This window comes from Vicia villosa, linkage group LG4, assembly GCF_029867415.1.
Source record: "Vicia villosa cultivar HV-30 ecotype Madison, WI linkage group LG4, Vvil1.0, whole genome shotgun sequence".
NCBI classification, from domain to species: domain Eukaryota; kingdom Viridiplantae; phylum Streptophyta; class Magnoliopsida; order Fabales; family Fabaceae; genus Vicia; species Vicia villosa.
The window spans coordinates 118052441-118124529 of record NC_081183.1 but is presented as its reverse complement, the minus strand read 5'-3'; the positions used below and the strand labels follow the sequence as shown (position 1 = coordinate 118124529).

Genomic DNA, 72089 nt, shown 5'->3' with positions numbered 1-72089 from the left:
GAAGGAAAAAACCATTTCAAAAGTGTAAAATTAAGATTTCTAAGCATCTTTCTTCATTCTTCTTGAGTTTGATGCCACTAAATCTTAGTTTGTTGCTTGTTGTTGAAGCTTTCATGGCTATGGAGAGCTAAGTTTCATCTTATGTCAAGATTAGAGGTAGTTAGTTTGTAAATATGTATTTTCTTTGATCTGTTATGTATGAACTTGGTTGATGATTAATATATGGTGAATATCTTGTTATTTATGTTTCATTTGTTGTTTTGGATCACTATTGAGAAATATGTTTCAAAGCTAGACCTAAAAGATGTTAGAACAAGATTTGTTCTTATCAATTATCTTAGTTTTGATGATAACAATAATATGAATTTTGCTTAAGATAATATGGTACTCTAATCCAATGCAATTTCCCTTTCAGGAAATATATAAAGAGTACGCATAATTCAGCGCTCAGAAGATGTGTCTCAAATGGTTCAGCATGCAACATCAGAACATGGTCTGGCAAGACATCAGAAGATGGTCGAAGCAGAATCAGAACATGGGTCTATGGAAGCATCAGAAGAACATGAGATCAGAAGCACTGAAGATCAGAAGATGGTATCACGCTCAGAAGCACTTCAAGGTCAGAAGATCAGAAGATGCTGTGCACCAAGCTGTTTGACTCTGATGATATTCAAACGACGTATTCACAAACATCAGATCAGAAGGAAGTACACGTGGCAGACTACGCTGACTGACAAAAGGAACGTTAAAGCTACTAAAGGCTACGTCAGTAGACACAGCGTGAACAAGGCTCGAGGTAGTTGACAAAAGCGTATAACATTAAATGCAAAGCTGTACGGAACACGCAAAGCATTAAATGCATTCAACGGTCATCTTCTCAACGCCTATAAATATGAAGTTCTGATGAGAAGCAAGGTTAACGATTCTGCACAAAATCAACTTATATCAAACTTGCTGAAACGCTGTTCAAATCTAAACTCAGAATCTTCATCTTCATCAAAGCTCACTACATTGCTGTTGTAATATCTTAGTGAGATTAAGCTTAAACTGTAAGAGAAATATCACAGTTGTGATTATCGCTTTTAAGAAGCATTTGTAAACTCTTGAATAGATTACATTAAGTTGTAAGGAACTAGAGTGATCAGTTGATCAGTATACTCTAGGAAGTCTTAGCAGTTGGCTGAGCAGGAAGTCTTGGCAGTTGGCTGAGCAGGAAGTCTTGGCAGTTGGCTGAGCAGAAAAGTCTTAGGAGTGAACTAAGCCTAGAGTGATCGTGTTGATCAGTAGACTCTAGAAAAGTCTTAGGAGTGAACTAAGCAGTTGTTCCTGGAGTGATCAGGTTGTGATCAGAAGACTCTGGAAGACTTAGTTGCGGCTAAGTGGAAAACCATTGTAATCCGTGCGATTAGTGGATTAAATCCTCAGTTGAGGTAAATCATCTCTGCGGGGGTGGACTGGAGTAGCTTCGTTAACAGCGAACCAGGATAAAAATAATTGTGCATTTTATTTTTATTGTCCAAGATTTAAAGTCACACTTATTCAATCCCCCCCCTTTCTAAGTGTTTTTCTATCCTTCAATTGGTATCAGAGCGCCGGTTCTAAGGTGCAAGCACTTAACCGTGTTTAGAAAAGATTCAGGAAGAGAAAAACGCTTCATTTAAAAGATGGTTGATGAAAGTGAAAGGACTACACCTACACCTGCATCTACATCTGGCTCTGCTGAGCAATACAACGGTAACAATGGTTATACTAGACCGCCGGTATTTGATGGTGAAAACTTTGAATACTGGAAAGATAAACTGGAAAGTTACTTTCTGGGTCTAGATGGTGATCTATGGGATCTTCTGATGGATGGTTACAAACATCCAGTAAATGCCAGAGGCGTGAAGCTGTCAAGGCAAGAAATGAATGATGATCAAAAGAAGCTTTTCAGGAATCATCATAAATGTAGAACTGTTTTGCTGAATGCTATCTCTCATGCTGAGTATGAGAAGATATCTAACAGGGAAACGGCCTATGACATATATGAGTCCTTGAAAATGACTCATGAAGGAAATGCTCAAGTCAAGGAGACAAAAGCTCTTGCCTTAATCCAGAAGTATGAAGCCTTCAAGATGGAGGATGATGAAGACATTGAAAAGATGTTTTCGAGATTTCAAACTCTTACTGCTGGATTGAGAGTTCTTGACAAAGGATACACCAAGGCTGATCATGTAAAGAAGATCATCAGAAGCTTACCCAGAAGATGGGGTCCTATGGTGACTGCATTCAAGATTGCAAAGAATCTGAATGAAGTTTCTCTGGAAGAGCTTATCAGCGCCTTGAGAAGTCATGAAATAGAGCTGGACGCAAATGAGCCTCAAAAGAAAGGTAAGTCTATTGCATTAAAATCAAATATCAAGAAATGCACTAACACTTTTCAGGCCAGAGAAGAAGATCCTGAAGAATCAGAATCTGAAGAAGAAGATGAACTGTCCATGATTTCCAGAAGGCTAAATCAACTCTGGAAGACCAAGCAAAGGAAGTTCAGAGGCTTCAGAAGTTCAAGGAAATTTGAACGTGGAGAATCTTCTGATGAAAGAAGATTTGACAAGAAGAAGGTCATGTGCTATGAATGCAATGAGCCTAGACACTACAAGAATGAATGTCCAAATCTTCAGAAGGAAAGTCCCAAGAAAAAGTTTCATAAGAAGAAAGGTCTTATGGCAACCTGGGATGAGTCAGAAGATGATTCAGAAGATGAGCAGGCCAACTGTGCGCTGATGGCGACAGAAGATGACGGATCAGAATCTACATCAGAATCAGATTCTGAAGAGGTATTTTCTGAACTTACTAGAGATGAGTTAGTTTCCGGTCTAACTGAACTTCTGGAACTCAAGTCTCAGATTAGTCTCAAATACAAAAAGCTGAAAAAGCAATTTGAATTTGAAACAAAGAAGCTTGAGCTGGAGAATTCTGAATTAAAAGAAAAACTTTTAAAATTATCCAATAATGTTGGATCTCCTTCTGATTCAGAAAAATCCACTCCTAGTCTGAACCATATTCTGAAAGAATATGATTTAAGTTTCAGAAAGTTCTTATCTAGAAGTATTGGCAGAAGTCAGCTAGCTTCTATGATATATGCTGTGTCTGGAAACAAAAGAGTTGGCATTGGTTATGAGGGTGAAACCCCATACAAACTTGAACCTGTTGATGAAATGAAAATTACATACAAGCCATTGTATGATCAGTTCAAGTATGGCCACTCTCATGATATTAGGCACACCTCACATGCACAAAGTTTTCACATAACACACACTAAGAAGCATGCGACACAACCTAGGAAATATCATGAAACTCACATTAAGAATTATCATGCTGTTCCTCTTATTGATTATAATGTCATACCCAAGTTCAATCAGAACTTGAGAAAATCTAACAAGAAAGGACCCAAGAAGATGTGGGTACCAAAGAAAAAGATTATTTCTTTTGCAGATTCTCCTGATAACAAAGAAGACAACATTCAACATGACTTGACACCTGGATTCAAGGTGGTCTCAACACTTGAAGGGAAGAAAGATTGTCTCTCAGGTTCTGGTTCTTAAATCTGTTGAAGAAACTATGTTTGTAGGAATTCAGAAAAGATAGTTCATTAGTCTTGGATCCATCTGTTTTGTTTGTCTCTAAAGCATTGATGTTTCATTCTTGATTATTCTGAATGCTCTAAATGCTACAAAATATACAACATTGAAACATTGATTGTGGACAAATCAATAAACATCTGTTTTGATGATAAACTTGTTTCTGATGAAACAAAGAGCGTAAGAATTTCTGCAGATACAGTTTTGTCTTATCAGAAGCTGCAGAACAATGAAGTAAACCTCCAGAAGCTGTGTATATCAGAAGTAATGGATCAGAAGATCTTTCAGTCTTATATCAGCACACTTCAGAAGGAGTATTTCCAGAAGAGAAACTTGATCAACTCAGAAGCAGTGATCAGAATTTGAAGGCGTAAAATCTCTCTGATATTTACAGCTGTCATCTATTATCAAATGATGAACACGTGTCTGTACGGTTTGTACAAAGCGTGCAGTTGAAAAGACGCCGACCTAGGTAACTGTTTTTAAATTATTTCATTTACCACGTTCTCTCTCCTCACGTCACTCATCATTTAATAAAATTGATTTCCTTTGATTCTGGAACTGTTCAATTTTTTTTAAATCCGTCCCTATATATGTTTTTCAAATCATATCATACATCTTTTTCGCTCCTTTGTCTCTCTCTCTCTTCTTGCATTCTCTCGTTTGAAAAGTTTTTAGCCGTTTTTCAAAAAAACCCTAATCGAAAACCTAGTTCGCTTCTCTTGCTCGTTTTCGTTCATTCTGCATCAATGGCTGCTTCTTCATCTCATTTTGCTGGTTCATCTACTCTTCTTCATATGCACGATGAAACACACCAGGAACTCACCCCTGTTGTTGCATGCTCCATCCCCAAAGATAAATTGGAAGTTTTGTGTGAACTCATGGTCGACTTTGATAACCTTGAAGAAAATCAATTTCATCTTAAAGAAGACATCATCTTTCAAGGATGGACCTCGTTGTTTGCTGAGTTCGTCGGCCCTGTTTATCCGGATCTTGTCAAAGAATTCTGGGTACATGCTGTGGTTGCACCAAAAGCTATACTCTCCTTCGTCCATGGAAAGTCTGTTGTTGTTACTGAAAACATCCTAAGAGTGATGTTTGATCTGAAAAATCCTGAAGGGGTTTTTGAGTCTGATCAAAGAGAAGATGTGGAAGATATTCTATCCACTCTCTATAAAAATGTCAAGAAAACTACACATGTTAAGAACTTGAGAGATATCTACAGAATCTGGACAAAGATCCTTCTCGGGTGTTTCTATCATAGGAAATCAACTCATGCCTCGGACTTCATCAGTAATGATCAAAGGTATATTCTTTATTGCATTGCCACTCAGAAGAAGGTTGATGCGATTTACATTATCTTCAACCATATGTGGAAAGCAGTAAAGGATTCCAGAAATGCCTTCAGAAAGGAAAATGCTGGAACAACCATTCCTTTTGGTAGGATTATTACAAACCTTCTGATACATTCCAAGATTGTTGAAAGTCTGAAGTCTGAAGGTATCATCAAAGATCTTGCTGTCACCACTGGATCTTGTCTGAATGCCTTCTCTTTAAAGAAGATGAAAATCATTGACACTTTTCTCAAAGTTCCTGAACCTCTAGCTGGAACAAGAACCATAAGAGAACCAGTTCTGGCTGACTTTGAAACCTTCTTCAATAGTGAGGTACCTGATGTCAAAACTGTTTATCTGAAATCTCTTGAAGAGAATAAGAGCTTTAAAGATCAAGACAAAGGTGCCCCTTTCAAAGTAAATCGCAAGAGGGAAGAAAGAACTAAAAGAAAGCATGATTATCCTTCTGTTGTCTCTAAGAAACAAGAGGTTTCTAAAGAGGTGATTGCTAATGTTGTTAAGGCCGTATCTGATGACTTTGAGAAAGAGAAAAAGAAGAAGAAGTCAAACAAAAATGATGAGATAGTTGAAGTTGTTGAAAAGAAGATAACCAAGAAGAGGAAAATGATTATTCAAAGCTCTGATGAAGACAATATTCCTCAAGAAGCTGAAAATCAACAAGAAGTTCAGGCTTATGCCAGAAGAAAAGAAATCTCTAGAGGCAAAGCAAAGATTATTGAAGAGCCGAAGAGTAAAAAGCTGAAGAAAACGGAGGATGTGACCAAAGCGCTTCTGAAAGGTTCCAAAGGTATATGCATCTCTGAACCTATTTCTGTTCCTGTTGTTCGATCAGAAGTTACACCAATAGAAGTTGTACCTACCCCTGAACCAGAAAAAGCCTCATCAGAATCACCCGTTGTTGTCCATATTCTTACACCACCATCTTCCCATATAACCATTCCTTCTTCACATGCAAACAAATCCAATTCTCTTCCTCCCTCACCATTTCCCCTTACAAAAACTCCACCATCTCCTCAATCCATTCCGTCTCCTTCACCCTCCTCTAATCTTGTCTCTAACCAAGCTGTTGACAATCTTGTTCTGAACATTCAACCCCTTCAAACTCTCTTTCCATCTCAACCTTCTCCCAATACCACTCTTGAACATACTCCCTCCACCTCTCAAAACAATCCTTGTGATTCTCCTTTTCCAACCTCTGCATCACATGAGCAACTGCTCCGTGATTGCAACTACACTCCCAAGCCTCGTCCTGAAGCTGAAGTGGTAGTGTTAGATTCTGATACTGAAGCAGAATCTTCTTATAGGTTGGATAGAGAACCTCTTCCATACTTCACCTCCAACCCTGCCTTTTCAAAAACCCAAATAAAATCCAGCCCTGTATATCCTATTGGTGTAGTTTTTGAAAACATAAAGAAGAATCTCAGAAGTACCTTTGATACTCTCAGAATTGCTGAAAGTTCTGGATTGAATGATGTTGCTATGCGGAACTTCTGGAGGATCTTTCGCAGAAAATCAGATGCTCTGTTTTTAGAACTTCAAGAAGCCTGTGTAGCTGCTGCTCCAAGGCCTCGTGGAATTCTGAGGAATTATGAAGACTTCTGGTTTGCTCGCCTCAAAGGAAGATATCTTTTGGAGGAGAAGCCCTTTGTGGATGAATTGGAAGTATTGAGACTGGCTGCTGCAATGGAAGCAAACCCATGCAGGGACATGGTTATCTGGATTCCTGAGTATCCTGTTCTGCTTGGAGACTTCAAGACCTTATTTGACTTTCTGAGGGAAAACCCTTCTAAGAAAGACCCTAGCTTGGTCATTCCAGAAGTTGTTGACCCACCAGAAGTTGAAGGTCCCTCTGCTCCAAGGAATCTAGCTGCCATTCTTCAGGCACTTGAGAATGGCGACTCGGAAATTCCTGCTGCAGAATATGGAGATGCTTCTATGCAAGAAGCAGATGCTGAAGATCATGTTGCTAAATCAGACCCTGTTGAGGACATCCCAGCAAATGATACTTCTATGGAAGCTGCAGATCATGTTGTCATTCCTGTGGTTGAAAGCGGTGAAGCTTCCTCTGATGAACCTTCTCGTCTTGCAAGGACTCTAGAAGCGATTCAGAGGAGACAGGATGAGCAAAGCTCACTCAATGACAAGTATGATGCTTTCATTGAAAGGCAAGAAGGACACAACAACGATGTTAAAGAGATGCTGGCCAAGATCTTATCAAGACTAGGGCCATCTTAGATTGAGTCTGTGGTGTTTCTTTCTTTTCTTTGCATCTGTTTAGTTTCTGTGCATCTGATCTTTTCATCCTGTACTTTTGTACACATTGGTTGAACCTTAATGAAATCATCTTCTTCCTCCATGTGTTCTGTTTTATACATCAAATTTTTTTTATTATTCTTTTTGATGTTATGACAAAAAGGGGGAGAAAGATAAATGATAAATGATTTGATTAAATCTATCAGTTGCTGGGTAAAGGCTCCCACACATTCTCTAACAAGAACTGCAAGTTCTATATGGTTTAAGTGTTTTGCAGGTACAGAGAAGTGAAGTGAATCTTCAAAGCAAACACTAGAAGCAAAACCATGGAAACTGAAGCAAGCTGAGTGCTGTCAAGCTTCAGAGATCAGAAGCAAGAAAGAAGAATGAATCAGAAGCACTGATAATAGAATTTGAATATCATTGTCTATCCTGTTATGACAAAATTCTATTTGCCCTGATACATATAATGTTATGGCTCTGATACATTATTTGCTCTGATACATGTTTTTAGCCTAAATGCTCTGATACATTTGGCTCTGATACATATCGTGTATTTGAATATACATTTTATGTTCTAACTCGTTCATGCTGACTTTTGTCGTTTAGTTTTTGTTCTGTAACATTTCAGGATGTAGAGATGCTCAGATGATGCTCTGGTACATTCAACAATGTTCTGATACAAATCTAGCATGAAGTGATGCTGGTAGACATTCAAAGTTCTGAAGCTATCCGAGGGAAGCAGAAATCAGAAGATGTGAATGCTCCAAAAGATCCAGAAATTCAAGTTCTGAAGCTGTCCTGAATGGAAGCAGAAATCAGAAGCTGTGAATGTTCTGAAGATCAAAGAAACTCAAGTTCTGAAGCTGTCCTGAATGGAAGCAGAAGTCAGAAGCTGTGAGTGTTCTAAGGATCTAAAGAAATTCAAGTTCTGAAGCTGTCCAATGGAAGCAGAAGTCAGAAGCTATGAATTCTCTGAAGGCAGAAGCTTATATGATCGTCTCTACCGAAATAATCAGGGAAGTCTTTTATCAAAGTTCTTCGAGTATTTATTTCAGGGGGAGATTATTTATCTCAGGGGGAGATTGTTAATCTCAGGGGGAGACATATTCATATGCTTATGCTATAGCTGTGTAATTTGTCTTTTGCCGTCTACTCTTTCTGATCGCAAATTCATATCATTTATATATGTTTTTGTCATCATCAAAAAGGGGGAGATTGTTAGAACAAGATTTGTTCTTATCAATTATCTTAGTTTTGATGATAACAATAATATGAATTTTGCTTAAGATAATATGGTACTCTAATCCAATGCAATTTCCCTTTCAGGAAATATATAAAGAGTACGCATAATTCAGCGCTCAGAAGATGTGTCTCAAATGGTTCAGCATGCAACATCAGAACATGGTCTGGCAAGACATCAGAAGATGGTCGAAGCAGAATCAGAACATGGGTCTATGGAAGCATCAGAAGAACATGAGATCAGAAGCACTGAAGATCAGAAGATGGTATCACGCTCAGAAGCACTTCAAGGTCAGAAGATCAGAAGATGCTGTGCACCAAGCTGTTTGACTCTGATGATATTCAAACGACGTATTCACAAACATCAGATCAGAAGGAAGTACACGTGGCAGACTACGCTGACTGACAAAAGGAACGTTAAAGCTACTAAAGGCTACGTCAGTAGACACAGCGTGAACAAGGCTCGAGGTAGTTGACAAAAGCGTATAACATTAAATGCAAAGCTGTACGGAACACGCAAAGCATTAAATGCATTCAACGGTCATCTTCTCAACGCCTATAAATATGAAGTTCTGATGAGAAGCAAGGTTAACGATTCTGCACAAAATCAACTTATATCAAACTTGCTGAAACGCTGTTCAAATCTAAACTCAGAATCTTCATCTTCATCAAAGCTCACTACATTGCTGTTGTAATATCTTAGTGAGATTAAGCTTAAACTGTAAGAGAAATATCACAGTTGTGATTATCGCTTTTAAGAAGCATTTGTAAACTCTTGAATAGATTACATTAAGTTGTAAGGAACTAGAGTGATCAGTTGATCAGTATACTCTAGGAAGTCTTAGCAGTTGGCTGAGCAGGAAGTCTTGGCAGTTGGCTGAGCAGGAAGTCTTGGCAGTTGGCTGAGCAGAAAAGTCTTAGGAGTGAACTAAGCCTAGAGTGATCGTGTTGATCAGTAGACTCTAGAAAAGTCTTAGGAGTGAACTAAGCAGTTGTTCCTGGAGTGATCAGGTTGTGATCAGAAGACTCTGGAAGACTTAGTTGCGGCTAAGTGGAAAACCATTGTAATCCGTGCGATTAGTGGATTAAATCCTCAGTTGAGGTAAATCATCTCTGCGGGGGTGGACTGGAGTAGCTTCGTTAACAGCGAACCAGGATAAAAATAATTGTGCATTTTATTTTTATTGTCCAAGATTTAAAGTCACACTTATTCAATCCCCCCCCCCTTTCTAAGTGTTTTTCTATCCTTCAAAAGATATTCATCTATCAATAAACAAACTCTAGAGATAGATTTGTGAGTTGATAATCACTTGTATCAAGCTTTTAAGATTATCACGTTGATTGTCGGCATGAGAGATCATCTGACGGTTAATATGATAATAATCACGATATTGCTTTAGAGATAAACGGTATCGAGAGGATACGTGGTTGTATTAGTCATTAATAGGTTCATATATATGATCATTAGAGTACATATGAAGCAAACTAAAAAACACTAATCTTAAAACAATTTTCTCAAATCGTTTTCAAACCCTATTTTATTGTCTTTACTTACTTTTCATGCTATTTACATTTTATGTCATCAAAATTTTACCCACACTTAACTCAAAATACACTAAGTTGTAGAACGGCGGTAATATCACATCAATCCCTGAGGAGACGATAAAAGAAATACTTATCCTATGCTTTCTAACATCCCTCTCTTATCATAAATTAAACTTTTCATTATGATTTTTCTTTCATATAAGATGATACTAGCATACTTGCACATTCACAAGTAAGGTCCCTCTATTATCTTGAATGAACCCTCATTTTCATTCAGTTAAAAATGTTTGTGGTAAAACAATTGAAATATCTCTCTGTTAAGATAACGACTCGTCTCTTTTTTGCAGACAGAGATCTAATTCAAACTTCAACATTGAGTTCAAACAAGGCACCCAAAATCAATTCATTTCCCTAATTAGTTCCTTTAACTACAAAAAGCTCTGACTTCCATTAGGGATATGCAGGCATGAGATTCACAAGGAATCTCAGCGAGCTAACAAAAAAATCAAAAACAGTCAGTTCATCTGTCTTTCAATTCAATTCAATTATCTCTCCTAACACAAAGGGGAAACTTTTCCAATCAAGCAGCAACACAAACACATAGACAAAGAGAAGGTTCCCGTAGAGTACTACGGATATGTAGGGTGTTTAAAACCTTCCCTATGTATAACCGATCTCCCGGACTCCAGAACATCTGATTAGGTGAAATCCTCACACCTAGAAAACTCTTAGGGTTTATTTGAGATCTTTTTCCCCTTCCTCCTCGTAGGATAATTAAAAAGTTTGTGTGCTATCGTAGGAAGAACTGAAATAAAATTCCTCCCACAATAGCGCCTCTCTCCTTCCAAATTTCGCGTGAAGGGTCCGGCGTGCCTTCCTCCCAAGTAAAACGGGAAGGTAAAAAAACGACACCACAATATTTAAAAAGTGTTTTAGGAAAAAAGTATATTCAACTCCCTCCCTTCCCTGTCTATACTATTCTACATTCACAATCTCCCCCAACACTATCAAGAATAAGACTTTATATGACATTGTATATATTTCAATTTCTTAATAAAAATATATTTGAATCTGTAAAAAGTTAATATATGCAATAATGTTTAATTTAATAATTTTTTAATAAAAACAAAATATAATAATATTAATATTAATATAAATATTAATCATATTTATTTAAGTAGATCAATTTGATAAAGATAATATTATTTTTCACTTGAAGTTTAACTAAATATTCCTTTTAGGGAATTAAATAAATTTTAAAAAAATAAGTCATTCTATTTTTTTAAAATAGTTCTTTAGTCAAAGTAATATAAATAATTATATTTAATATATTATCTTGTTTTAATATTATATTACTTTAAAATAAATAAAAAAATTTAAATTTTTTATACTAAAAATAGTAATCCTCGGAATATCCCTTGAATAAATAAAGAAAAAAATTCAAATAGAATAAAAATATTAATTTATTATGAATGCCTTTTTGTTGTATATGGCACTATTATTAAAAAAATTAATTGAAATACAATGATAATGTAAAAATTTTTTATACTATCAGTGAATCACAGCAGTAGATAAGTATAAAATATTTAACTTTTATTTTAACTTCTTTAGTACTTGCTTCGCTTCATAATAAGTGTCTCGTTTGCACTTTTTCTATGTCTCAAAATAAATGTTTCTTTAAAATATCAATACAACATTTATTATTTTTATCACTACTATATTTCTAATTATTAACTTTCACGTTTTTCAATTACTCTACTACCTATGATGAATAAGGATATTTTAATAAATGATATTAATTTTATTATTAAAATCAACACATCTGATCATTTTCTTAAGAACTGTGCAGAACTCAAATAAGACACTTATTATGGGACGAGAGAAATAATACAATTGAAAATTCATGATTTAATTTTGGTGTAAATTTTTTTTTTCTTGCAGAGGGAATACATACCTAGATTTTGAAAAAAATCAAACATTATAAAAAAAATTAAGTGTTTTTTTTGTACAAAAATAAATAAATAAAAGATGACAATCGTAAGTTACTTTAAAAATAGGGAATTGCAGTTTATAAAACATTTGACATAAAAATGTTTCTAAAAACTTAAAAAAATACATATGATAAAATTATGAGTAATGCTATTCATACACCACTTTTTACACCAAATACTTACACCCAACACTATTCACCGTATTTATACGGTGAATAGTGTTTTTTAAATAAAAATATATATTTTATGAACAGTAAAATATTATTATAATAATAAATAATTTTTTATTTTTTTAAATTTGTGTCATTAACCAACTTTATAACTTCATTAACCAACAATTTACATTGCATTAACCAAATTTGGTGACTACTGTAAAGTAATGTTCATGGGTGTGAGAATAACATTATTCAAATTTGGTTAATGCAGTGTAAAAATTTGGTTAATACAATAATGAAGTTGGTTAATGCAACATTCAGGTATTAAAAATAATTTTTAGCAGTCACCAAACTTGGTTAATACAGTGTAAAAACTTGGTTAATACAGTAATGAAGTTGGTTAATGCAAAATCCAGGTATTAAAAATAATTTTTAGCAGTCATCAAACTTGGTTAATACAGTATAAAAATTTGGTTAATGCAATATTGAACTTGGTTAATGCACGTTTGTACATGAACAGTGTCGTCCGTAATTTTAAAAATAAAAAATATTTTTTATAAATATTATTATTTTATTTTAAAAACACTGTTCACCGTATAAATACGGTGAACAGTGTTTGGTGTAAGTATTGGGTGTAGGAATTGGGTGTAAGAGTAGCGTTACTCTAAAATTATTTAGCATTGGTGATCATTTTCCACCTTATTTGGAATGTTCCTTCAAATAATAGTTGTGTCATTAAAAATAATGAAAGTTGTGGCATTAAAAATAATACTTTATGTTACAAAGGACAAACTAGCTACAAAAGGAAATACTTTTCATTTTGACATTTGTCTTGAAATCAACATTATATAAGTAGATTTGAACATTGGAGTAACAAACAAAAAATAAAAAGAAGAATATATATTATTTAATGGCGTATCAAATGCCAAAATCTTGTTGTTTCTGTGCCATCTTAGTCTTAGTTTTTGCAGGTAAACATCTCCACCATCATCATCATGGCTATTAAATTATACTTACATAATAAATCTCACTAATTTCCACTTTATTTTTATTTTGCATGAACATAGTACAATTAACAGAAGTTGAAGGTGAGTGCACAAAGATTGTTGGTAGATGTTCTGTAGCAGATTGTTCCTATGATTGTAGCAGGTATGCAAAAGGTGTTCATGCTAAAGAATGGAATTGTGATTTCTTTGGTTTATGCACTTGTAAGTTCGATAAGCCACCACCAGGGTCACAAGAACCTGCATGCAATATTGGAATTGGACTTTGCAATCATGAATGTGATGAATCTTGTTGTAATGCAAAGTGTGTTAGCAAATATAAAGATACAGGTGTTGGAAAATGTTTTGTGGATTTTGGTAAAGAGTATTGCCTTTGTTCCTATAGCCGTTGATTGAGTTGTAAATTGGAACAATTCAAATGATAATACAATAATTTTTTTTTAATACGTAATGATTCATTAAAACGAAACGAGAATACAAGGAGTACTCTACAAGAGGTCTATCTTATCTCTTGATACAATTCAGAGGTAAGGTGTTCCAAAAATGAAAATTAGACGATATGGAGGAATCATTAACAATACTAAACCACTTCCAAGAGGCTATGACAATAGCGGAGTAACAATCATCAAAAATGAAACGCCTACCGTTAAATAGCATATCGTTTCTAACCTTCCATATATTCCAAGCCGTTGGCATCCATATTACGCCTATTGTTAATCTTTCATCTTTATCCTTGATTTTGTCAAAGTTTACCCAATAAAGTCTCAACTCCTCCTCTGATAATTCCTTATTAATTCCTGACCACTTAAAAACCTTGAGCCAAATGTTCTTCGTAACATTACAGTTGCCAAAAAAGTGACTTAATGTTTCCTCTTCCTCTCCACATAAGATGCATCTACAATCCTCTCTATCACCTATTATGTTCCTTTTCCAGAGCTGGTCACGAGTCGGCAATTTCCCTAACAACAATCTCCAACCAAAAGTTTTTACATTAGACGGGATTCTCATACTCCACAACCACTTCAACGCCTTTCTTAACCCTTCATCCATAACAATTTGTCCTTCTTTAATCCGGATCAGCGCCATACAGCTTTTCATCGAGAAACCGTCTTCTCCCTCCGCATCCCACACCATGTCGTCATCTTCTTGTTGATTTACTGCTTCCCCTTGTATCATTTGAGCTACTTCCGATTCTAATCCATCATGAACGTCTCCCTCTTTGTATAGAATACCTTCTAGCTTCCACCTCCACTCATCTTCCTCCCAAACACCCGCCTCCGCCACCGTCAAAAATTTGTTGTCTGTGGTTGCGTAAAGCTCCGGATACACTTCAGCCAAGCATTGATCTCCCAACCACTTGCTGTACCAGAATGAGATATCTTCTCCTTTTTTCAACCTGCAAGAAACCATGTCAGAAAAAGAGAGCCCTTTTGAACCTTTGCAGTTGTTTAGAAGCAAAAGATCATGCACCATATTTAATTTTAACTTTGCAGGATTATTAAATTTTATAGTTTGGAGGTCATTAGTGTAGTATAAAAAGGAAACACAAATAACATCGCATTGGAAACAAATAAAAATATTTTTAATAAATTAATATTGATTTAATAATGTTTTTTTTTAGTTAAAAATATATCGCACAATATAATTATTAAATGTTAATAGTTTTAAAGTGTCTCCATTATTATAGTTTGGATCGATATCCGACTAGGTGCTATGAGAAGGGTTGGCACCATCTTTGGTTAGAAACAGATTCTACGGCTGTGGTCTTTGCTTTCAATCCAATCCGCCTTTTGTTGTGTCCTGATAAATTTGTAATAGATGGCTTAAGTGTGTTCATATTATGATAAATATGTCTTTTGTCGTCACTCCGGATACACTCCGCGAGAATGCCGACCTGTTCGCCTGGAGCGCAGCCGAGATGCCCGGACTCGACCCAGAGGTGGCTTGCCATCACCTGACTATCGACCCCGCCTGCAAGGCTGTCGCCTAGAGGAGAAGAAAGCAATCGCCAGAGAAAACGGTCGCGGCCGAACTAGCTGTAAAAGACCTCCTAGAGGCGAAATTTATAACAAAGGCCAAGTACACCACTTGGCTCTCCAACGTTGTACTTGTTAAAAAATAAAATGGAAAGTGGCGCATGTGCATTGACTACACCGACCTTAATAGGGCTTGCCCAAAAGACGCGTATCCCCTGCCCAATATAGATAAACTAGTTGATAATTCCGCTGGTTTTAAATTACTATCGTTTATGGACGCATATTCCGGGTATAACCAAATACCCATGTCCAAAACTGATAAAAATACACAGCCTTCATGACCGAATCGGGCAACTATTACTACAATGTAATGCCCTTCGGTCTGAAGAACGTCGGCGCAACGTACCAACGCATGATGAACAAAGTGTTTCAGGCCGAAATTGGCGATATGCTCGAAGTCTACATGGACGACATAATCGTCAAATCCCAAAAAGAAACCGACCATTCCGCCCGCCTCAAAAAGGTCTTCGAGAAAGCCTGAAAGTGCAAAATGAGGTTCAACCCCGAGAAGTGCACTTTCGGAGTCCGAGCGGGAAAATTCCTCGGTTTCTACCTGACCGAAAAAGGAATCGAGGCGAATCCAGACAAATGTAGGGCCTTCTTGGACTTACCCACTCCGGACTCGAAGAAATCAATCCAAACACTAAACGGCATGCTCACGTCTTTATCCAAGTTTGTGGCCAAATCCACTCAACATGCCCTGCCCCTATTCAAACTCCTGCATAAAGAAACTACCTTCGAATGGACGGAGGAATGCGAGCGCGCTCTCTCCCATCTCAAGCAAGCCCTCCCAAGCCCACCAGTCTTATCCCGACCCGAAGCTGGAGAGACCTTGTATCTCTACCTCGTCGTGGCCGCCGAGGCCGTCAGTGAAGCCTTAATACGAGAAACCCCAGAGGGCCAGAGACCCATTTATTTCACGAGCAAAGCGCTCCAAGGACCCGAAGTTAGATACCAGCAGATCGAAAAAGTCAGGCTCGCACTAGTGACTTCAGCAAGAAGACTCGGGCACTACTTCCTGGCCCACACTATAATCGTGCGAACCGAGCAACCCATAAAACAATTGCTTGCACGCCCAGATATGGCCGGGAGGATGCTCCGCTCGTCGCTAGAACTCGCAGAATTCGACATAAAGTACGAGGGAAGAAAGGACCTCAAAGCACAGGTCCTAGCAGATTTCATGGCCGAAATGGCTTTCCCCGAAACAACAAACAACAATGCCCGAAGATGGACCCTGTACGTAGACGGGGCATCAAGCTCATCCGGAAGCGGGGAAGGAACTATCTTGGAAAACGGGGTAGGGACTCTCATAGAGGTGTCCCTCTCCCTCTCATTCCCAACATCCAACAATCAGGCCGAATACGAAGCTCTGCTCGCCGGATTGCGCCTTGCAAACGACCTAGAAGCCGAAGAAATCGAGGTGTTCACTGACTCCCAACTAGTCGTTTCCCACATCTCGGGCGAATATCAAGTCAAAAGCGAGACCCTCGCCGAGTACTTAACCCTCGTGCGTGGAAGACTGGCCCGATTCAGGAGCGCCAAAGTAAAACATATCCCAAGAGAACATAATTCTCGAGCGGATATCCTGTCAAAACTAGCCAGCACGAGGAAGAAGGGGGGAAACAAATCCGTGATCCAGGAAATACTACCAAAACCCAACACCAAACCTTCGTGCGCGCTAGCGCTCGTAAACACAATCGGAGATGCATCCTGCTGGATGACCCCCGTATACAACTATTTAACAAGCGACCTTCTGCCCGCCAATCTCAAAGAGGCCTCCGTAATCCGAAGGAGAGCCTGCTCGTACGTCTTGATCGAAAATCGGCTCTACGGACGAGGATTCTCCATACCTCTCCTTAAATGCATAACGAGGGCACGGCCCCCACATACTCCGAGAAATACACGGAGGAATCAACTCCCAACACCTAGGAGGAAGATCCCTCGCTCGGAAAGTACTCCTGGCTGGATACTATTGGCCCACCATGTAGCACGACGCCAAAGAATACGTAAAGAGATGCGACAAATGCCAGCACTTTGGGGACATGCATCTCGCACCCCCCAACGAACTCAAGTCGTTGTCGTCTCCCTGGCCATTCGCCTGGTGGGGCATGGATCTCCTTGGTCCATTTGTGACCGGGATCAATCAGAACAAATACCTCATAGTCGCGGTCGACTACTTCACCAAATGGATCGAAGCCGAACCACTGGCCAAAATCACATCTCTGAACGTACTCCGTTTCTACAAAAGGAACATCCTCGCCCGATTCGGCATACCTCTGGCCATCATCACCGACAACGGTACCCAGTTCACCGATGGGCGCTTTCAAGAGTTCGTCACGAAATTAGGAACCAAACAACACTTCGCGTCAGTCAAACACCCCCAGGCAAACGGGTAAGCCGAGGCCGCCAACAGAGTAATCCTGAGGGGCATTAGAAGAAGACTAGACGAGAGCAAAAAAGGATGGGTCGAGGAACTACACAGCGTCCTCTGGGCCTATCATACCACCCCACATTCCACCACCGGGGAGACCCCCTTCCGACTTACATATGGGACAGAGGCCGTGATCCCCCTCGAAGTACACGTGCCCACCAGACGCACCGAGGAACCCCTCGAAACAGAAGGCAACCTCGAGGCAATTAGAGAAAAGCTCGACCTGGTCGAAGAAATCCGGACGGGAGCCGCACTGCGCGAAGCCTCGCTCAAACAAAAAATTTCCCTACGACATGATGCAAAGGTCATTAAACGAGAATTCGAGGTAGACAGCCTAGTACTCAAAGGAAACCACAAAGACTCCCGGGAGGGCAAACTGGCCGCCAACTGGGAGGGCCCCTACCGTGTTTGAGCAAAGACCGAAAACAGGGCGTATTATCTGGAAAACCTGCAAGGAGAAGAACTCGCTCGACCTTGGAACGTTGAAAAGCTCAAACAATACTACAGCTAAAAACACAGGTGTGGCTCGGGTACACGCTGAGCACCTAAAGAAATAAAACAAAAAGACAGAAGTCCGCTCTCTTAATCGAGCGGACTCCTTGTCCTTCGGGGGGGCACGAATACCGAGCACTCCTATCGTAAACAAGTACCATGTCGGCAGAACACCCCGCTCGCGAGGGGACCGTTCACGCCATGAGCCTCGGAACTCAGCACAACGAAATCCGAGACTCACCTCCCGCCAGGCACATGTCCCCGGTAATCGACCACAGTTCCACACACTTGGCGATCAAATACGTTACAGTCGAGCTAATCTTCCAAATAAGCAAAATAAAAAACAGATAAGCACGCGGAAAACATAACAACATTACTTTATTCATCATTCATGGGAGTTACAAAACAAACACCAAATAAAAAGAAAATGCTTTACTCCGCCCGACGGGAAAAATCCTCTGAATGAAGATACTGATACCAATCCTCATCCCACTCAGTCTCAGAACCATCAGCATCAACCATGACTCTCACGCTAGATAACTGAGCTTGAGCATCCGGGCCCCGGGCCCCCTGTGAACGAGAAGCAGAGTCGGTCGAAACCTTCTTCTTCTCATTCACCTTCTTCACTCCACGAGAGCACGAGGTTGAAGAAACCTTTCCTCCCTTAGCGCCACCCATCCTTGCGTAAAAATGAAGAAAGGTCCATGAGACCTCCTTTTATAGAAGAAGAAAAGGGATAGAAACGCCTGGGAAACAGAAAAAGTAATTAAAAGACAAAGACGTTGGAAACCAACGTCACGCTGTCCAAAGAGTCAAAACACATGCACACAGACTCCAAGAAAAGGTCACATGAAACAATAAACGTTAAAAACTAAGCATTCCTTAATTAAAACGGGCAAAAAGCTCGGAAATGTGCCCAACTGCGGCCATGAAGACCGAGTTGGTAATATACTTACAAAATCGAAATGGGGGGCATACCCCCCGGAATAGCAGTACAAAACAAGAGGCTCGCAGGCCCAACACTTAAACACTTAAACATAGAAAACCTTCAAGCACCTTCCTCCATCTAAACTTCCTCGGCTTCCTGAGTCGCTGGCTCTTCCCCAAAGACCGAAGAGACAATCTGGTCACCCTCCACATGATGGTACGGCCCGGTGCCCTCGGTCACCAACTCCACCCCAGGATTCTTCAACTTAAGCTGGGCCACGGTGGAATTATAGGTGTCCTCGGCAGCAGCAACACAATCGCCCCCAAGACTCTGATGTACTGGATCAAATCCGCCCAGGTCAAGAGAGTCCTCTCCTCCTCTGTCTCGTCCTCAGCAGGAGCCTGAGATCGGCAAAGAGAAGCCTCCTTCACCGAGGAAGATAACATCGCTCCATACAGAGTACAAGAGAGCAAAGTGTACTGGCCCTGCACGTGCGCCAGGGCATCTTCCTTCGCATTCAGCTGAGCCTTCACGGTCGCCAGCTCCTCGCCCTGCTCCCTCAGCAACTGGTCTCGTTCCGCCAGAGCAGACGTCTTCACCTTAACATCCTCCTTGAGCAGCCTCACCGCTTCCGCAGATAAAGGCGCCGAACGAGCATAAAGGGTAGCCAGCTCAAGCACCCGAACCACAGCCGAAGCATCCTGCACCAAGAATCTTTGCCGAACGGAAGGCTCCAAACCTTCAATATGAAGAGATTTAGCACGAGGAATGGTCAGAGAAGGTCCTCCCTCAAAGAACCGGGGCTGAAGGAAGCATGAAGGGATGGTAAAGATATCGTCGGCCTCTTCCTGAGTCAGATCCACGGCTTCGACCCTCTGCCGTTTGTGACGGACCAGCGCGTCCGGATCCGGCTGCTGACGAAGAGGGGAAGGAAGCACCGTGACCGGCCTCAGGGATTCACCCTGGTCAGAAGCCCGCAACGGGGAACCAACAGCAGTTAGGAAGGAAGAGGAAGTTGCCGAGCCCGTCTCCGGGGACCTCTGCACCGCAGCCAACCTAGGGCCAGCACTCTTCTTGACAATCCCCTTGGCCTTGCTCGCCTGTCTGAGCATCCGTTCATGACGCGCCCGATCCATCGACTCTGCAAAGAAAATTAAAAACGTAAGGATCAGTCTGTCATAAGATCACTACCAAAAGCTACAACAACAAAATGACAAGTTAAAATAACAAAACAAAGGGGAGAGGGGCAGATACCCAGATAGGCAAATGCGCCTTCATCAGTCCCACTAGCCAGGAGTTCCTTTATAATGATCACGCCCGGTTCCCTAACAATCTCCCCATCTTCGTCCACAACAGGCTTCCCCGAACGGTCCACTTTGGCGACCGCAGGAAGGCCCTGCACGAAGTTCTGAAGGAGAGCGTAGTCCCCCCGTGCATCCTCATCCAAATTCGAAAGTTTGGTGATATACTGGTCAGTGCCATACTCAAAGTGATCCCGAGACCACAAAAATCTAAATTTATGCCTCCGAGTAGTGACCGGCTCCCCAATATCATTAAGTACTGGACGACCGTTGACATCCACGGTCGGAACCCTAATGAAGACATTGTCACGGGACTCCCGAGACTGAGGACGGATGAGGAAGAAGCGGGGCTTATAACCCTTCAAGGAATCCGAGTAAGACTTGAAAATTTTCTTAGACTGCTTCAAAGACACCCATCCAAAGCGACCGTCTCTCACCGTGCGTTGCACACAAAATATATAAAAGAACAAAGGGATTGTCGCCCCTATCTTCAAGTGAGAGTAGACCAGCTCGAACGCCCGGATGAAAGAGATCGAATTAGGGTGAAGCTGCGCAGGGGCCACCTCCAGGTGGTTAAGAACGGCCATCTGAAACTCTGAAAAAGGCACGCGGAACCCCATCTCCCGGAAGACTACCCCGTACATAGGGAGCAAATCGGGGGTATATACGTCATAAATAGGACCCCCTTCAGCCGGGATAAGAACCGACCACCCATTCCTGGAGGTGTCCCCGACGGGATCCACGTGACCCCCAATCTCCGTGAAAATATCTGAGTCATCCTCCATAAAATAACTCTCGATGTCAAGCGCTTCCTGGACCACCCAGGCCGACAGAGGCACCTCCTGCCGGGCCGGGGGAGTAGAGGACAACGAATCCGAGGCTGACGGACGCCCCACTTCGGCCATATTTCACCTGAAACACAGGGGAGAACAGTGAATTCGACAATTAAATCAAATCCACCCTTCCACCACCGTTCAGAGTGAAAGGGCGCACCAACGGTCCAAGGACCGAACGGCCAGCGACCTTGCCCCCGTCCAGAAAAACAGAATCTGAGCAAAAGGGAGACACGTGCCAAAGGAAGGGGAAAAGACACACGCTACGTCATAATGACCTATTCTCCTAGAAAAAACACTAAAAACACAGTCACGGTTGATCAATACTCTCAAACTGCTATCAACAGGCTAAATGGTATCCTCAAGCGAAAGACTCAACCGTACATGGCCGCAAGCGACAGAGAAATCCTCATCTTCGCCACCTATTGCCGGCTTCATCTTATATCTTCGTCGAAAATCATTCCTAAAAGACCTATCCTAACCACATGCAAACGATTCCTAAGAAACATCAAAGCATGAAAAGTCATAGATAAAGGCAAATACGAACTTACAAGTAGGATTTTCGCGGAAGAAACGAAGAACAGAAAGAAGATCACCACAACAGAGCTATCGGTCGGCAGCGGAGAAGAGAGAACGGAGTGAAGGAATTTGAAAAGTTTGGGGAAAATGGTGAATCCTGATATTTATAGGCTGCTGAAGACATCACATGCGCCACACGTGCAACTCTGTGAAACGGTATGGCCATCATTAACCCTAGCAGCCTAGGTATAGGATAGCCATCGTTTCGCATTAAATGCGACGCGTCCCCCAACTAACTTTCCCGAAACGACACGCTTCTTGACTACCAGCCTAACCCTTCCTCTCCCCAGAAGCTTCGGGTCTATCCCCCTCTGACACTCAGGGCACACGTCCTCGGAAGATCCCCCGGATTAACTTCCTCTAAGTCGTCACTCCCACGAGCAGAAGCAACGACTTGGGGGGCTCCTGTTCTGGACCGACCCAATCATTCTAATTGGGCCTATCCAACCTTCGGCCCAAAGCGCCTTAGACCACGCGTGGCAGCCTCCCCCGGACCGCTTCGGGCAAACGCCCAGGACAACCAACCACGAGAGAGCCTCGTGCCCGGTAAGCAGCCAGCTCGCGCGTCACCTAAATCTCCGCCTTAGAAGGAGGAGTCAATTCCGCATAAGGACACCCTATAAATAGCCCTCTCGCCACAGACGGCAAGGTAATCTTTTCTGACCCCAAAATTCTCTCACTTTGTTGTACCTTGTGGAGCACATACTTACTTTGGCATCGGAGTGCCTTGCAGGTACAACCCTTTTTCCCCTCTCAACCGTTCCGAACTTCAAGCCTTCATTGTTGTTGGCCATATGATCTGCTCGGGAAGATCATATATATATATATATATATATATATATATATATATATATATATAGGATCAAATGACACCAAGGTGTCAAAGTTTAATTTGACACCAAATCTCAACCGTTAAAATAATTGATCAAACGGGGATACTAAATGTAATAAAATAATAATAATAATAATAATAAAATATTTAGCATATTTTTCTCCTAAAAAATAGGCTATTTATCATCACCGTTTGATCAATTATTTTAACGGTTGAGATTTGGTGTCAAATTAAACTTTGACACCTTGGTGTCATTTGATCCTATCCCATATATATATATATTTATATATATATATATATATATATATATATATATATATATATATATATATATATATATATATATAATGGTTAAAAATAATAAGGAATATTCGGCCTATAAGGCTTCTTAAATAATATGGATTAATTACAAATCTTAATGAAAAACAAGTTTTTAAATAGGCTTTCAAGTCAGGCTAGACTTTTAAAAATTAAGCAAAAAGAAAAAAAGAAAATATTATGATAGATCATAGATCATGCTCAAACCTTTTAAGTTTATCCCAAGTCAGACTCCAACCTTTTAAATCCTGAATTAACCTAACCAAACATATTTCCACCTCTATGGGTGGTTTTTGTTTTTCACAATAAATATAAGTTATTTTCATTAGTTTAACACAAATTACTGAGCTCATTCCTTGAATTAGCATTAGTTTTTAAAAAATATATATTTTATTTTATAATACTAAATATAATTATAATAAATAGAAAAATTCTTTTTTAAGAATCTCTTTTTTTATAGAATTTTAAAATATTAAGTGTAATAGAACCATTTAATAAGGTACACTTTTTACAATTAATATTGTAACAATGTTTTAATAATGATATAATCATTGCAATAAAATAAAATTAATTTAGGTAAGAATCTCATTTTATAAAAAATTTACAAGTTTAATATAAACAAAATATAGTAAGATGTTCTTCGTATGAAATTTTAAATTTTAAACATTAATTAAATCTCACAATTGATATAGATGGTCAGAGATGGGAATAAGTCAGTCGACTACATGAGCAAATAGTCTAGCTTCCTTAAGGGTAGATCAAACCAGACTTATTTAATAAAAAGATCACATTTAAAGTATGTTTGGTAAAAATAATGGTTGGCTGATAAGTTAGCTTATAGCTTATAGTTGATGGCTGATGACTGGTGACTGATAGCTTATAGCTTATGGCTGATGATTGAGACTGATAGCTGATAAGTTAATTGAAGTGTTTAGTAAAATTAGCAGTTCAAGTAACTTATAAATGTAAAATGATATAAAAGATATTTAATACATAATTATTTTTTAAATAAAAATAAATTATAAAGGCTAAAAGTGGATTTATACTAAAATAATAAGGATAAAAAAAAAGAAGAAAAAATGATAAGCTATAAGTTAAATTTCTATTTGAAATAGCGTGTAAAAAATAAGTTCTAAGCTAGCAAAATAAGCTATAAGCTCGAGATGAAAAGCCTGTTACCAAACAAGTCTAAATTGTCATATGAGATTATAAGTTATAAGCTATAAGTTCAAAATTTTGTCATACCAAACTCAGTCTTATACTTTATTAAAATCTATTTAATTAAATAGGTCTGACTTAAGATATTATAAAAGTATATCAAGCCTTATAGGTCAAGATATCCAAAGATTAACGTTAAAATGAGCTTTCATATAACGTTAATTTTGATGTAATTCAATGACATAGTAAATCATTATAGATTAAGCTCAAACTTTATAGGTATGATCTATATGATATTATGTTTCAATCGAACGGTTGAATTTAAAAAATATTAATTCGAGATGTAGTTATTGAACGAGTGTAACTCGTGGTGTAACTCTTCGGGTGTAATTTGATCCCTCCTCATATATATATATATATATATATATATATATATATATATATATATATATATATATATATATATATATATATATATATATATATATATATATATATATATGAAAAATGGCTAAATAAATTTGTCTATATATACATATTAGTAAAAAGGACTAAATAGTTCGACCTATAAATACATATATAGGTAGGCCTATAAGGCTTCTTAAGTAATATGGATTAAAAATCTTAATGAGAAGCAGACTTTTAAATAGTCTTTCAAGTCAGGCCAGACTTTTAAAAAGGTCAGGGAAAAAAGAGCTTATGATAGGCCATAGGCCATGCTCAAGCCTTTTAAATTTCTCGTAGGTCGGACTCAAGCCTTCTAAAGCATTGCCTAGTCTAGTCTATTTCCACCATTCTCGATGGTTTTTGTTTCTCATAATAAATATTAGTTATTTTATGTTAAATTATGTTAAGAATTTAATTCATGGTGTCGAAGCATGTTGTTGTCGAATCACGTATGTTGGTTGTCTTAGTAGAATTAGGTATTTTGTAGTTTACTTATGGAGCAAGAAAATTCAAAATCTACAAATTCGGAGTAACTTTATTATTGTAGAGTGTGTGATTCACTTGCAGTTGCAAAGAATAAAAAATCATATTTAAAAGGCATCTAGAAACTCTGCAGAAACTCTATTTTTTCTTTTTTTCGTTAAAACCCTAATTCATCTTTCTTCTCTGATTCATCTTTTCCTCTTCCATATTCGATTGTGCAGCAGAATCATCTTGCAACCAAGGTTGATTGATTCACTCGAATGAATAGTAAAGAACAAAAAGCAAAATCGATCGGTTGATTAATTATTGTTCGTCAAAATTGATTTAAAATTCTCCATAGATTTGGTGTAATTCCAACAAATTAGACATTAAATAAACAATAATAATAATGTAATAATCATGTAAAAAATTGTGAATAAACTAAAACTGTGACTACATGGGTTATTTAGACCTACACAAAACTTTTTTCAGATTTCATGGCAAAGAACACGTCAAAGACGTCGAACATAAACCTCCCCATATGGACAATATTCGTGGATGGCTCATCCAACATAAAGAGTTGTGGGGTTGAGGTCCTGTTAGAAAATCATGACAAATTCATCATTGAAGTGGTTCTAAGATTCAGGATTCTAACATCTAATAACCACTAAGAGCGTGAGGCTTGTCTAATTGAGATATTGTGTGCTATTTATGTAAGGGTCGAAGAAGTAACGATTAAGTATTACTCATTATAAGTGGCGTCACAGATCAAAAGAGAATATCAAGCCAATGACCTAATCATGCAACGATACTTGGCGATTGTTAAAGTCACGTGCTTTAGAGTTTGTGGAGTGTTATATCTTTTGACTTAATCACTTATCTTTTCCTGACCTCATGATTGACAAATTGTGATGTTGATTGGACCAATACGGATATAAGTGATCTAATCCCATTTTGCAGTAACCGAAGTCGATCCACTCCCTCTCTTAGACAGTACTTGAATTGGTATACCGAAATTGTTCCCGAGTCATATGCGCTAACCTACCCCACCATGCTCTACGGGCGAGGCCATTGTATGATGAGGACGCCTTGGCTTTGAGTCGAGAAATTGACTCGGCCTCGTATCAGAAGATGTACTTGGATAGAAATCTCGCACATGAAGCCTATACAAAGAAGGAACAAGGCTATAAATGAGAATAATAATGTAACAACTATAACATTCAAAGGCCCTGTCGAACCTGCACCAGGTTTCAATGTGATGGTTGGTAATGGTGAAACTATTATGGCAAGTCTAACTTCAGAACTTCTTTGGCCTAAGTCCAACACCAAACAAAAGCGGCACACTTTTGACCTTAAAGACTTCACCACATTTCAAATCCAAAACAAACTGCAACACTATTTGTATTTTCATTCAATCACTATGTAAATTTTACAAAAGACCAGAAAATGAGTACCATCCACCCTCTCCCTCAAAACATGCTATGCAATTGCACAACTTTAATAAACCAAAATCGGAGAGGGTGGAAATGATTCATCCTATCAATCACCTATAATTCCAAAGTAAAATCTTTAGTTTCCTATATAAAACCGCTCTAACTGCATTGCCAGTACTTCAACTCGACACAATATCAACAACAGCTATCATGTGATCACCGCAACTCTGCTACAATTTACAACTCATGTTACATATATGAGAAACCAAAACGTAGGCCGAAAGCAACGTCTGATCCGGCCAAAGAATCGATAGAAAAAATCGCTGACTCAAGAGGATGAATAATTGGAGAGAAGCTTCAACAAACTGTCTTGTGTTTCCGGTGTGAATTTCCTAGCAAATAGGTAACATGGCTTCTGAATTCCATTCCATAAGCAAGGCCATCTTAGCACTTCTTTCTGTAAAAGTAAAAAAGAAAGTTGTTAAAACGCTTAATGCATTCTCGATAAATCAGGAACCTAAGAGCTGTCAGCATACCTTCTCGTCACTGGTGATATGCACACTTTCGTCAATGGACTGTAAATACAACAGAATTAACATGAATATCCATTAGCGTAACTCAAAAATAATATAACAAAAGTTATAGTTACAGATGTAGAACTTTACCGTAATAGAATTCAAAAGATTGTAAGTAATATCCTGAGTCAGGTATGATTTTGGATGCCATTTTTGTTCAGACCAGTCAACATGAGTTACTGACCAGTTCGCAATTCCGCCAGGATCGACAATCTATAACAGAAACATTGGCCAATAAGTAGACGGTTTAAAACTGTTTAAACAAATTTGTATTACAGTTTACAAACGAAATACTCACCGTGAAGAAAGTCGGTAAGTAATGCTCATCTGCAATGCAATTCTTCCCATCTACACCGGGCTGTAAAATCAAGAATTTAGTTCAGATTAATAATCAAGCATCGGACTTATTATGAAGTAAGCATTTTAAGGACAACAGTATACAAAAACTACACCTCACAGTGAGCCTGAAATATCGAGTAATACAAGTGATCCGCCATAACCATAATAGCATGTTGCCGTTTCATAGAGAACCACTGCAAAAATTAACGATTTTGAACACAGTTTTCGTACAAAAATTCATTACTTTAGTGCAAATAAATCAATTCAAACAAGCCGTTGTTGCAAAAACGTACCTGAGCACCCTTTCTGAAGTCCTTAACCTCGACTTCAGGTAACATGCGTTCTGAATATCTGCCATTGCCAACTGGACCGGGATCCCGAAAGCTAAAACGGAAAAATAAGTAGCGTATTAATCAAGAAACCTTAGAAGAAAAGATCAACCAACTCTGTTGGGAAGAAACATAGCATACCAGTCTACAAAGCTGATATTTGTATACATCAGATACTCGAAAATGTAATCAAATCTATACAGCGGCACGCAGCTACAACAAAATCAATGCAAGAAGATTAGAAACTAAAATAAATAAATAAACTAAATCTGCAAAATATACTGAGCAAATTACCTATCCGAAAGTAAAACAAAGTGCTGGTTATGAGGATCTTGTAGCGCATTTGCCAGGAGTCGTCGCTCTGCATCAATCATCGACATTTTACCCCATACCACCTGGCCACTGCGTATATCCCGATTAACAAAGTAACGACTTACGTGAACTGGTTTAGTCTTAGACGCGTGCACATAAATGGAGAACTTCCCTTCATGACCCTGCCAGAAAAAGAGAAGAGTTAACAATTCAGATGTTAAGAAAACCAAACCGATGAACTCACATATGCAAAACCTTACTTGGAAGAAGTTATCCCACAATTTCTCAAACGGTAGAGACCCCGGCGTCAAAAACATGAAAGCGATTTTCGGATTCGTTGGCATAACTACTGGTGTATTCAAAATATCTCTAAAAACAGCCTGTGCTGCAATCTCATCATCAGTGTATTCCCTTACAGGAACAGGAGGAAGCCAATCAGCAATGTCTTTGCACTTTCTAGTAGAGAACTTGTTACAAATTGTACGGTTTTGCAGCCGGTAAAGATAAGCACAAGTTACAACAAACATGATTACAAATGAAACCAGAACAACAATCCTCATCAGCTTCTTCGTCGGAACACGGTATCGTGATCCGGAAAAGATCTGCATATCGCCCACAGTTCGACCCCAAAACTTCGGTATATTCATCTATGTAAATGAATAACAGCTTTCAATCATCGACAGCATAAACCAAGCTCACACCACAAGAACTAGAAATCTTCAATGGATTCAAAAGTATAAAAATCTGAAAATCAAATCAAAATACAAAAGATGAACACATTATCAAAAAAACTTAAACTAATTAATGCCACTAAGTATAAGTAAATACATGAATTAATCATAACCACAATTTTCTATCATAAATCAAATATCTAACCAAACATATAACATAATGTATCAAAGTTTTAAAACAGTACCAAAAGATATCAATACTGATACTGTTATTCTCTACGATAAAGAACAAATTGTGGTCAAGTCACACTGTAACGACTGCAATCAGTATCGGAAAGTGCTGATACTGATACTACTGAAGTTACTTAAATTCAAACACGAACTAAGAATTGGTAAATTAAGAACAAGAATAAACAACAAATCGCATGAAAATGATAAAATAAAATACTACAGTAACATTAAGAAATCAATAGTTACTTACAAAAAAAATACATGAAAAAGTTCAAAGAATTTATGGACGTTGTATCGTAACATATGAATAAACAGAATAAAAAATCAACATACATTGGTTTGGTGTTTTAGTTGGGGAAGAGAGGGTTTGGTTTTTGTGATTTGAGTTCTTGTAGAAAACGAAACGTTTGGTTTGGTTCTTTGTTTCTCTCTCTCTCTCTAAAAACAGAAAAAAGTGTAGCCGAGTGGCAGTATGCAATGGCTGGGTTGGCAGACCGAGACGAAGAAACAGTCGCTTTTTGATTTTGTTTGTACCAAAAAACTATTGGTTACTCTCATTTATGTGTTTTTTTTTAATAATAAAATAATATTAATTAATATTATACTAGTAATAAATAATATATTTTTTTAAATATACTTTTTAACCATTAAAAATATAAAGAAATTTTTTTAAAATTTTTATACCAAAAGTATATGATATTAATTAGGACTGGAAAGTCCGTTTTGCCTGCACTTTTTCGTAGAGCGGGACAAGATTCTAGGTCTACTCTCGTAAACGTGTCTCCCTGCTTCGTCCCATTTTATGCGGGTATGAGTTTTTTCATATAATTTTACTATTTTTAGGCCTAAAAGGATCAATGCCCACGAGCTTTTCTCGCCCGACCCTCACGTTTGTGCGTGACGGGACAAGGTTTTACGCACTATCAAATATGTCCGCCCGCCCCCATTTTTTTGCAGACTTTTGTAGAGCGGGCATAAACTGGACTGGCATACCCGTTTGTCAACCCTAATATTAATAATATATATTTATATATACAAGTGATATATAATTAAATGATCAAATATGTAATTTTAGTATTATACTATATTTATATTCATAGTATAATTGATTTTGTTGACCAAAATATATTTATAATAATAATTTATATTATTACCAATAATTTACGATGTGAAATTACAATTTTTTTTAAAATTACTTATATCTCCTGGTTCTATTTATAAATGACAATTTACTTTTAAGATTCATTCAACAATAGTTGAATTTGGTCTCATAACAACTCAGATACATTAATTATTAATAGAGGTTAAAGGCATTACACTGACAGTGTAAAAAAGTTTTACACTGTCATCCTATAGAAACAAATCGTTTTGCCATGTCATATAATTTTTTTTAAAATTACAGTCTAATTTGTCCTGATTCATGATTGTGATTGGTTGATAGTGTACATTTTTTTACACTGTCGATGCATCACTCATTTTCTCTTATTAATAAATTTAAAAAATAACATGTCTCTTATCATTAAGAGTTAGGACCAGAGATAGTACTTTATATGGTTAGGGAAGGCAAATTACATAAACTACACACATAAAAATTGATAGGAACTAAAATATGTCATTTTTTTAATAGATATTAAAAAAAAAAAATTTAAAATACTTATAAGGACCAAAAACATATTTAACCCTAAAAAAAACATAAAATCAATTTTAATATATATTTATTATTTCTAAAATATAACTTAAAATATCTCTCTCTTCTACATTTCAGATTTATATTTAAATAATAAGTTAAAATTTTCAAATTTAAGTTATAAGTTAAATATTAAAACTTAATATAGTTCAAGTAATCATATTTTTTTACTCACGTGTTACATACTTTATATAAAATTTATTCTATTTATAAAAATAACATTAATATACCAAATAAATTTTTTATATAAATTTTTTTATTTTATTAATCTTATTATATAGTAATAATGAATAGAATAAACATTTAACTCATTTTATAACTCTTATTATATAGTAATGATAAATAAAATTGCAATGAATTGTAATTGACGAATAAAAATAGTTTTAATTAAGTCCGTGCAACACAATTTACCTATAGTTATGTGTAAATCTCCCAAAACAAAATAAGTTTTAAATTATCAGAAAAAGGGATATGCCCTAAGAGTGTAAAATATTTTTACACTGTCAACCAATCACAATCATGTATCCAATTAAAATACAATTTTAATTTAAAAAATAATAATATGACATGACAAGTGTAAAAAATTTGATTGAATATATGTCTAAAGTTTGTTTACACTGTGAATGCACTATCTTTACACTTTTAAATTTATATGGCAAATAAAAGGAGGGATATATTGACAACAAAGGTAAACCAATAAAGCTATTTTAAATTTGTCCTTAAATTTTAATTTTAATTAATACAGTGTCCTTTTGTTTTAATTTTAAAAAATATTTTTTTATTATTTAAAACAAATTTTTTAAAAAATATTTTGAAATATTAAAAAAAAACTTTACTAAAAAAACTATTTGAAATAATTTTAATACTTTAAATAATGTTTTGAGATTTCGATATTCGAAAAAAGTTATAGTAAAATGTTTAAATATCTAAAATAATTATGTAAGCAAATTTTTTATTTGAGTTTTTTTATAAATTCTTTATATTTATTTTAAACAAAAAATATGTATATCATTTTAGAAAAGCTGAAACAAAAGGATTCCAATCTCTATTAAACATTTATTCAAAAGCATTGACATTTATTTTATTTTATTTTGGCCAAATACTTTCTTAGAATAGTTAGCATAAAACATTTCAAGTATTTTTTATTTTATAATATAAAAGATGCTATATTTTTCTCTATAATGTATAGTATATCACCTTCTGTGACATCTATCTCCCAACCCTTCCTTTTAGTTTTTGGGTCATTAAAATGAAAATAAAATTCAGAAGAATAAAAAAAATTAGATGAAATTACTTATATGAAAGTATACAATAAAAACATTGTGCAATGTAATTAAAGTCTATTGCCATCAAAGTTAAATTTTAAGCGCTATTGATCGAATAAAATTATAGTTGAGTAGATTTAATTCAACATTGTCCAAAATGTAAGAAATGTTAAAAATTAAATTACGACTGTGATAGAAATTAAATTAAAATTTTATGAAAAATCTAGAAAGAAACACTTTTATACATATAAAAATAATATATGCACTGACAGAATCATCATGTATCTAATTAAAACACAATTTTAATTTTAAAAAACTAATATAACATGACAAATGTAATAATTTTGATTAGTTGTATGTCTCAAGTTAGTTTACACTATCAGTGCACTACTTTTAAACTCTAAAAAAAATTATAAAATTAAAATGCTTTGTACATTTATTTTAGAAAGAAAATCGGATAAAAACCTCTTTTATAATTTTTTTTTAGAGCTTAAAGGTAATGCATTGTCGGTGTAAAATATTTTACACCGTTGGTGCATCACAACTCTTAAAAACAAATAATTTGTATGTGATCTAAAGAAAAAAAACCAAACTTCTACAAAAACTAACGGTTATGATTTTATTGACAATGTAAAACTGCTTTACACCATCGGTGTATTTCGATTAAATTTTTTTATACTATTTAACACAAATTTCAATTTAAATTATACTAAATTTCAAACATTAAATTACTGAACAATGAATAATTCCAAACTTTTTTTAAGAAGAGAATCACTCATTCAACCTCTTTAACTATAAAAAATAAATTATAAAAATAAATAAATAAATAAATTCATGCATATTAAAAAAAAATGAGATGAAATTATTTTATTAAAATCTAAAAGATAACCATAAAAAAAATGGCAGTGACAAAAAAGTTAGGAATGTCTCAAAGTAATTGTAGAATTAAATTTTTGTCCGATTTAATTAAAATCTATTATAAGTGAAGTTAAATTTCAAACTAATGATTGAATGAGATTACAATTTAGATTTGATTCAAACTTTTTAAGGGTGCAAGAGAAGATGTTCAAAATAAAATTACGTTAGAAAATGTAATATATAATTTAAATTGAAACATTTTTTTAAACTGTAAAAAACGATTTGGATAAATAATAATTTTTTTGTTATAAAGAATTGTGAAAGAAAATTAATTGAAATGTTTTGTGAAATTTATTTTAGGAAGAGAATTTGAGAAAAAAATGAAAGAAGATATTCACGCTCTTAAATAAATTATTAATTAATATTCTAAAACTAAATTAATGGACAAAATTTAGAGTGAAGTGTGGAGGCTGTGGTGGAGTAGAGCTTCTAATGCGACAGAGCGGAGGTGTACCTATAAGATTAACACTCTGACGCTCAAGTCATTATGTGAAACAGTAGAAAGTATTGAAATTGTGTTTGAAATTTGTTATCTGAAATGGCGTCATTCCCTATATATTGGGAAGAGGAATAACAACCTTGCTATCTTTTAGGCGTGAAATGCAGAGGATCGTTGGATGCGCCTGAGATAGAAATATCATGTATTAAGATACATGATATCTAGGAAGCAGACTTTCAACCGAGAAGAGGATACTTCACAAGTTTGAAGGGTGACCTATCCCCTTTTACACTTGCATTTTTTGAAAGTTATGCGTTCGTCTTCTACTAACTTCTTTTGAGAATGAAGTTTTGAACCATTTATGCATTCCCCTTTCGCAACCCTATCCATATGCCTAAGGTTTCGTACGAGTATTCTAGTAATGGTATGAATATCAGAATATGGTCCATATCGACAGCTGTAAGTATTTTAAAACTAATTACTTCCTAGCTAAGACTATTTCTCCCCTTGCTCGTAAGAAATTTTGTGGCATTTCCCCCACTTCTGCTAGGCAAATTGAGTGCACGGAATGGAGGCAACGACTTTAGTCTCCAGATCATTTCTCATAAGGTGTTAAATGCTGCTGGTAAGGCTGTTTGTGGACCGGTTTGGTTCGATTTTGAGAGAATCTGATACCTAAACCGATCAAAAAAATATGGATTGGTTTCAATTGAGTTTGTATATTTTTTTCGATAAAATCCAAATCAAACCAAACCGAGTAACAATGGGTTGGTTTGGTTTTGATTTATTGGATACATTAGAAACAAATGTATTTGGGTACAAGCCGTAATAGCTTACTTTTCGAGTATTCATCTTCCGTTTAAAAGTACAATAATTAACCGAATTTAATTCATTCTTTTATGAATGAAAAATGATTAGTTGGATGTAATATTCATCTAAGTCGCCGACTATTTGGATATAAGTTGTAATAGCTTATCTTGCGAATCCTTGTCTCCCTTGAAAGAATCGTAACTTAATTCGCCTCACAATTTTCATAACAAACTTGGATGAAAAAGGATTAGTTGGACGTAATATCCATCTTAGTTCCCGAGTATTTGGATACAAGCCATAATAGCTTGCTTTTTAAATACTCGTCTTCCACCTAAAAACAATGTCAACCAACTAAACCTATCATTTTTCCGTCTTAACACGACCGAAAACTTTTTTCATAAACGAACTGTATTTTATCCATTCCGACGCAACAAACAAACCAATGCTTCATTTCGCTCATATGCGACAAGTATGGGAAATAGGCTGGGTCGAGCTAGGCTTTGGCAAGCCTAAGCCTGGTCTGTAAAAAAAATTGAAACTTAAGCTTGGCCTGTAGCCTGTCATAGGCTTATTTTTTAAACTTGAGTCTGACCTTTCCGAATGCTTGGTTAACCTGTAATCCTACATAAGAGCCTATTTATTTTAGACATATGTAAATGAACAATTAAAATAATGTTTAAATAAACTAACTAAAAGAACTTATGAGAACAATATTCATCAGGTGTTTTCATCTTATTTTCACAAGTTCTTCAAGATAACTAAGTTTTATTAATGTATTTTAATTCAAAATACAAAACATAACATGATAATAAAAAAAGTATTCATATTTATTTAAATAGGCCAGCCTAATAGACTTAAAAGGTTTTTTTTAAGGTCTAGCCTTTTTAACTAAATAGGCTTATAAAAAAGTCTAGGTCTTTTCTATTTAAAAATAATGTGTAACTTGGCAATAGCTTATATAGGCCTTGGCAAGAGCTTATATAGGCTAGCCTGTAAACTCCTGTTATCGGTCTGACCTATTTTCACTCCTAGTAACAAGTAAGCAACGCTTAACCGCTCGAATGTAGCCTAAACATCATTCACTAAAATTAATCAACAAACGAACCTTTTCTACTAAAAACTATGAAACTTTGAGTAAAAAAAACTCATTCATACGTTTCTAAACTAAGAAAAAAAAATGAAAAGAAAAATCACAAACACACTTGTCTGCCAAAATATAAAAATATAAAGTAAAGATACTTTAAATATATAATATTATTTTTGTCCAAAGTATAAAGTAACTATACTTCAAGTATTATTTTTGCCTAGTAGAATCTTACGATTTTTATTTCTATGTTTTAGAATCTTGACACACCTTATGGATCTTACAAAATAGTTAAGATAAAATTTTCCATTACGATCTTGTGTTTTACAATCTTGTTATCCCCTCTCAATATTAGGCAAAATAACATTGTCTCTTATCTTAACAATATTAATTATACTAAATTAACACACCATAAAAATACTATAGTGTGTTATAAAAGTGTCATCAATTATTTTAATTAGTTATTCTAACACGAATAGTGGGGTATACCACACTTTGACCTAAACCACTATGGATCCTAGATATGAAGTCAAGTACTTTATTGCCTTTCAAACATTATTCATATCAGAGAGTAGTAATCATAAAGATAATTAAGATAATTGATAGATACTCCACAAATCACGTAGAGGAACAAACATCAGTGACCTAGACGAAATTTTGTACTTACTAGACAGTTTCATTTTATGAACATTAGGTGAACACATATCTTCACATGTGGTTTAATAAACAACAAAATTAAAAACCACGCATATTGGAAAACAGAAAACAGTAGAGAATGATGGGTGAGGATGGCTTCGAACTATTATCCTCACAAAATGAACAGGAAAAAAAAAAAAGAGATTAAAGAAGAAATAGTGAATGCTGTCACATGCAACTTACACTCGAGGCCTGTGAAGAATTGCATAACTAAAATCTATCAAAACCTGCGGTCGTGCTATTAATTTAAAATTTCAAGCAAATCTTCTATTTTATTTCTGGTGATTTTCCGTCCAAAAGGATGATCACACTATTATTTTAGAATGGAACAATCAAAGAGACGGCGCCGAAAAAAGTGTTTCGGCTTGCATATCAAGATTTTCCATGTTTATTGACATCCCTGCAAATAAAAGTATTCTGTCAAATGGAGGACATACCAGCATTCAAACCAACAAAACCCGTATACTTTTATTGCAAATTAAAATCATTGCAAATTCAAATCACTGCATAAGAAAGAACACTTACATGGACTAACTTTGCAATTTTCGGCCGACAAGAAGAAATATATTGCTTAGCAGAATCTTCATTTGTTGGAATTTGGTGTGGCTCTAAAGTGCTAGCAACCTTGTCAACTGATTTTTTAACTGTTGTTATAAGTGCTTCCTTGCTGAGACGACCCTCATGTCAAAATGGTTTTAGAAACTCTTTAACTAGTTCAACAAGGGCTGCACGAATTTTCAACATCAACATTTAAGCCTTGATTTTTCTCATTTTCAGCAGAAATCAAGTTTTCACTTGGTTTTGGAGGACTAGAAACTTCTTGCTTCAATGTCAATATCTCATGCGGCGGAACAGATGCTAACAGCGTGGCGTCGTTCTCGGGCACAGAAGAAACTGCCCCCAAATTCTCCTCTTTCACATCAAGCTCCATATGTTGGCTTGAATCTACAAAAGAAGATAAGAGCAAAATTATGAAGGGAAAACAAATCCTCTTCTAACAATATTCAACATTCAAAGTTAGTAATATAGCAAACAACAACAATAAAAATTAAAATATTTATCAAATACAACGACTTGATAATGTAAAAATATAGAACACACTACATTACATATATATTAATCTATTTATTTCAACCTGGGAAATCTCCATTCGTTGGTTTTGCAATTCTCCTCGAAATATTAATGCTTCGAAACTGAAACAAAATGCAAACAATAGTTAATGCTATTCTACAAAAACATAATGAGAAATGTGCTAACATTGAAATTACAATAATGTCCCCACTTTTAAGTGGGAAATTATGCTTCAAGAACTTATCTACTTCTACTTTTATATATATAAAAGATCAATTTTTATAAATCTATACCTGCAGATTTCAGCTGCGTGCTCTCATTGCTGGCACTACAAGAGAAACATTTCAATGTTAAATGAAATCCTTCAAATTTTTCATTCCAAATGTTCAGTTCATAGGCTCTGCCATGTCAGAAAGCATTTCCTTTGCTAATTGATTAGCATCCTGCAACTCCCCTTTGGTGCAAAGTGCAGCAATTCGAGAATAATAGAAATCAAAATCTAAACCACTTTTGCAAGATGAAGGTGGAGAGGTCGAAGATTTAAAACCAAAACATTTTGATTCATAATTCTTCTGTGATTTATCGGATCCTTGATTATAAGTAGACTTTTGGACAGGAAAATACACGCGTGCAATTTCATTGAGAACTGCTACAGCTTCTTGAATGCTTCCTTGCTCACACAAAGTGGCGAGAAAATCACTTATTGACTCGGTATCAACCTCGTTGTTGACAATATTAATCATCTTGGTAACATTCTCGAATTGGAGCATTTCTCTCAAGACACTCCTTGCTTCTTCCATCCTTCCCTTGGTGCACAGACCTCTAATCAAATACAAGAACCCTAAAAAATCGGGTAATATATCTTTTCCCTTGAACTTATAATAGAATTCAAGACCTCCTTCCATGTCACCCTTTTGACAATAGCAATTTATTACAGCGCTTACTGTAAAATTGTCAAACTCGACATATTTTTTCTCCATATCGTTAAGAAGCTCATACGCCTTCTCTAATTGTCCAAACTTAGATATAGCATCGAGTAACGAATTGTAAACTTGTGTTTTTGGTTGAAACCCGCAACTGACCATTTTCGTGAAAACATGCTCTGCGTCTGGCAAATATCCCTCTCTACATAACGCATAAATTAATGTCGCGTAAGTTATTTCAGAGGTCATCAAATTAAGTTTCTCTAAAGAATCAAATAGCCGAAACGCTTCAATAAGACAACCCTCATGGCACAATCCGTTTATTATTGAATTATATACGACTATGTTCAAATTCATCCCTTTCTTTTCAATAAAGGCACAAAGATCCAACGCTTTATTGAGATACCCTCCCTTGCATAAGCCATGGATCACGATGGCATAATCAACATACATGATTGGTAAATCATCTTGAATCCCGATGAGAAGCTTATATGCATCTAAAGCTCTACCCTCCTTTATGAGAATCTTGAGAATGGAGACAGGAAAGGTGATTGCTGAAGAATTGTCCACTGTTTTTCTAAGAAATTGAAGGGCGACATCGACATCTTTCAGACAAAGGTATCGTGCGAGTAACTTTTGAACCTTTGGTTCGACTAGACCGTACTCTTTCAGAAAGCAATTCAGAAGGGGCAGAATTTGCTCCTTTTTCCCAACAACACAAAGAAGCCTTCTCAAAAGTGAATAATAAGACTTGCATGTGACAGGTAATCCTTTCTTTTTCATCGCAACGCACAACTGATTCGCATCAGTGAGCAATCCTCTTTTACATAATAAATATATGGAATCATTACATATTGCATCATATATATCTGGCCCTAAACCTTCCATTCTGCAGACTAAATCTAAAACCATTTTTGAATCGTTTTCTTTGAAAATTGTCTTCATCAACAACCTATATGTACCTGTATCCAACACGAGACATTTGTGATTGAGTTCAAGCAATGCTTCAATGGCCATTTCTACCATACCCTTCTTGCAAAGGCCATTGATGATACTATTGTAGCATTCATTTGAAGATATCGATGTGTTTCTGAAGTCATCAAATACCTCAAGCGCCTCATCAATTCTACCAACCTTGCAATACCCATCAATCATTGTGCAATAAGTAACAGAATTCGGAACCAAATCCATTTCCGGCATTCCTTTGTAAAGTGCATAAACATCTTCAAAAGCCCCCATCATAAACAATGCTCTAATCAATACATTACACATTACAACATCCATGGAGATACCAGCTTCTTCCAACCGCTTCTTTGTTTGCAAAATCCCCAAAATGTTCTCTTCTTCTGTATACCCATGCAACAACGTGCTGTACGTAATCACATCCGCAGTCACATTTTTCGAAAACTCATCCGCCTCTTGTGTCCTCCCAAACTTCGACAAACCCTTCACAACAGCATTATACGTAACAACACTAGGACTAATCCCTCTCTTCTCCATTTCATCAAAAAGTTGAAACACCCGATCGAAACCACCCATCCTTCCAAATCCATCAATCAAAACCACAAACACGAATTCATCCAACTCAATTCCCATATCTTTCATCGTATTGAAAACCCCAAACGCTTCCTCTACTTTACCCTTCTTACAATACGCAGACATTATTGCAGTATAAGTAACCTTATTAGGTCTAATCCCTTCTTTAATCATCTTAGCCAAAAAAGTAAAAGACTTTTCAACATCACCTAACTTAGAAAACCCATCAATGAGTATAGTATAACTAACAAAATCATGATCTATACCCTTTTCCACCATCTCTCTCATCTTCCTAAAAACCTCATCCAAAACCTTTTCTTCAACATACCCACAAACCCAAACACTATACAAAACAACATCCAAACCCAACCCATCTTCCTCCATTTTCTTAACGAACTCACAAACCTCATCAACCCTCCCCATCTTACAAAGAGCATTCACAATAGCAGTACAAGTCACCAAATTCGGCCGCCACGACACAACATTATCGAAAAACCACAGCGAAAGCTCCGGTTTCCCAACCCTACAAAAAGCCGAAATCACCGAACTACAAACAAAATCATCAAAAGGGTATTCCTTTCTATGCTCAGCCATCAATTCAAGAACCTCAATAGCCTTACCCACATGACCCATGTAACAAAGTTTTTGAATTACACAACAAAAAACGGAGGAAGAGATAAAAACACCACGGCTTACCAAACAATGTTTCAGAACTGAGAGAACCCTTTCTGGTTCTTCCTGGCGCGTGGAGCATAGACGACGGATAAGCGCGTCCCACGCGCGAGATGGGGTGTGTGGATTTTTCTTCATGAATCGTTCGGCTTGTTCGAAACTGTGAGTGTTGAGAAGTGCCCATGTGAAGAAAGTTTGGGTTTTTGGAGTGATTGGGAGTTTGTTGTGGGTGAATTGATGGAAGAGGTTGATGATTAGGTTGAATTTGCGGAGATTGAAGAGGAAATGGAAGAAGGTGTTGATTGAATTTGGAGTGGGAGTGAATCCACGTTTGAGGGAGGTTTGGAGTGAAGATGAGAAGGGTTTTGATGAGGGGAACAACATAGAAAGGAACAAGAAGAGTTTGGATTTTCTGTGTTTCGCATTACAACGTTGTTGTTCTGAAATTTGATGTTGCGGAGGAGAAGAAAGTAGAGAGTAGAAATGTGAACTGGGAAGAAATACACCTCCTCTTTTGTCTTTCTTACCCCCTTATATCCCTCACATTGGGCTAACCTAAATCTACCGGAATGCGTTTTGACAATTTCTTTATATAACTTCTGAAAACTCGAAAATACCTTTGAAAATGTATCTCCGAAAAATTGAAATTTTGGTTAATTCATCTTTGAAAACAACAAAAAAATTAGAATTTTGGTTAACTCGGATATGCATATTCGAAAAAACCTCCCAAAAATAAATTAAAAAATAAAATTCATAAAAAATTTAATTATCTTTTGATAAATTTCATATTAATAATTATTAAAAGGGAAAAACTAACATGTGCCCTAAGGGCACAAGATAATGAGATATCTATAGAAATATTTTCTTGGAACGCGTGCATTCAATGTATCGAAACTTTGAATATGACTTAATTACATTTAATTACTTTTAAATTTTTCTAATTATAGTATCCTTAACATGTGTCCTTAGGGCACATGTTAGCATGACCCTTATTAAAATTATAATACACAACAATTATGATTACATAAAAAATAAATACATCAATAATTGTTCAATAAAAATTTAAAATAAAAGAGATCAAATAAGAATAAAATTATTTACTACTTTATTCATATTTTAATATAAATTTTGAATTACATGGTTTTTCAAAATAACAAATAAAAATCACAAATATAAAAATTATTTTAATAATTAATTATGATAATAAAAATGTTTTTCACTTAGTTTAAAAAAATTACAAGAAGATTTTGTCTTAATTTTATTTAGTGAATAAATTATATATTTAATTTTGTATAATTTAAAGTTTACTTATAAAAAATAATAAGAATATTTTAAATTTTTAACTTTAAAATTGTTTTGGAAATTTTATTTATAAAATGAATTTTTTTTAACTATAAAATTGTTTTTGAAAATTATTTTATGAAGTGATTTTTTTATGTATCATCGAAAATAATAAATAGTAAATAAATATTTTTATTATTATTATTATTAATTTTATATATATAAATAAGGTGTTAATTTAAATATTTATTAGGCTAATATTATTATTATTATTATTATTATTATTATTATTATTATTATAGCTTGATTATAATGATATATATTTAATAATATATTTTACTTAATACAACTAATTATACTATTGATTCACCTTGATTTTAATTTTTTCTTGAGTTTTTTCGGATATGCATATCCGAAAAATTTCAAGAACAAAAATTGAAATATTTCGGATATGCATCTCCGAAGACATTCTTCTCCCAAAACTAAGGTGATTTTAGAAATTCATCTCCGAAAACACTTTTTTTTTCTTAAAAATAAGTTGTTTTCGGAAGTGCACTTTTGAAATCAAATTTTTTTTTTATAAAAAAAGTGATTTCTGAGATACATTTCCGAAATATAGAAACATTTTAGAAATTTCGTTGCGGTGTCCAAAAAAATTTGAGTTCCATAAAAAAAAATTGTCATCTGTTTTATACCCTCTCCAAGTTATGTTTTCCACTCAAAAAATTTAATGAAAACCTCAAAATATATAATATATTTTCACCTTTAACTTAAAAAAACAAAATTATATTTTCAGATTTGAAATTTCATAGAAAATTTGAGAAATTTTATGCATCTTCTATCAAGCAAATGATGTTGGGAGGAATTCATGCATCTTTTATGGAAATCATGTTGTTAGTTAGAAATGGGAGAAATTAATTATGTTTCTAAATCACAAAGGCGGAAGCAGACATTATTTTTGTAAATATAAGTCTAACTACTAATCAGGGCCGGTCCCGACATTTTAGAGGCCCTGGGCAAATACTAAATATTTTATATTTTAAGTTATTATTATAAAATAGAATTTAATAATATATTTTTATAAAATAAAATAGGCTTAATTGCAACTTTGGTCCCCCTATTTTATATTTTTCTCGATTTTAGTCCCCCATTTTTAAAATCACGATTTTGGTCCCCCTTTTGAGTTTTCTATTGAAAAAAAGCAAAATAGGGGAACGAAAATTGCACAGAAAAATTAAAAAGGAGACTAAAATAATGATTTTTAAAATAGAGGGATCAAAATCAAGAAAAAGACAAAATAGGGAGACTAAAGTTGCAATTAAGCCAATAAAATAAAAAATTAATAGAACTAGACATAAATAAATAGGAATGTATTATATTTTGTGATATAAATTTAATAATAAATAAATTTATTATATAATTTATTTTTAAAATATAAATTAAATATAATTTATGTATATTATTCAAAATTTATTTTAAAAAATTGAAAAGATCCATGTCCATACACTACATATATGATTTTTTTATTATATTTGTTCACGTTGAAACGTGACAACTCCTGTGTAGATGCTGTGTTATATTTAAGGTAATTTAAGAAAAACTTTTATTCACGTTGAAACGTGACAACTCCTGTGTAGATGCTGTGTTATATTTAAGGTAATTTAAGAAAAACTTTTATAAAACAAAAATATAGAAGTACTGATATAAGTCTCGAACACAAGACCTTTCTCTTCTTTCCAACCATGAGTACTACCGCTGGGTTACTACTGCTACTAGTGGCTACATGATCAGGAAACAATTTATTTATTAGTGAATACTTATTATAACTTTTGATATTTGAGGCCCCCAATTTTTTGAGGCCCTGGGCCGTGGGCCTGGTTGCCCTGGTCCAGGGCCGGCCCTGCTACTAATATACTATAACGAGCATTGTCTTCATACATTAATATTAAGTCTTGATAAAGTTTAATTGAAGGATTAAGAAGAGTTGAAATTGGTTTTGGTTCCAACAAGCCAACTTCCTATAGTAAAATGAGACAATGATTCCTTTCATAAATTGAAATTGCATTTTTGGAATGTGCTACTTCAAGGCCGATAAAATATTTCAAAATCTTTTATTTTGAATTAGATACTCATTATTCTTTTGGTTGTATCAAACTCACCTAGGATAAATCAAATTGCATAGTAAAAATTAAGTAATGTTACATATCAAAAGTGATATGGTCAGCACACCCTGTCAAAACGGTATGTTAGAAGGTCCTCCTGAAAAAGTCTCATCAGTGTGTACTGATACAGACACCACCATCTCCTCAGCAACCTCCTCATTAGCCACAACCACCCGCTCCTCAACCACCATCCCCTCATCAGTAACATGTACCTCCGGCTCAACCCTAGCAACCTCCGGCTCAACCCTAGCAACCACCGGCTCGACCCTACCAACATCCTCCCTAGCATCCTCACGAACAACATCCCTAACCCTAGAAACAACCTCAACCCTAGCATCCTGACCAACCTCATCATGTTCGTCCATAGCAGTGGAAGCTATACCACTTCTACGCTGAGGTGAACGGAATCCCCTACCCGCCTGCGCCTCCTCAGCCTTCTGTTTCCTGTTAGAACCGGTCGGAGCAATGTGCCCAGCACGTAAGACTGACGTACCAACCTCATCAGCATCAGCCCGAGCACGAGCCTCAGCTCTATCGATGGCCCGACCCGCAGTTGTACCATCCCTACCTCTAGTCCTCACTGGAAAAAATAAAAATATAAGAAATATATAATTTAAAAAAAAACTACCGGAAATTTCAAATATTTCAAAATTTCCGGTACTTGACAAAATACCAGAAATTTTAAAATTTATGGTATTTTTAAAAATTTATAAAGATACCGAAAATTTTGAAATTTCTTGTACAAAATACCATAAATTTCAAAATTGCCGGTACGAAATACCGGAAATTGTACCGGAAACTTACTTGTTTTCGCAGAATTTCCGGTAACGCCCTAAAATTTGAAAAATCTAGTGCTCTCCGCAGATTTTTAAAAATGGAATAAAAGATTTTGGTTGGGTATTTTGGTCTTTTCAATCCTTTGGGGGGTGCCAGGGTTAATTTTTGGGGTGGCAAGGAGAATTCTCTGCGGAGGAGTAGAAAGTGAAAGAGTAAAAATGAGATTTGGGAAAAAATACACCTCCTCTATTGTCTTTCTTACCCCCTCTATCCCCCACAGGCTAACAACCTAAATCTACCAATCTAGAGGAATATGTTTTATCCACTCTCCAAGTTATGTTTCCCACCCCAAGAGATTTAATGAAAACCTCAAAATATATAATATATTTTCACCTTTCAGTTAAAAAGAAAATTATATTTTCATTAGGAGATTTAAAATTTCATAAAAAATTTTGAGATGATTTATGCATCTTTTATCAAGCAATTGATGTTGGGATGAATTTATGCATCTTTTATGGAAATCATATTGTTAGTGAGAAATGGGAGAAATTAATTATGTTTCTATATCACAAAGGCGAAAGCAGACATTGTTTTTGTAAATATAAGTCTAACTACTAATATACTATGAGGAGCATTGTCTTCATACACTAATAATGATTCTTGATAAAGTTTAATTGAAGGATTAAGAAGAGTTGAAATTGGTTTTGTTCCCAACAAGCCAACTTTCTTTAGTAAATTGAGACAATGATTCCTTTCACAAATAGAAATTATATTTTTGGTGTGTGCTACTTCACAACCAATAGAATATTTCAACACGAAAGAGTGGATAAATGAAACGGGAAAGCTCGTTATGGAGGCTTTCTTTGTGATATTAATGGTAGCTGGTGTGGGGGATTCACCAAGAATATATGGACTTGTAAATCATATATTTTTAAGATATGGGGAGTTTTTAAAGGGCCTCAAGTTCGAATTTTAGAGAGACCATAGGAAAGGGGAGTTTCACATAGATAACAAAAAAGGTGTGCAGTCATCAAAGACAATCATTCATACATGAGCACATGAAAGAGCTTATTTTACCAAACTAGAGATATGTAAGCTCGCATTTGGAAAGTTCATATAGAGCATGTTTACTAGGAAGCAAAGTGTAAACTCGTGATTGGGAAGTTCATATAGAGCATGTTTACTAGGAAGCAAACAACATGCTATGGAGAATTTCAGTTTAACTCATGATTCAAGACCGGTCTACAACACTGTTTGGCTAGTGGAGCTGAGTGGTTTGATTGTCTTTGATGTTTCAATGGTCTCTATCCCTTGTGTAATTCCTTCTTAGTTTCTTTTTCTTTGGGCTTCGGCCCTGTACCCACTTAAAAAAGAGTTGTGAATTACAATTTTGTTTAGTATGAATAAAGAATAATTCAAGTTTGATTAGTTATAGTCTTAGTTGAGAATAATGCTTATCAGTTTTTCATACCACTTTTAGATGTATCTACCATATAAGAAAAGTAATGTCTCTGGAAAAACCGAAACTATCCTTACTTGCTCAGCAATTGGCCACGTCTGTTCTTTTACTTCTCCAACCATAGGGTTTCAAAATTTGAATTTGACTGCTTAACCCACCACACTTTTGTGAAAACTCTTTCTCTCTCCTTCCATCATTTGCAATTCTTCCACAATATCTTCATCTTCAACAATCACTTCTCTTTCTCTACTACACATCTTGCTCCGCCTTCTCAACTACGTCAACGACCAATCTGTAAAGTTCTTCCTCTTCATCATCTATGTGTTTATTTTTTCTTCATTTTGATACTAAAAATCTCAACTTTAGGTTATGGATGATTTGTCGGTGTTGGTTCGTGGCGGGAGACGAACTATTCTGAAACAGGTTCAATCTCAACTTTTATTTTTTCTTCTAACATTGTTTATATGTGCAGATTTTAAGGTATCTTATCGTGGAATTCAAATTTTGAGTGGTATGTCCTTCAGATTGATAACTAAAACCGCAGGCAATGCTTAGTTTGGACTGACTTTGTGAAATTTAATTTTAAGCTATAATTGAACTTTGTAGATGAACATATGATTGGAAGAAAACAGCTTGAAAGAAAATAAATTGATAAACATGTAAGTATTTTTGACAAATTATCGGCACAGACGTTATTAGACTTTCCTTTTTGAAACATGTTTTGTTGGCAATTAAAATTTTGAGGTACTGATTTGATACATAAGTTATTATGTGTTTTGTTGGGTTTTGCTGAGTAAGACAATTTATGTTCTTTGAGACTACTATTTGTGATAGAGATTTGGTTCGTAAGTTTGTTGTTTAACGGTGTTTAGTGGTGTATCTGTATAATGGAATTTGTGGTAGAGATTTGTGTTCATGTTTAGGAATGGTTTGTTTTAGTATTGTGGCATCTCAGGGTTTAAACAGGTTGCCTGCAAAGTGTTCGATGAAAGTTCCAAACCAATGACTTTCTTAGTTTTTCTGTTTGAGATTTGTGGTTGTTGATGTTTTATTGTTACAGTATTTTAGAATATTGCTAGAATTTGCATGGGTACAACATCCACTACTGGTTTTCTTGCTGAGGAAGAACATGGTGATGTGTTGTTTAAGAGAGCTAACTTGAATCTCGCGAGAAGACTTGACTCGTCGCATTTGTGGACCGGCATCCACCGTTTGGGTTCTAAATAATCCACTATTGCTGATACAATGGTAGGTTTGAAATTTATAAAATTTTAACTTTAGGGTTTTCTTTCTTTTTGGTAGTTGAATCAAGGGTTATTCGTAGGTGTTTGCGGAGAGGCTATCCGAGAAAGAAATGGATGGTTTGAAAGAGTGGGTTTCAAAGAGATGGTTTGAAATGGATGGTACTAGTAGCTGCCTAAAAGGTGGATCTTCGGGACCTTCCACCGAGGAAGAGTTTCACTTCTAGGAGAAGGACAACGTTTGTTTATTTATGATCATCTTAATGCGTCTAGCAACATTGAAAAGGCGAAAACAATGAGTCCATAAAAAATGCTTCAGCTCAGAACATATTTGATGAGGAGCACAATATTTAATAGAACAATGTTTAAGAATTCAAATTTTTCTTAAAAGAAAGAAGAAACGCTAAAAAATTCGAGCTCTTGAAGATAAAGGAGAATTATGATTTTGACAAAATCTTATTTAAGTCGACTAACAAAACATTAACTACTCTTGATAATGATTACAAAAATGCCAAGACCGCTTAAAAAAATGCAGAATAGATAAAAGAGAAAATTCAAGAAGAGGAGAAAACGTTAGATATCAAAATCAGATCACTAAACTCATGGTAAGTCCTATTTTATATATATATATATATATATATATATATATATATATATATATATATATATATATATATATATATATATATATAAACTTTATTGTATAAATCTCTTTTAAAATAGATATTTTCTTTTTCTTAAAAATAAAAATCATTAGTAAGTTTTGACAAAAAAAATCTAATTAGGATAATAGTTTCTCCTCCTACCAGTCTTAATCATCCTATAAAAGAATTGAAGTCAATGTAAATCCAATGCCACAATTTGCATCACTTAGTGAGTTGAGCAATATAAGAATTGCAGGCACACCTACCACTAGGAAGTCTCAAGTTGGACCAAAACAAAACGAAGCAACAAGATTATAATTAGTAACATAAACGAAAAACTAGTGATATCCACGATGAATTGAGGATAAAGTAGTAGTAGTTCTTTTAAATCAAAAAAATTAGAAAAAATAGAAAGTTTGCGTTTCATATACTTCAATCAATACCTAATGTTCCAAAGTCCACCTTAACATGTACTCACATATCAATCAAGGGCCCTATCATATAATAAGCAGTGCTTCTGTTCTGTCCCAAGCATCACGGCAAAGTCAGTTCATTTTCATCAAAAATAAAAATGTTCCAGTCGACCTTAAATCTGCGTCACTGCTACTGCGAGATATTGTCTGCTTTAAGTGTGAAAATGATACCGGCTTACCGCTCATTATAGTTCTAGGGATAATAACAGTTTATATATATATATATATATATATATATATATATATATATATATATATATATATATATATATATATATATATATATATATATATATATAAATGATAATAGTGATTTGCTTTGACTGATTCAATGGTTTAAATTAGCATTATTAGCTTAGTACAAAGAAAAAAAAGACCATGTCTACTTGAGTCAGCAACCCATTCCCTACGATTTGGTAAGAAATTATAGCTTCTAAAAAAATTGAAAAATGACTTTTTGATTTTAGTTATGCCTGGTCGTTGCACTACTACAAAATTTCTTACCTATAAATGGCATTATTATCCATTTAAGATTTCATCTTGAGTTTCAAAGTAGCCATAGAAGATATACACAAAGAATAATTAGTCAGAAACTTGTTTATCTGTATATGCTTCAATAGTCAAATCCTTAATTGCCTATTGGCTATTGTATATTCACTATATTCTTAATATATATGCATATATAACAATACAAAAATTCCAAACTTTCATCCTCATCAACAAAATCTCAAAGAAACATTCTTTGCATAGTTTGCATAGTTTAGATTCAGCTTTTGTCGTTTCGATTCGTTTTTTATTGATTGAAAGATGGGAGGGTGTTTTTCTTCAAGATCACCTTCAGCATCAAAGAAAATTCTTTTGGTTCATCTAAGTGGCTATGTAGAGGATTTCGAGCAACCGATTTCGGTTAACCAAGTAATCACTACTAGAAATCCACCAACTCATTTTGTTTGTACCTCTCTTCAACTTCTTTCTTCTTGTTCTAAACCATTGAAAGGAGATACACAACTTCAACCAGGAAATGTGTATTTCATGTTGCCTTACTCAATTCTACAAGCTGATGTTTCGCCCGTGGACTTGGCTTCGCTCGTGAAAAGGCTCACCGCGAAGGCGAAGAGTAATAAGTATGAAGGTAAAAAGTCATTGAAAGGTATTCCTTTGTCAAACCAAGATGGTTTGAGTAGTATTTGGAGTTCACCATCAATGAGCCCCGGGAGAGTAGCGGGGGCTGAGCAATTCGGTATGGCATATGGAGGGCGGAGCACGTGTAGAGGGCGGTTATGGAGACCGCTGCTGGATACTATTAGAGAGAAGTCATTCAATAGGAGTAGTGAATCAGATTTGAAAGAAAATCAATGAAGTTTGCTTAATGTTCTTGGATTGAGGTAATACAAGAGAGAAAGAAGGCATGTTAGGATATTTGGTTTTTTTTAAGGGATAAATATGTTTGGAGTCCTCTAAAATTACCAACAATTATTTTTAGTCTTTATAAAAAAAATTGACTTTTAGTCTTTCTATAGCAATTAAAAGTGTGTGCAAAAGTAATTTTATAGGAACTAAAAATCTAATTCTTTTATAAAGACCAAAAATCAAAATTGTGATATTTATAAGGACCAAAAATTTATTTAACTTTTTTTTTTAAACAGACGAATCTATTGATTGTATAGAAAAAAGAAATTTGAGACACTTTGTTATATATTTTTATGAATATGACCGGTCTAACACATAATGAGACCCAAGACAAAAATAATAAAATGTGACATTTATAAAATATTAATAATATAAATATATTGCAAATTGATTGAAATTGACTATCTATTAGGCACTAAAACATACAATAACTACTTAACTACATGTTAAATATTTTTAATTTTTTAAAAATAGAGTTAAATATTATTTACTTCATTAAATTATGAAGTTTTAAAAAAATTGAGGTCTCAAATTATTTGAGACTTTGTGTTAAGACTCTCCCTGCACATGTACAAGGTCGACTATGAATAATGTTTGATTTTAGTTTGTAGATTTCATGGCAAGTGTTTGTTAGAATTGGATTTAAGTTGATTCAGATATAGGAGAATTAGATTATCGGGATTCGAATTTCCTTGTGCAAGAGAAGCATATTTACTCGAAGTATATAATCTCAATTGTTAATTTAAAATTAGAAAACTCATATTACATATTTAAAAAATTAATTTTTAATCATCTCTATCATTAATCTTGATCGGATGGTTGCAACAAATTAAATGTCAGATTATCTCACAACTTTTTAATCCCTGCAATCATCTATTTTACAATCTTTCATTAACTCTTTGAATTTCTTGTCTTTGAACTGCACACCGTTATCACTCACTACGCTTTGCGGAACGCCAAATCGAGTGAGAATATTTCTTTTGAAGAAATATGGTATCTTGTGGCTTGTGATTTTTTCTTGTGGTTTCGCTTCGATCCATTTTGTAAAATAGTCGATGATTACGATCAAGAACTTAAGTTATGTTGTTGCTAAAGGCCTAATATATATATATATATATATATATATATATATATATATATATATATATATATATATAGAGGAGGGATATTCTTACTCCAGGAGTAAGTTATTAACACTTACTCTAAATCTGGATCATTGATTCTTCTCAATCTAATGGTTAAAAGTAATAAGTAATGATTTTCTCTCTCCACATTTAATTACTTAATATTTTTAACCATTAGATTGAGAAGAATCAATGATCCAGATTTGGAGTAAGTGTAAATAATTTACTCCTGGAGTAAGAATATCCCTCCTCATATATATATATATATATATATATATATATATATATATATATATATATATATATATATATATATATATATATATATATATATATATATATATATATCCATTTCCAACTATGCTAGAGGCCACTGGAATGATAAGTTGTTCATCTTTGTCGAAGGAGCAAGGTGAATGTCACCGTGCCTTTGGCATTTGTCACACTTCTAGGTATGAAGTTTGGCCTTTTCACTTATGGTCCGCCAAAAATACCGATCCATGGGGGTCTTATTTTCTAAAGTGTATCATCTCAAGTGTTGCCCTTCCGGTCCTTCATGAATTTTTTCCTATACTTCTTTCGTCGAATATTTTAGCAAGGATTATTGAAGCACCGCCTATAAAGTTGAAATTTAACAACTAATGAACACGAGCGAGACTCTTTCTTAATCAAATTCAAAATACGTAATAAATCCGATATGTACAAATACATCATGAGCCTTAAGTACGTGAGAAAAGATGAGTCAGAGTTATTCCTTACCTCTTCTTAAAGTGTTTTGCACATGAGACGTCTGTCTCAATTGTATAGAATACTCACTCTCAAACATTTTCAATACTAAGGGACAAATACTAATATACCCTCAGCCTTTGAGAGATCGTTTGATGTATTCTCCACCAAAACACTTCAAAAAATCCAAATCAATATGCCTCTTGGCTTTTCCCTAATGCTAGAGTGCGAACGTTAATGCCATCCACTAAAAAACATACAAACAAACCTTTTTTAGAGGAACTACGAAGCTCTGATTTCTCTATTGCACATTAGGGATACGTAAGCACATGGTTCAGGAAACCCTGACGAGCTCAATAATAATAATATTTTATTTTTCCCAATCAATTTATTCATGCATTCCCTTAGCAAGTAAGTCTTTAGATATACACATCCTTTTGTTAGAATAACCAGAGTGGATCCCATAGAGTACTACGGACGTGACAGGTGCTAATACATTCCCCTTGCGTAATCGACTCCCGAACCCGAACTTAGTTGCAAGACCTTATTTTTTCCCTGTTTGAGGTTGCTTGATATTTCCTCTCCCTTATTGAGATAAATAAAGTTTGTGGAGACTGTGTTGTTTTTTTTCGCGGTAGCAACAACCATCTTATCCATTCTTTTAGAGTTTTCTCGATGTTTCCTTTTCCCTTTGGAATAAATAAATTTCGACGACGACTCTGTATTTTTTTCGCGTAGCGACATGATCTTATTCAATTTGTTTTATAACAGATTTTTAAACTTAGTTTTTGTAAATGATTTTGTTTTTAAAAAGGATTTTTAATCCCACAAAACTCACCTCTCTTGTGTATAGAGCCTCGTATTTAACAATAAGACATGTCAAAGACATGTCAAACTCTGGAAGTTTTATGACCCACTTTGTCATTCTTCCTTCCAAACAGTGTTTTAAAAATCGGACCGGACGGTCGAACCAGAAACCGGCCAAGTAATCGTTCTTGTTCAATTGCTGGATCGGATATGTCATTGAACCGGTGTGAACCGGTCAAAACTGATGTAAACCGCTAAAACATGAAAAACCGGCGGTTTTCATGAACCGGTGGTTTAATTGCATTTTAACAAAAAAAGTTATTTAAAAAATTAAAACGACGCCATTTTGATTATTTTAATGAAAAATAAAAATAAAAAAATAATTTAAATAAAAATAAAATAAAGATGTTGCAGACGGTTGACTTTGTTGCATATAGTTTTGATATTGAAGAAGGAGATTCCAACATTTAAACAATTTTTCTTCCTTTAAATTAAATTTAGTAGACAATGAAATTATTTGGTTATAAATTATTTAATTATATATTATTTAAGTAGATTATGTTGCGATTAAAATTTGTTTGCAGTTCTACTTTATAATTTTGTACTATTTTATTATGTGTGATATCTATGTTTAAAATTTAAATTTAAATTATGAATTTGTAAATTTATTTATGATATGATATTTTCAAAAAATTTAAGTGCTAGTTATATTTTATATAGACTAAATCATCCGGTTTGACATGTTTTATACCTATATAATTTTGTTATAACGACCGGTCTATTGAACCGAGTTATCTGGTTTAATCCGGTTTAGTCATGCGGTTCGACCAATGATCCAGTGGTTCGACCAATAAACCAGTGACCTAATACTCTCACCAATTTGATATCCGGTCCAGTTTTTAAAATCCTGCTTCTAAATATGGTTTATGAAGTATTTGTCTGATGGAATAGTCGGTTCTCACCACTATAGTATGGGAGAGAAAATAGTGTATTAGTTTTTTTGGTTGGTGCTAGGAGTGTTAGGGAAATATTTTCTACTTACTGGTAAAGAACTTTCAGCCATTGCAAAACCTTCCCAATGAAATAAACTAGATCTTCTGAAGAATCTCTTTCTCTTACTAAGACACCTCCCACGACTTCGAGGAAACAAAGAGGTAGAAACAAAACAATAAAGAAGTGTCTGTATCTTAGCCCACGTAGAAACATTTCCCCTTATGAGAGATATAGACATTAAATAAAAATAATCTCTCAATCAAGTAAAAGTAATCTCTCAATCAAGTAAGTCCTAGATCATTAATTGTTTTTTAAATATTTTTAAACCTTATTGCATCTATCTCTCTTAAAATAGATACTTCCATTTAAGGATTATAGTTTCTCCTCCTACTAGTCTTAATCATCCTATAAAAGAAATGAAGTCAATATAAATCCAATGCCACATTTTGCATCACTTAGTGAGTTGAGCAATATAAGAATGGCAGGCACACCTACCACAAGGAAGCCTTAAGTTGGACCAAAACAAAACGAAGCAGCAAGATTACAGTTAGTAACACTAAAGAACAAAGTGAGTGATATCCATGATGAATTGAAGAGAAAGTAGTGGTTCCTTTAAATAAATAAAGTTAGAAAAAAATAGAAAGTTTGCGTTTCAAATACTTCAGTCAATACATACCTTGTGTTCCAAAGTCCACCTTTTCATATACTCACATATCAATCAAGGCCCCTATTATATACATAATACTATAATTATTAAGCAGTGAAAAAATAAAAGAAGCTTTTGATAATTAGGGAGAAAAAGGTGCTAATTGTCACAACCAAATGAACCAATCAGAAAAAATAACAGTGAATTGCTTTGACTGATTCAATGGTTCAAACTAGCATTATTAGCTTAGCACAAAGAAAAAAAAGACTATGTCTACTTGAGTCAGCAACCCATTCCCTACGATTTGGTAAGAAATTATAGCTTTAAAAAAAATTGAAAAATGACTTTTTGATTTTAGTTATGCCTGGTCGTTGCACTACTACAAAATTTCTTACCTATAAATGGCATTATTATCCATTTAAGATTTCATCTTGAGTTTCAAAGTAGCCATACAAGATATACACAAAGAATATTAATTAGTCAGAAACTTGTTTATCTGTATATGCTTCAATAGTCAAATCCTTAATTGCCTATTGACTATTGTATATTCACTATATTCTTAATATATATACATATATAACTAAACAAAAATTCTAAACTTTCATCTTCATCAACAAAATCTCAAAGAAACATTCTTTGCATAGTTCAGATTCTGCTTTTGTCGTTTCGATTCGTTTTTTTATTGATTGAAAGATGGGAGGGTGTTTTTCTTCAAGATCACCTTCAGCATCAAAGAAAATTCGTTTGGTTCATCTAAGTGGCTATGTAGAGGTTTTCGAGCAACCGATTTCAGTTAACCAAGTAATCACTACTAGAAATCCACCAACTCATTTTGTTTGTACCTCTCTTCAACTTCTTTCATCTTGTTCTAAACCATTGAAAGGAGATACACAGCTTCAACCAGGAAATGTGTATTTCATGTTGCCTTACTCAATTCTACAAGCTGATGTTTCGCCTGTGGACTTGGCTTCGCTTGCGAAAAGGCTCACCGCGAAGGCGAAGAGTAGTAAGTGTGAAGGTAAAAAGTCGTTGAAAGGTATTCCTTTGTCAAACCAAGATGGTTTGAGTAGTATTTGGAGTTCACCGTCGATGAGTCCCGGGAGAGTCACGGGGGCTGAGCAATTCGGTATGGCGTATGGAGGGCGGAGCACATGTAGAGGGCGGTTATGGAGACCGCTGTTGGATACTATTAGAGAGAAGTCGTTTAATAGGAGTAGTGAATCAGATTTGAAAGAAAATCAATGAAATTTGCTTAATGTTCTTGGATTGAGGTAATACAAGAGAGAAATAAGGCATGTTAGGTTGTTTGATGAATCTGTTGATTGAAAGAAAAAGAAAAATTGAGAGAAATATCTTTTGAATGTTTCTTGTGTTTTATTTTCTATGAATAATGTTTAATTTCAGTTTGTAGATATCTTGATAAGTGTTTGTTAGAATTGGATTCAAGTTAAGTCAAATATAGGAGACATTGTTTCTCTTGCATAATCTTTTATTTACTCGAAGTAAATAATCTCGATCGTTAATTTAATGAACTGTAATTAAAATTTATAAGATTAAGAGAATTTTCTGTCAGTGAAATTTGTAATATTTTTGGTACAATGTGAAGTTTATATATTGGATGATTAGAATATACAAAACTTGTAAATTTTAACTATTCAATATGATACATAGTTTATGGCCTGCATCTGAAATTGTAATATAAAGACTTTTGAGGTCTTTGCAACTGTCTAGGCAGCATTTTGTTTTGTAATGTAAAAGTACAACAGGATAATTTAAAACTATGATATGATATTTAAAGTCTAAAGGAAAGGAAAGTATTAAACTCAATATTTTGTTAAGAGTATGGTAGCCAAACACATACTTAGAGACAAAATTTGTTCCTTCTAAGAAGCAACCAACCAACATGTGGTACAACTTTACTTTAGTTTATAGAGAGATTGGTTGGCCTAACTAATGGTGACTTTTACAATAACCCATCCATTTGATAGTTTAATATTATTGCAATAATATTATAGTACAGTTGAATCGGTAAACCGGTAATACAGTGGACCATTATTGTCGCACGTTTATCTTTTTCACTGTGATTTTGAAAAAACTGATATGTTAAGCTTCGGTTCCATCGTAATTTTCTATCATAAATTTTAAGTTTTTCAAACACTATATGACATATTACAATGTAACAATAGGAGAGGGTGGGACCAACTTTTGAATAGGTACACAGTCCCAGTCCCCTTCTTTGCTTTGAGACATAATGAAATGCTTAGGAACCCAAGTTTCTCCTTTGGACTCTCTTTCTCTTAATTCCTCCCTTTGTTTTTCTTCCACAAATTTCTTTAATTCTCTTGCTTTTTCCCAGTCTTTGTTTAAGACAGCTTGGCTCACTTTACTCCATATCAAAGCTGATTCAGTTTGCCACACACTCTAACAAAACAAGCACAAGAGAATCTTAGATTCCATTAAAAAAAATGTACACATTAACATTCATATATTGCATAAAAAAACATGCTACGATTTTTAGAAACCAGATATCATCTGTACACAACTGCAGAGACTTATTGTCCAATCCATTACCTCTGCATCCTTAACGGTGGGAGTTTGAAGTCTTGAAATGACTTCTTTAGCATCATATATCACTCTTTCTTCTCCGCTATTGGTATCCTTTAATTTTACAGTACTGCAACATATATTATATAGTATTAGAAACATAATCATCAAAATATTACAATGTTTTGAGAAAATTAATGAAAGCATCAAAGTGAGAAACATATATACATACCTATCCCAATGTCCATTAACTTTATATAGAATCTTAGATTTCAATGAATCAATAATCTTCCCTTTTATGACTCTTCTACTTCCACCAAATCCAAAGAAAGATTGACTTATATAACACAACTCCGCCGCAAGACCTGTTTCCACACACCTGATATTCACATTCCCAACCCAATCAATTCCCGGAACCGGAAGAACCCTTATAAACAAATTCGGAGAATTCATCTCATACGTCTCTCCATGATTAAGAAGCTTCAGTTTCCTCTTCCCGTGCACGCGAACCTCCACCGAAGTACCATTAAACTTCGCGACAGGATAGTGACACCATATCATTTCGATGTTTTCCTTCTGATCGGTTGCATGGAGAGCCGAAACAGCAGGATGGTGTGCAACGTGTTCTACTAGGACATTGAGGTTTCCCTTGGAAACATGATGAGTCTCGCCGAGGACGGGATTGTATGGAGCGAGGCCGAATATCGGAGGGCGCGTGGTTGATATGCTGCATGTTATGACAGATATGAGTCTTTCAATTGGAGTTAGGCCAGTGTTGCATTTGTTTAGTAAATCTGAAGATGTGGAGTATATTGATTCACCATAGCATTGAAGCTGTGACTTTGGGAAATTGAATAATGGAGGTAGCTGCACTAAGGAATCAACAATACAATACAATGTTATTTTCAGACCAGAAACACAACATCGACAGGGACTCGTCTAGATTGATAATAATTTTAAAAAAACTAATAAATTAAATGTAATTACAAGTGTCAATGTCGGTTTCAGACACCGACCACAATACAAACATACATTTTTCAGAGATGTGGTGCTACGGAATTTATGTTTGAATAAATTTATGTACAAGTGAACTTAACATTAAATCTCGATATATAAATCATATTTAGACTCAAAAATTAAAAATTCCAGCTTCAGTTCAAAAAGAATCAGAATCAATTTTACTCGACAAACCGAACATGTATAATCAATTCTACATGGTTAAAATCAAACTCCACTGGTTCAAACGTGAACCCAAACATACTCTATGTTTGATTCCACATTTGAATTATCTAAAATTGATTCAAAACGCGTAAAATTGATTTTAACATACTTAATTACGGGTAAATTTGATTTTATGTAAATGTATTCGAACATAATTCACTTTAAATTTTAATATTTAACATCAATTATATACAAATTAATTTAAGAAATCATCAAACTATGGGTTTGAATTAAACTTGCCTGGAAACGTGTGAGATCAGCTCCTGGCCGCACATTCTTAAGAAGGCTTAATATACGCTGTAAAAGATTAGGAGCACTGTAATTTTCCTCTGAATCAGAATCGCTTTTTAACGTGAATGGCTTCGTTAACACAATGCTATTTGCAATTTCCTGCATCTCCAGTAACAAATTTTAATTCAAAAATTTGAATCCTAAAAGGTTAGGTTTAGGTGCACATAAATTTAAAGCCTAATTAGTTGTTTTAATTGTTACTACTTTATATTAATCAATCCCTATTAATCATGGATTTTATTACAAGCACAAGTTTAGTTCCAAACTAAAAAAACACAAAATTAACAAAAACAAAACAACTAGAATCAAACCATAAAAAAACAAACTAATAACAATTAACAAAAAAAATGTATAAATTTCCAACAAATTTAAATATATAAATTACCAACAAATTTATATGCTATTTGCGGACATTAATATAAATTTTTACAATTTTTAAATTAAAAATGTGCAATCTCCCCTCGTCCGCCCTATTTCACCCTTATTTTTTCTGGGTTTTTGCGGGACGGATCTAAACGCATCGAACAGGCTGGTTTGTCGACCTTTAAACATAAGTTTTAAATAGTGACATGTGAAATTCATATAAATTCCATCCATTTATGTGAGATTAATAAGTTTTCAAATGTAGGATCAATATTTATTTTGAGAGGAAAAAAGTAGTTACCAATACTTGCAAGTTAAGCAAATGAAAGTATTATTATTGTACTTTTTTTTTGTTACAATAATATTATAGCACTCTTCTTTCCCAGCGTTATGTGCACGAAAAGAGAAAAGAGAATCAAATAATGAATTAAACTATTTCATTCACATGTACATTTTCATATAGTAAAGTGAAACATTATTATAATTGAATCAATATCTATATAATATTAACAATCCACTAGCAACAATAATCGAACAATCCACTAGCAACAACATGTCAAACAAACATCGATATGAACAATCAACAAAGGTTGCCGGAAAACAGCTTTTGTGTTTTTTTTTTTTCTTCTTTTCCGGCAACAATATTTATATGAAGAAACTAAGAAAAAATAGAGAGAAAAGATGAGAAAGTGCGTACCATGATGTCTGAAAATGGATGATGAAATTCTGATATTGGAATCAGAAAATAATATATATCTAAAATGAGAAGATGAATGAATATTAATCTAAATTTTGTAGTTCAAAAAATAAAGAAGATGCGAATGAATGAATATTGAGGTGGTGGTTTTTGATATTAGAAATGGAAAATGATAATATATAGAAGAGATGTTAATGTTTGTTTACCTTTGATAATGATAAAACAGGATTCATTTCTGGGTACAGTGAATGCTATGCTTTGTTTTGCTCATTTTATTTGCTAACTCTTAACCTCTCTTTCTTGTCATCTTCTTATATAAAAGATAGTAAGAACAAATTAAAAATTGTTTCTTTTGGATTAAAATATTATTTTGGTATTTATTTTTTAACATATTTGTTGATTTTAAAAATGAAACTTATGACAACCTTACTATTTGACTCTTTATTCAAACTATCAAGTCAACTTTGTTAAGTTGTTTCAAAGTTTTAAAATTATTTCTATAAAAGTAAAAGTTTTAAAATTAATTTTTTGGAATAATGTTCTCATATTTATTATTTTTAGAAAATAATATTCCTATAATTGGTAGAAACTTAAAATTTTCAAAAATAATTGTAAAATTTATTGAAAATATAGAATATGCACCGTCCAAAAAAATGACATGTATTTCGTAAATTAATATTTTTTATTGGACGGCAAAGTAGGATGATAATTTTTTATTGGACGAGATTGCAAAACTTTTTTACCTCTAAACCTTTAAATTCAATTTAGTTTAATTATAAATTATAAAAATATAAATAAATGTTAGTGAAAAGTTATACTAATTGATTAAATTCTTTTTTATAGAAAATTATATTTTCACCATTTAAATATTGAAACAAAAATTAAAAAACACGTGTCTATGTGTCTTTAGCGGTCACTTTTTCTTTTCAGAATTATATTTCATCTAAAATGAAATATATATTAAAAAAAAGAGAAAAACTTACCTACAATTCCTTAGATATGTGATTTGTGCTATTTTTCAATGAAAATATGACAAACGTACTTTAACATCAAATGAGTGAAAATATGATAAAATTACATATGTGTAAAAGGAAATTATACACTTGTCATATTTTCATTGAAAAATAGTACAAACCACACCTAAGAAATTGTATTTAAGTATTCTCCTAAGTAAAATATCTAAAATGTCAAATGTATTTTGTTTCAAATTTAAATTTTTACTTAAAATACATTTTAATTTATTTTTTGAATTTTTTGTTAATACTTTATTTCGGAGAGAGGAATAAGTAAAGAAAAAAAAGGTTAATTTAGTCTATAAATTAGGGATGTTAACGGGCAGAAAATGTGTGAAGGATATTTTCTCGTTCTCCACTCCGCTCTCAAATATTTTTCCATCTCCATCACCGATCCCCGCCACAGAGAATATTTTCCCCCATCCCCATCCCACAAATTCTCATAGATAATCAGAGATCTACGGAGATCAAATCTTAAAAAAAAACTTTTCGATCAAAACTAAGACACTAGTATTTCGTTATTTATTTATAAAAAACATTTATTTTGCATCTTTCTTTTTTAAAAATAAAAACACATCTTGCATAAAAAAAAATTAATGCAAAATGTCATACCCTAATTTTTACCCCCCTGAGATGTCACACCTCCAAATACCTTATCAAACTCAAGACAGGTACTCAGAGCAGTCACTTGTTTGCCTGATACCCAATCGAGGGTGCTCAAGGACAAAGGAGTTCAGGCAAAGGATCAATCAATATGAGAATAACCTCTAATACAATCATAGGATTCAAATGATTCATTTATTCACCTATGTTGATTAGACAACAATCATCTGGACTCAGGTTTGCTTAGTTCACCAATCTAGGGTTTTGAGCCTATCAAGGACTGCAATCAGGGATCACATTTGGGAAACCCTAAAAAGCCCCAGGGCATCACTCAAAGGCTTCAATCATCTTCAAATGATCCATATGACAATATCCATAGGACATTACACTTCAATTCAAGATCTACAATCATCAATTTCATCTGGTCGACAATTAGGGTTTCAGACCTAATTCACTAGCATAGTTGACTTTTAATCAGGACATGGATCCAAAACTCAAAGCATGACTCAAGAACTTCTATTAACTCAATATAATCCATTCACATCACTCATTTGAGGAGGAGAGTTTGATTCATCACAAAAAGTCAAAGATTTCACTTCATCTGGAAAAAGTCAACTATACAAGATCACCTTTGACTTTTAGGATTTTTGGTCAAACCATGACTTTTAAGGATCAATATCATCAATATATGATTATTGAAGTCATTTGGCAAAAGAAATTCTAGAAAATTCATCAAGGATCAAAAAGTCAGGAATTAGGGTTTTTAAGGGTACTTTGGGAACTCAAAATTTTGCTTACACACTCAAAAAACTCCCAAAATGAAAGTTGTAGATCTTGCAAAATAAAACAACATCTTACAATGCAACTTTTTTCAAGAAATCAATCATTTAAGAGATTTGGGATTTGGAAGTTATAGGTTATAAAAACTTAGAAAAAATTCGAAGTGTTTTTAACCTAGTTTTCTTCCAACTTTAGGCCTATTTTTCACAAATTTCCCAAATGATTCTGAAGAAACCCCAAACTAATGAATTGAAGTACATGTTAAGGGATTTCCAAATTGTGCTCAACCTTCTCCAAATTCATTTTGAGCTAGGAGTTATGATGGTTCAAAGTTGGGCTCATGGAGTAAAATTATAGGTCATGCCAAAGTTTGAAACTTGCAATTTTATGCAAATGCCTACACTATTTGATACCTCTAAACTTCAGAAACATTATGAGTTATAAGAGAGGATCAAATGCATCATTGCAAAGAGATTGAAGAATATTCAAAAATTCAATGCCATGTGATTAAGTAATCATTACAAAATGGAATATTAGTGAATCATCAAGGAATCTTCTCCTAAGCCAATTGGAAGCCATTCTACATCAAAATTGTCCCCTATGATCAAAAGAGATCAATGTTTGGGGAGCTAACTCGAAAACACCATCATTGCATCTTGAAGATTCCTTGAATTTCTTCATGGCCAAGAAACCAAAACTCCCTCATTAAGCAAGCTTACTATCTCCAATTGCTCTGAGACTTTTGCCTATAAATACAAGTGCATACTTCAGTAATAAAACACACCAAAGCAACATAATTCTTGCTTTCTCTCTTCTCTTCTCATACTTAGGTTTTTTAAAGGTTCTTTGGCAAGAAGACTCGGATTCTTCAAACCAAAGCTCTTCCTTTGAAAGTAAGTATTCAAACACATCAAGGGAGGTATTTAGAGGTGACCCAAACATCTGGAACACTTCTGTACGTGGAGAATCATCATCTTCACCTCTCACTTGGAGCTGCATCAGTTGGGGTTGAGCAAGGAGTTCTGGGCAGTTTCAACCCAAGCCAAGCATCTCAACACCTTCCTGAGGGATCACTGAAGCTATTTGGATCATTACAACAACTCTGTAGCACACTTTGATCAGAGCTCAACCTCCATTTTTGAGGTAAGTTTCATGAACTTCAAACTCCATAATTCACGCATGATAAATTAAAAATGAAGTTACCAGTTGGTTTCTGCACCTTTAAGGATCATTAACCCTCAATCAATTGCATCATATCATGCATATAGAGTATTTCATGTTAAATTCCAGTTTTAGGGTTCTTAGTGTTCATGCGTGCGAATTTTGAATTACACTGAAAATAAAAGAAATAAAAGGATACCATCATGATCCTTGTTCAAAAATGAGCAAAATTCATATTTACATCTTTGAGTTTGGTTGAGAAACGAGTGAGATAGAAAATTCAAAAGTTATGGAAGCTTGAGGTTGAAGATGAAGATGGTGGCGCCATTTTTCAAATTTTCCAGAAACGAGTTTATTTTATTTTTAATAGTAGGTGTGTCACTTACGAATTCATCGTAGTGTCCCATTGGTTACAGCGCGCGTCCAAAAGCCTTGCCTTGCCTTAGGTCTGGGGTTCGATCCCCCCCTCAGACCTTTTGTTCATTTTATTTTTCAAACCACTTTTATGTTTTGCTTTCACATATAATCATATGGATGCCTTTCCTAAACAGGCCACGCGCGTGGCCCAGTTGGTATTTGTTTTGTTTGGTAACCTAGAGGGCGTGGGTTCAACCCTTGGCAAGACCAAACCCTTTTTTTTATCACTATTTTCTATCATTTTTATTTACAAACTTCATATAATTGATTTACTTATCAAATTAAATCATTTCCTCTTGATTTTTTACACACTCTTCATTTAATACATCTATTTTATGAATAATCAAAAACTCACAAAAATATATATTATTTTTAATATATTTTAATTAGGTTCAAAATTATAGGTTTTAAGTATGTTTGATACTTTTAAATATAGTTTTCTCTTGATTTTCAAAACCTAATTTCTTGTAAATATTCTTGTGATAAAACCCTAATCATTTAGGACTTAATTAGGTATAGACTTTGTCTTTACCCTAATTAAGTTGACTTTTGGCAACATTTCAAACTGTTTTCAAACTCCGATTTAAACTGAAGATTGAGGTTTTCAGACAACAAAACCTTGTATCACTTCAAATCATTTTCAAACAACTGTTTCTTATAAACAGTAAATCATTTTCTTTGGGCCTCTAATAGAGTGTAAGACCCAACACCTTCTTTCTTTTCTTAGTTTGTTTTCAAAAACTGTATTTACAAAATCTTCTTTCTGTTTTCAAAACATTCTTCTGGTATTTGAAGGGCATTATTCCCGGTGAAACTCTTCAGATACCTATGTGACCTATGTCCATCTTCACTTCTTCTGTTTTCAAAAATCTTTAACTGTTTATTATAAATATTCAACTGTTATCAATAAAACAACAAAATTGCTGGCGAGGCTTTGTATATACTTCTTCAAAGGCCTCCACTCCATCCAGGTTAGGCTTTACAAGCTTTCAATTTACAGTCTTTATTTAAATTACTGTCAAATATAAACTGTTTATATATTGTTTAGGGCTACGTCTGAGTGGAAACTTTAGGACAGTTAAACTATATATATATATATATATATATATATATATATATATATATATATATATATATATATATATATATTAGGACTATGGCCTAGGATTGAGAATGTCTTCCTGGTGAAGGCTCTTTCCTAATTAGAGATCTTTAGTTCAAACCCTCAAGATGAATTATTCCCGGTGAAACATCTTGAAAAAGCCTTAGAACCCAAATAGGATACATCCACCCAAGAGGAATTATTCCCGATGAAACCTCTTACCCATTTGCTTAGAGCCAAAATAAGTTCAAAACCACATAGCTTTCTCTTGTGCTATAACAAGGACCCTCGATTAGCCTCCTCTTGGGCTTTGTACAAGGACCCACAGGCTTCTTAAAAGCATTCCCAGCTTCCTCTTGAGCTTGTATACAAGGACCCATCAGGTTTATTATAAACATAGGAACAGGTCTTTAGTAACCTTTTAGCCTACCCTGGTGAGTTTCTTCTATTCCTTAAACCAGACTTTTAAACAAGCTAAGATTGTCTCAATCTCAGTATTGAGTACATCCTTTTGGAATGAGAGACATGGACAGTCTCTGTCACCCTTATCTTCAGTAATTCTCCTTAGCAGAGTCTAGGATCCATATTTGTTTATCTTCAGTCAGTGTCAGCCTTAATCTTGGGCTTTAAACAAGAAGTCTCACATAGTTAATTTTTCTGCCATCATTCAAAAACCCCTGGAAAGGGTCAGCCTCCAAAATCACTCCTTAAATCCAAATTCCCTGGAAAGGGTTAGCTTCCAAAAATTCAACTTTTAAAAGATAAATCTCACTTAAAGTCAATCTCAGTCAAAGTCAAGTCCTCAGTAGAGTCTACTTTAGGTCAATCATCCAAATAAATCCCCCAGTAGAGTCAATCTTCCAACCTGGGTCTTTCATTCAACAAAAGCACAATCCTCAGTAGGGTCAACCTTTAGGATAATCCTCAACAGAGTAATCCCCTCTGAGTAAAAAGATCCCACACTGGTAGATCTTTCTTCATTAAAAAGTCAGCCTCAACCTTGGGCTTTGTACAAGGCACATACTCCTCTTAGAGTCAAAACCATACTCATAGGTATTCCCTTAGAGAGTCAGCCACAACCTTGGGCTTTGTACAAGGCAGATAATAGAGTCTCCCCAGTGAGTCCTTCATCATCAAGTAGCCACAACCTCGGGCTTTGTACAAGGCAGATAAACCACATTTCCTGTGAAAAAGATTCCTAACCTCTAGGATCTTTTCCTCATAGAGTCATCCATACTCAGTTTCCTCAACAGCCAGCCACAACCTTGGGCTTCATACAAGGCAGAAAATAATGACTTCCCTAGCTAGAGTCCGCCACAACCTTGGGCTTTGTACAAGGCAGAAAACAATGTTTCCCATATTCAGAGTCGTATATATATATATATATATATATATATATATATATATATATATATATATATATATATATATATTCCCCAATTAAGAGTCATCCACAATTCTGGGCTTTGTACAGAACACCAAGTAAAATCTACCAAAATAAACACTCTCCAACTAGAGTCAGCCTCAATTCTGGGCTTTGTACAGAACACCATCACCTTTTAGTTCAAGTTAATCCCCAGTGGAGTCATCTCCTAGAGTCAATAAAATCAATCAATCAAAAAGCCTCAAGCTTGGGCCTCATACAAGCCAGCTAAAGTTAAATCTTTTATACAGTAGATAGATATAGCTTACCTCTATAGAGAGATCTTTTTCCTATCTCACCACATTCAAACAAACAAACATTACATTACATTTTAATTTTAATCAGTCTCCCACTTAAGATTTTGAAAGATAAGCTCTGGGAGTAAAAACCAGGCATGTGTAACTTTCCCTAATTTGGTTGAGCATCTTTCTTTCATTCAAGACGCAGTTGACTGGTATACTTGCACATAAACAAGTAAGGTCCCCCTCTTGAATGAAATAAATTCAGTTATTCTGTCACTCTTTTAATGTTTGTGGTGGAATAGTAGAAATACCTCTCTGTAAAGATAATTTCATGTCTCTTTACTGTAAACAGAGATTTAATTCAAGCTTCAACCTTGAGCTTTAAGCAAGGCACCAAAAATAATTAATTTCCCTAATTAGTTCTCCGAACTACAAAAAGATCTGACTTCCATTAGGGATATGTAGGCATGAGCTTCACAAGGAATTTCAGCGAGCTAATAAAAAACCAAAAATAGTCAGTCAGTCTGTCTTTCTTTTAATTCAATTGAGTTCTCTCTCCTAACACAAAGGAGAAACTTTCCCAATCAATAAGCAACAAACACAAACACATAGACACAGAGAAGGTTCCCGTAGAGTACTACAGATATGTAGGGTGCTTAAACTCTTCCCTATGTATAACCGACCTCCCGGACTCCATAATTTCTAGTCTAGGTGAATCCCCACACTTAGCAAACTCCTAGGGTTTATTTGAGATCTTTTTCCCCTTTCCTCCTCGTAGGATAATTAAAAAGTTTGTGTGATATCGTAGGAAGAACTGAAACAAAATTCATCCCGCCACGGGCGCATTCTCCTTCCAAATTTCGCGTGAAGGGTCTAGCGTGCCGTCCTTCCTAGATTTCTCTTGAGCTTGTATACAAGGACCCATCAGGTTTCTTATAAACATAGGAACAGTTCTTTAGTTACCTTTTAGCCTATCCTGGTGAGTTTCTTCCATTCTTCAAACCAGACTTTAAACAAGCTAAGATTGTCTCAATCTCACATTGAGTCTCAGTCTCTGTCACCCTTATCATCATTAATCTTCCTTAGCAGAGTCTAGGATCCATAGTTATCTATCCTCAATCAGAGTCAGCCTTAATCCTGGGCTTTAAACAAGAAGTCTCAAATAGATAATCTTTCTGCTATCATTCATAAATCCCTGGAAAGGGTTAGCCTCCAAAATCTCTCCTTTAAATCCAAATCCCTGGAAAGGGTTAGCTCCGAAAAATCAGTCTTTTAATAGATAATTTCACCAGCGGAGTCAAAATTCCTGAAAGGGTTAGCCTCCAAAAATTGAACTTTCAAAAGACAAACTCTCCAGTAGAGTAAAACCCCTGGAAAGGGTCAACCTCCATTCATTCTTTAAAAAGATAATCTCATCAGTCTCAGTCAGTAAGAGACATATTCCCCAGTTAAGAGTCAGCCACAATTCTGGGCTTTGTACAGAACACCAAATGAAATCCATCAAATAAATGCTCTCCAGCTAGAGTCAGCCTCAATTCTGAGCTTTGTACAGAACACAAAAACTCCTTTGTTTAAGTCCATCCCCAGTAGAGTTATCTCTCAGGGTCAATGAATCAATCAAAAGCCTCAAGCTTGGGCCTCATTCAAGCCAGCTAAAAATCAAATCTTTCAAACAATAGATAGACATAGCTCACCTTCATAGGTAGGTATTTCTCCTATCTCACCACAAACAAACAATCATTTCAAACAAACAAATCATTTCAAACAAACAATCATTTCAAACATTCTCCCATTTAGGACTCATGAAAGGCATTCTCTGGCTACATCCCAGACTTGTACAACTTTCCCTAATTTGGTTGAGAATCTTTCATTCAAGAGGCATGTTGGCTGTCATACTTGATCAACCAAGTAGGCTCTCTATCTTAATGAAACAATTTAGCTTTTCTGTCACTTTAAAAATGTTTGTGGTGGAATAGTAGAAATACCTCTCTGTAGAGATGATTTCATGTCTCTTTACTGTAAACAGAGATTTAATTCAAGCTTCAACCTTGAGCTTCAAGCAAGGCACCAAAAATCATAAAAATCCCTAGTTAGTTCTCCGAACTACAAAAAGCTCTGACTTCCATTAGGGATATGTAGGCATGAGGTTCACAAGGAATCTCAGCGAGCTAATAAAATACCAAAAATAGTCAGTCAGTCAGTCTTCTTTTTAAATCAATTCAAAATTCCTTATCCTAATACAAAGGAGAAACTTTCCCAATAATAAGCAACAAACACAAACACATAGACACAGAGAAGGTTCCCGTAGAGTACTACGGATATGTAGGGTGCTTAAACTCTTCCCTATGTATAACCGACCTCCCGGACTCCAGAATTTCTAGTCTAGGTGAATCCCCACACTTAGCAAACTCCTAGGGTTTATTTGAGATCTTTTTCCCCTTTCCTACTCGTAGAATAATTAAAAAGTTCGTGTGATATCGTAGGAAGAACGAAAACAAAATTCATCCCGCCCCGGGCGCATTCTCCTTCCAAATTTCGCGTGAAGGGTCTAGCGTGCCGTCCTCCCATGTGAAGCGGGGAGGTAAAGAAAACGACACCACAGGAAGGATGAGTTACTAGAAATACTCGATCGACAAGTGACACAATCGTCACTTTCTCATCATATCCCTCCTGCTTCCTGGATCATCGATCAGCTTACGTCAGAGAATGCTTAGCTCAAGAAATAGAAGAAAATGTTAGAACGTGAAGTCGGCTCTTCGTCAAAGTTTTAGAGTCCTTTCTCTCTGTTTCTCTGTATTTCCCTTTTCAAAGTGTGTAAAAAACGACGTTTTCGCTCAATTAATAAAAAGTTTGATGTTTCGTAACGTCATTATGGTGTTTCCTTGAAAAATATTGACTTAATTGCACATCATGCATCGCTTTAGTTGTACGCACTGACACGAGAACTGTCGCGGATCTAATAGTCACTTTCCTTTATCCAGAAAGAGAGGAGGAGAAGGAGGTAAACAAAGGCATTCAAGTTGTCTCATTCATACAACACTCATTCAAGTCGCAAGAAAAGAATGGAAGACTTAGAGCAAGATGTAGCAACCTGCCCTAAAAATAAAGGTTTTAGAGTCGCCACCTATTCTGAAGGGCGAATAGGAAACCCTACGCAGATATGAGATTCAGGGTAAGTTATTATAATCAGGTTGAGGGAAGGTGTTAGGTACCCTCAACCCTTTCCTAAAGGCTAACATTGTAAAGATAAGGTTTATGGCAATAACTATGAGATTTATAGCTAATGAATTGAAAAGAGTAAAAAAATAAGATTTAAGAATGAATTGAAATTTTAAGGGGGGAGACTCGCCTTGTTACCAAGTGCCTACGTACCTCCTTATGGAGGATCAGAGTCAACGTAGTTCGGGTACAGGGTTGTACGCCTTAGGGTTGAATTTATGGTTTGGAATTGATTAAAGGCTTTTTGAATGGCCTGTCATAGTTTTGAAATTGATTCGAATGTGGAAAATTGTTTTGAGGTTTGGCATACAACCCTGATTTGATTTGGCACCGTTAGATGCGGTGACCAATGGATTTGGTCAGTATGGCTAACGGATTAAAGGCATTGCTGGTTACTCAGATCGATAGGTTGATCATCGCGGGCAGCAAATTAAAATGTATTTTAATTTGTGTATTTTTATCTCTCGTCTAAAGCGACTGATAGCTTCAGTCGGGTCGAGGAGAGAATTAACAAGAGTTAATTAAATTATTAATCAAATAAATTAAATTAATCAAAATTATTTCTCGCCTACTGCGACTAATAGGTATAGTCGGTTCGGGGAGAAAATTAATATTATGATTAATGTTTTGCGAAACGGTAACGGGATCGGGAAAACCCTAATATTTTGGTTACACACTCCTAGGGTTTTTATGATTTTATAATAATTAAAACTAATTAAAAAAATGATTAAAAAAATTAGATCGATATAATCGAAATAATCGGGAAGATCCTAAATCCTAATTTTAATCTACCATAATATTATATCCTAGTCCTAATTTCATAAATTAATTAAATCTAATTATAAATAATTAAATCTAATCAAAATAATTAAATAATAATAATAAATAAACAATATATGAAAACCTGGTTTCGATTCCATGTGGCTGGCTGGGAGATGCATGGTATGCCCCCTCAATCTGGATGCGTTAGATTTGGATCAAAGAAGATCCTAGGGCTGGCAACGAGTGTGTATGGTGTGCCACTTATGGGACGGAACGCTAGATCCAGAAACATGTTATTCATAAAAAATATTGTTAGAGCGAGGATTCGAACCTGCGTTTCCTGAGTCGCTCCTTGCTCCCTTTAACCAAGTGTGCTGTTCGTTTTTCTTGTCAATAGAATGAGCCCAATGAGATTAATAACATAACACAAGTGTTAATGGGGGGAAGTCAAATGAATTAGGAACTGGGCTCACTGTATTTTGGACGGGCGAATGAGAAGAGGAGAGAGATCCTGCCAAGTTTGACTGGCGAATGGAAATTTAAGAAATCGCCACGCATGCAACCAAACCGTGACCAAGCCTTCAGCGACGCCGAAACAGTAAAGACCGGTTGTCTTCTCCGGCCGTGCGTTTTCCTCCACCTGCAAAACAGCACCAGAAAACGCAAACGAAACACCCAGACCCACCGAGTGCACTACTGCGAGTTCAATGAAACAGTTATTTTGGATCAAGGAGCCCTGTAACCATGAGAACGATGAAGCACCAATACCTTGCCCTAACAATGGTGATTGGTGATTTTTGCGTCAAAAACTCTAGTCTATGGTTCAAACCTGCTTCAAACATCACCACAAGCTCCAAGGCAATGTTAGTTTGGATCAAAATGCAACAATATTCAATATACGAAAATCATAACATGAACATGCATGAAGAACGTGATGTAAGAGTTACGAGTACGCTCAGCCTCAGTTTACGATCCCTCCACACTTGTTCCGACTTCAGGAGTTGAATGAGATGGCTAAATGGCCTTGAATCCTTCGGGAAATCCTTCTTTGTCCGTGCCTTAGATTTTGTTATTTTTTGTGACATGAAACCCTTGCCTCTCCCCCCCTTTTCTTCCCCCCCTCAGTTCTGAATATTTCTAGAATATATATGGACTATTTTAGGGTTTGTTAAGGGCTTGGTTATTAGTTTTTACCCCTTAGAAGTTTTGCATGAATATAAATGTGATTTTTCCTTCTAATTTTGGCTAAGCACCTCCCTTCACCTATGAACGAATTTTGATCCTTCTTATGGCATTGTTTGGGCCCTTAGGTGATTAAAACAAGGTCCATACAATTTAATCCATTTGTTTTGATATTTTCCTTAATTTATTTAGTATTTAAATGAATAAAATCCATATAAATAAGAAATAAAATCATGGAAGGGTGGGGATGAATATATAGGCCCTTATATGTGTCATGGATGAGTTTGAAATGAAAATCTTAGGCCCATTAGTTCAAAAACAAAGTTTTGGGCAATTAGGGTTTTATGCATATCTTGAAAATCGCCTAACTTCAACCATGTGCATATCTCTCAATTTTAATCATATGAATGCATTCTAGGACTTTTTTGAAAGCTCAAAGAATCCTCTAAATGACCGTTTTGGTTTCATCTCAATTGAAACTTCCATGCTCAAGTTATAAGCTTTTGAAAAAGATGACTTCTGACTGACTTTCAAAAGGACCTGTAATGTTTTTGTCCATATCTCCCAAATGGTGGATTTCTTGATCTTGGGCCCAACATCAAAGTTGTAGAGGATGAAATTTCCTTGAGGATAGGCTTTGATTGGGAAATTTTTGATGCTCCATGTGAAAGTTATGACCAGTCAAAGTTGAGTTGACTTTCTCCTTAAAAAACCCTAATTTGAACCTTTTGAATTTGTTCATTTCTGAGTTTTTATTAATGGATCATGATCAACCTTTGATCAAATGATGGATACAACTTCACATACTTGATGTTGACCAAAAATCTTGAAGTTTGACTATATTTTGACTATAGTTGACTTTTAGGTTAACATAGTCGATTATTGGTCGTCTGAGCCATTGAGTGAGCAATCCTTGGAATAGAAGCTTGACTTTTGACATGGAGATACCTTGAGACATATGAGACACTTAGAGATCCATTTGAGGCCTCAGAGACTCAAACTCCTTTGATAGAATGCTAACCCTAATTTGGAATAGGAGAGGGTGACTTTGAGAAAACCTTTGAACCTTGATTTATTGAAGATGAAGTGAGGAGGGCAAATTTTAGGGTATGACAGCTGCCCCTGTTCAATCTTCTTAAACCTGAAGAGTCAGATAGGCACGTCTGCCTATCGTGATCTAAAGGTAGAAGATGATTGAACATTGAAATGCCCTAAAATTTGCATGCGCCTGGGAAGAAATTTCGTGGGAGATGGGCTTAAAGATGCCACCCAAGATAAATACCCTCTTTCAGAATGTGAAGCAGATGCTTTCTAGAAGGAACCCCTGTGTTTTGGTTGTAGCACGGCCTAAAA

The 72089-nt window shown here is 35.0% G+C and overlaps 7 protein-coding genes across 8 annotated transcripts; 4 read left to right on the top strand and 3 right to left on the bottom strand.

Annotated features, from left to right (window-relative positions):
* Nucleotides 1-13071: 13071 nt before the first annotated feature.
* LOC131597733 (defensin-like protein 183) lies at nucleotides 13072-13557 on the top strand. Its single transcript, XM_058870409.1, has 2 exons — nucleotides 13072-13132; nucleotides 13229-13557. The coding sequence occupies exons 1-2, from the start codon at nucleotides 13072-13074 to the stop codon at nucleotides 13555-13557; spliced, it is 390 nt and encodes a 129-aa protein (XP_058726392.1).
* A 2134-nt stretch (nucleotides 13558-15691) lies between these two features.
* Nucleotides 15692-17635, top strand: LOC131597732 (uncharacterized). The gene has a single exon (XM_058870407.1). The coding sequence runs from the start codon at nucleotides 15692-15694 to the stop codon at nucleotides 17633-17635; it is 1944 nt and encodes a 647-aa protein (XP_058726390.1).
* An 8612-nt stretch (nucleotides 17636-26247) lies between these two features.
* LOC131599538 (glycosyltransferase BC10-like) lies at nucleotides 26248-29329 on the bottom strand. Its single transcript, XM_058871856.1, has 10 exons — nucleotides 29206-29329; nucleotides 28231-28714; nucleotides 27953-28152; nucleotides 27800-27871; nucleotides 27623-27713; nucleotides 27443-27523; nucleotides 27289-27348; nucleotides 27081-27203; nucleotides 26952-26990; nucleotides 26248-26872 (listed from the first exon to the last, which is right to left on the bottom strand). The coding sequence occupies exons 2-10, from the start codon at nucleotides 28615-28617 to the stop codon at nucleotides 26744-26746; spliced, it is 1182 nt and encodes a 393-aa protein (XP_058727839.1). The 5' UTR covers nucleotides 28618-28714; nucleotides 29206-29329; the 3' UTR covers nucleotides 26248-26743.
* A 6621-nt stretch (nucleotides 29330-35950) lies between these two features.
* LOC131595105 (pentatricopeptide repeat-containing protein At5g57250, mitochondrial-like) lies at nucleotides 35951-40518 on the bottom strand. The gene is made up of 4 exons (XM_058867374.1): nucleotides 37136-40518; nucleotides 36907-36964; nucleotides 36297-36716; nucleotides 35951-36171 (listed from the first exon to the last, which is right to left on the bottom strand). Exon 1 carries the CDS (start codon nucleotides 40355-40357, stop codon nucleotides 37229-37231), a length of 3129 nt encoding a protein of 1042 aa, XP_058723357.1. The 5' UTR covers nucleotides 40358-40518; the 3' UTR covers nucleotides 35951-36171; nucleotides 36297-36716; nucleotides 36907-36964; nucleotides 37136-37228.
* An 8057-nt stretch (nucleotides 40519-48575) lies between these two features.
* Nucleotides 48576-49610, top strand: LOC131599537 (uncharacterized). Its single transcript, XM_058871855.1, has one exon. It carries the CDS (start codon nucleotides 48818-48820, stop codon nucleotides 49367-49369), a length of 552 nt encoding a protein of 183 aa, XP_058727838.1. The 5' UTR covers nucleotides 48576-48817; the 3' UTR covers nucleotides 49370-49610.
* Nucleotides 49611-54167: 4557 nt separating this feature from the next.
* LOC131599536 (uncharacterized) lies at nucleotides 54168-55349 on the top strand. Its single transcript, XM_058871854.1, has one exon. It carries the CDS (start codon nucleotides 54410-54412, stop codon nucleotides 54959-54961), a length of 552 nt encoding a protein of 183 aa, XP_058727837.1. The 5' UTR covers nucleotides 54168-54409; the 3' UTR covers nucleotides 54962-55349.
* A 202-nt stretch (nucleotides 55350-55551) lies between these two features.
* LOC131599535 (oxysterol-binding protein-related protein 4B-like) lies at nucleotides 55552-59109 on the bottom strand. 2 transcript variants are annotated; one of them, XM_058871853.1, is made up of 6 exons: nucleotides 59039-59109; nucleotides 58833-58891; nucleotides 57722-57871; nucleotides 56493-57127; nucleotides 56288-56390; nucleotides 55552-56137 (listed from the first exon to the last, which is right to left on the bottom strand). In XM_058871853.1, exons 2-6 carry the CDS (start codon nucleotides 58833-58835, stop codon nucleotides 55886-55888), a joined length of 1143 nt encoding a protein of 380 aa, XP_058727836.1. In that variant the 5' UTR covers nucleotides 58836-58891; nucleotides 59039-59109; the 3' UTR covers nucleotides 55552-55885. The 2 variants fall into 2 exon arrangements, with proteins under 2 accessions (XP_058727836.1, XP_058727835.1); XM_058871852.1 differs by lacking the exons at nucleotides 58833-58891; nucleotides 59039-59109 and having other exon boundaries at nucleotides 57722-58801.
* Nucleotides 59110-72089: the final 12980 nt, after the last annotated feature.

Coding starts and splice junctions, on each gene's coding strand:
- LOC131599535 (XM_058871852.1), bottom strand. CDS start 57,877: ATGCAGGAAATTGCAAATAGCATTGTGTTAACGAAGCCATTCACGTTA. Junction 57,128..57,721: donor CTGATCTCACACGTTTCCAG/GCAAGTTTAATT, acceptor TCCTTAGTGCAG/CTACCTCCATTATTCAATTT. Junction 56,391..56,492: donor GTTAATGGACATTGGGATAG/GTATGTATATAT, acceptor TATATGTTGCAG/TACTGTAAAATTAAAGGATA.
- LOC131595105 (XM_058867374.1), bottom strand. CDS start 40,357: ATGTTGTTCCCCTCATCAAAACCCTTCTCATCTTCACTCCAAACCTCC.
- LOC131597732 (XM_058870407.1), top strand. CDS start 15,692: ATGAGGTTCAACCCCGAGAAGTGCACTTTCGGAGTCCGAGCGGGAAAA.
- LOC131599538 (XM_058871856.1), bottom strand. CDS start 28,617: ATGAATATACCGAAGTTTTGGGGTCGAACTGTGGGCGATATGCAGATC. Junction 27,204..27,288: donor ACTTACCGACTTTCTTCACG/GTGAGTATTTCG, acceptor TTTCTGTTATAG/ATTGTCGATCCTGGCGGAAT. Junction 26,873..26,951: donor ATATCACCAGTGACGAGAAG/GTATGCTGACAG, acceptor TTACTTTTACAG/AAAGAAGTGCTAAGATGGCC.
- LOC131599536 (XM_058871854.1), top strand. CDS start 54,410: ATGGGAGGGTGTTTTTCTTCAAGATCACCTTCAGCATCAAAGAAAATT.
- LOC131597733 (XM_058870409.1), top strand. CDS start 13,072: ATGGCGTATCAAATGCCAAAATCTTGTTGTTTCTGTGCCATCTTAGTC. Junction 13,133..13,228: donor CTTAGTCTTAGTTTTTGCAG/GTAAACATCTCC, acceptor GCATGAACATAG/TACAATTAACAGAAGTTGAA.
- LOC131599537 (XM_058871855.1), top strand. CDS start 48,818: ATGGGAGGGTGTTTTTCTTCAAGATCACCTTCAGCATCAAAGAAAATT.